The 62,765-nt window shown below is 34.4% G+C and overlaps 1 protein-coding gene and 3 pseudogenes across 1 annotated transcript; all 4 read left to right on the plus strand.

Annotated features, from left to right (window-relative positions):
* Positions 1-6,008: 6,008 nt before the first annotated feature.
* On the plus strand, positions 6,009-6,599 carry LOC107025679 (defensin-like protein 19). The gene is made up of 2 exons (XM_015226443.2): positions 6,009-6,143; positions 6,244-6,599. The coding sequence occupies exons 1-2, from the start codon at positions 6,083-6,085 to the stop codon at positions 6,444-6,446; spliced, it is 264 nt and encodes an 87-aa protein (XP_015081929.1). The 5' UTR covers positions 6,009-6,082; the 3' UTR covers positions 6,447-6,599.
* Positions 6,600-20,866: 14,267 nt separating this feature from the next.
* On the plus strand, positions 20,867-21,437 carry LOC107025723 (annotated as a pseudogene).
* A 23,991-nt stretch (positions 21,438-45,428) lies between these two features.
* On the plus strand, positions 45,429-46,139 carry LOC114077962 (annotated as a pseudogene).
* A 186-nt stretch (positions 46,140-46,325) lies between these two features.
* Positions 46,326-46,990, plus strand: LOC107024869 (annotated as a pseudogene).
* The last annotated feature ends 15,775 nt before the right edge of the window (positions 46,991-62,765 follow it).

Genomic DNA, 62,765 nt, shown 5'->3' on the forward strand with positions numbered 1-62,765 from the left:
TTTTAACTTAAAAATTTGAGAGGCATTTTTTACATCAAAATATGTCTCCCTAATGGCTTCCCACACATCCTTAGCAGTGGGACAAAAGAGACGATATTTACCTATGACTGATTCCATGGATCTTATTAACCAAGAAATCATGAGTGAATTCTCTAATCTCCAATAGTTCATATTTGGATCTCAGATTCCTGGATTTTTGTCACTCCAGTCAAATGTCCTAGCTTTCCACGATCATCGGTTGTAAGCTTTTCTGATTGTGCCCATTCCATAAAATTCTTACCATTTAATTGATGAGAATTTAACTGGAAGGGCATGTGAAAAGCATTGCCTCCTTGTATCATCAGATTTTTGTAGGAGTTCCCAGATAAGAACTTTTGTCTTATGTTAATGTTCCAGAAAGATGCTCTCCATAAAATGTTGTTTTATCCATATGATATTATAAAAAAAAAGTCCCACTTTAATACCATGAAAGTTTAGATACTGCAAAAGTATATTTCTATTCAGAGTTTGTAAAGTATTTATAGGAGAACAAGTAAGATCAAATAAACTAATCAATCCCTAATTTTTGAGAGATCCTTGAATCAATATATTTCCTCTAAATTAATTTCCTAGAATACTATATTCTATCCATATGTAAATAATCAAATCTGCCAGCTTATTTATAGCAAATTACAATCAAATCTACCAGCTCATTGATGGACTAGATTATGACTAAATTTGTCAACTCATCCGTTTGTCTTTGTAAGGAATACAAGTTTATTATGAGTGAGAATCTTGCTACCCAATAAAACAATTTCATGTTGGACTTGGAGATTAAAAGGGATATGAGGAAGAAGATCATATATGACTGACAAAGGATTAAATGAGGTGGATTTACCTCTACTCTTTCACTGAAGATCGGTGAGAAGTTCATTGATATGGAGGATTAGAGTGGTAGCGGGTATGTCACCATGTGGAATAAAAACAACTAATTGCATTAGATAAGAAGCTACACAGGTGCAAAGGGTATCGAGAGGTAACTTTGATGGTCGTCAAGGAGACTAGTGGTAGAATGGTGAAGGCAAAGGAAAAGTGGAAGCAAATAAGTGGTATATATAAAGTTTGTTGAGTTTTGCGGATGAGGAAGCGAAGTGCACCCTTGAGGAAGTCTGTAATTCAATGAAGAAAAAAAGTTTTAAGTTTGAAGTTACGGAGGATATGACAACAATTTTTGAATGTCGAGCTACGGGACAAAAGTGGGGCTAGTGGCTCACAATATGAAGAGAGAAAGAACCACAACCTAGATCAAATGAAGTGAATCAAGGAAAATGAAAGATAGGTGTCGATGGAAGAGACTTACATTAAAAAGGTGACAATCATACTTTCACAAACATTTAACAAAGAAGAGGATAGAGACACTGTGTTGGTGATTTGGCGCAATCTGAAAGACATGGGGACTTTGGGTACTGTAGATGTTTCAGTAGTTTAAGAGGTCAAATGTGAAATTAGTGGGATTAACAAGGAAAGAATAACTGAACCCAGCGAGATTCAATTGGAATTGTCGAAGAACATAGACAAGAAATATATGAAGTGGTTAACTAGGTTGTTTAATGTTATTTTAAGATGAAAAAAATGTTTCATGAGTGGAGGAGTACAATTATTCCAATGTACAAGAACAAGGACGGCGGCATCTAAGACTGGTTACAATTACAGGGGTTTCAAATTATATTTCCATACTATGAGGATTTGGGATAGAGTGTTGGAGATGAGGGTGGGGATAGGATTATTCATTTTTTGAATCTTCGGATTGATGTCAAGACAATCAATTACTGAAGTCATCCATCTTGTTCAGCGACTGGTAGAGAAATATAGGAAAAAGAAGAGGGGCCTATATATGGTGTGCACTGACCTTGAAGAGGCCTATGACAAAGTCTAAAGGATATGCTCTAGAGGTGCTTGGAGGCTAAAGGTGTCGTGATGATTTATATTAGATCAATAAAATACATGTACAATGGAGTCAAGCTTGGGTTGGAATGGAGGGAGAAGACTCAAAGCACTTCCAGGTTGAGATGGGGTTGCACCAAGCATCAAATCTTAGACCTTTCATATTTTACTTGGTGATGGATAAGTTCATGAGACTTATATGCTCAAATTAAACCTCCCTAAGAAGTATAAGAGACCTTTGTATAATAAATAACCCAACTTGTAGGTTGGGGTTGATCCCACGAGGAATATGATTTAGACTTAAAGTTAGCTCACAATTATATTCGCTTAGCCAACTTATTTACGAGACAAGTAAAAGAGGGGGTTTTGTGTAACAAATAATTGATTGATTGTTAAGTAAAAAGTGAGCAAGATTCAAACTTTAGTGTTATCAATAAGAGAAAAATTAAGGTTTATGTGTTCCCCATAAGCTCGTAACACGGTAATCCTAATAATAGTAATTATTTTCTAGTATATCACTTGCAAAGTGGTAAGTTATGTATCCCTAAGTGCTTGGTCAGCGAAATAGAGAATTTCACCATGCACCTTGGTCCGACTACATGTGTATACTTTACTAATCCTTACCTTTACCTCAGATTAGACATCACATTATGTATGACTAATTTTTCATCCTTGCACCAATTGACATTAGACTATTAGATAGTATCACACTGAATGTCGATTGATAAATTTTTTTTATCAACTACCTCCTTGATTCAAGAAGTAGAAACAAGGCTAGTTGTTAACGTCGATCACCATTAAAAAGACTTCTAAACGGAAGAATTATCAATGCATGTATCACTACTAGTCAAGAATTACTTAATTATTATTCATACGTCGCTAATCGCTCATGGATCTCACAAACCTTGTTGTGGATTTAGTTACTCATGCTTGGAAGAACACAATTCATATATATAGAAGAAGAATTGATGAACTTACCATTAGAGTAGAAGAAATCCAAATCTCAACTTGAACTTCAAAGTTAAAATCTTCAAAACGAACTTGGAAAATCAAATTGCTAAAGTTGTGAAGTTTATTCCACCACAGAATATCAAAACAAGAAGTAAAAGAATAATGTCTAACCCACAAAAATGAGGTTTACATATCGTATTTATAGAAAAGCTTGTCCAAGAAAAAGGAAACGAAATAAGGAAATAAGATGTTGGATGTGAATTTGATCGACGAGACTGACCTACGGACCGTGGATCGACTTACGGTCCATAGGTCCCTTCCAGAGCTCAAGACTTTTTTTCTCAGAAGTCGGAACCTTCAACTGATAGAACCAAACGACGGACACGTGCAGTATGGACTGTAGGTTGACCTACATTACGTGGCTCCACATTTAGAACTTTTCCTCATGCACCAGAATTCAAAATCTCTTAATCAATCGACGGTTGTGTTGGATATCCCGCGAGTCAACCTACGGTCCTTAACTCTATTCCGTAGTTCTACACTTGGTCAGAGTTCCCTAAGTGTCATTCCACGCCAACGCATTGATGAAACATGACTGGACCTACGGTCCGTAGGTCACTTCTGTGGGTGGCACTTATGCATATTTTTCAGCTGTCTCTCCCTCGACTTCGTCCAAGCCTATTTCTTGCAAATACAACACAATAAACATTAATTTTCCAATACAAATGGTCCTTTCTAAGCATAACTCTTAAGTGAAATGTATTAAAAATACTGTAAACTCACGATGTATCAGTGGTCTATTAGATAGGAAGTTTCATGGTGTGTTTTATTTGTATATGTCATAGTAATAAATAGTGAGATGCATGGCAGAGTTAATTCTAGTTTGAGATTTGGAGAAACTCTAGAGTCCAAAAGGATTCAGTGTTGCACTGGAGGAAATAAATGTGAAAGTGAGGCTTGTCACATACATTATTCATGATAAAGAAAGTCTGAAGTATTTTTGTTCAGTAATACCAATATTGCATTGGAACACGATGGATGAAAATAAGGCATGCCACTGGAGTCTTGTGTGATAATAACATACCACCTTAATTTAAAGGTAAGTTCTCAATAGTGTTTGTTAAGTCGTCCTTGTTTTTTTGAGTGAACTCACATGTTTAAAAGGTGCATGTTGTAGATATGATTTTGCTGAGATATATATGTGTGGGTGTACTAGGAGTGACAAAATTAGAAATAAGGTTATCCGGGAGAATGTGGAAGTGGGATTTGTGGCGGAAAAGATAACACAAGTAAGACATAGATGGTTTGAGTTGTTGATCATGTGAGAGGAGGTGTGCAGAGAATGTGAAGAGCAGAGGTGCAGATGCTTTAGTGAGGAGGTGCAAGAGGCTGGTTGTATAGGGTAAGTGGAGGGGTAAAGGTAGTCTAAAAATTATTGGGAAGAGGTAATTGGATAAGACATGGACAAACTTCATATTGTTGAGGACATACCTCTAGATAGAAAGGAGTGGAGGTCATACATGCGAGGATTAAGGCTTGTTGCTAGTTGTCGTACATTTGTACTTCTTGATTTTGATGTCTATCTCCATATGTTTTTTTATTTTTTTCGATTACTACACTATTTTATTGTTGTTACTGCTTCTTTTGTTAAGTATACACTACTCTTTTTATTTAACAGTCATGCTTTCTTCATTGCTTTCTCCGTTATTTTTTTCCTTCTATATATTACTAGGTTTTGACACACTTGAGCCGAGAGTATATCTAGAACAACCTCTTTACCTCCATGGGGAAGTGGTACGGTCTACATACATTGTTCTCTTCCGAGACTCCACTTTGGGAACCTCTTGTGCTTCATGTGGGGACATTCTCTTTTGCTCCATGTTGCCAGTGGCGGATCCAGGATTTTCATTAAGGGGGTTCGAAAAAAAAGAGATGAGTGGTTTGAAGCCCTAAACAACAAAGTCGACCTCTAATCTTATATTCAGGATGTCCAAAATCAATATATAAACATAAAAATTCTTTTAAAATACCTTAAATATACAACATAATTTTTTGTCGAGGGGGTTTGGGTGAACCCCTCGGCATACTCTAGGTCCACCCCTGCATGTTGCCTCAATTTTTCTTCTCTTGGACCTGGACCAAGAAATAGTCCATCCTTCACCACAAATATCAATCTCATTTTTGGGTTCTACTTTCATGATAACATCTTATTGAATTTTCATTGAACAGATCAACTTTAATGGCGAAGTGTCATTGACGATGCTACTGCATCTAAAGAAAAATTTGTAAACAAAAATTTGAGACAATTCTAAAAATAGGATATATTTGATAATTTTGAAGAGGTGAAATTATCAACCTACAAAATATTTGTTGTGTGAATGAATGCTTCCTTCAAATTAGGATACTATACATATATCCTAATTATGTTAGTAGGCAGATATTACTGAGAAGGATTCTTAAATTGTATCTTACCAAAAGTAACTCACACGTAGGCAAATTTACATAATCGTTGACTATTCAATTATATTGAAATTAGTTTGGATTATTGACAAACATATATGGTTTGGTTATAGAATTGTTCAATGTCATCATAATCAAATTTTCTGAAACAATGGACGAAGTCCCTCATTTTTCCTAAAGGGCCAACCATTAATTTTTATATTGATTTTGAATAAAAATTGAGATTTATGTATTTCATATAACCGATGAACGTCCCTCGATTTTAATCGAGACAAACCTCAATTATTATTAATTGTGACACTATTCAACGTAATCAAGTCCATCAATTATTCTAGGATTTGTCCTATAAACAAGGATGCATGTTGATCTTGACTTGCTTTTAGTACATAGTACAAGTGCAAGTATCAACAGACTAACATGCATTAACACAAAGGGGTGGTGACCATATAAAAGGCATTGGTAGGGATATAGAATTGATCAATTAGTAGAAGACTTTATCACACTAATAGCTCTTTGATTAATTCAAATTCTTTACAAGTAAAGAAATGCTAATTGTGTTGGACTATTCTTTGTACTTGATGTGTAATAATTAAATTATCCATCTCTTATGACTAATCAATCAAACATCCATCGTAATCCTTGAACAAATCAAATGGAATTAAGTTGACAACTTGAGTTTCCAACACTATAAATACCACCATTTCAATTGTTTGTTTCTTCACCAACAAATCAACAGAAAATAAGAGATATGGCAAACTACACTACTTTTCTCGCCCTGCTCTTTTGCCTCTTCCTTGTTGCTGCAACTGGTGAGTCGTCATGATTCTGCACATCTATCAAATAAAATGATTTGTTTAAGGTTATGAATTTTCAAAAAAAAATTTAAAAGTATTTTTCTCATTTTTGCAGAAATACAAATGGCAGAAGGTAAATACTGTTGGAAAAAAAGTGACATGTGGAATGAACCTTGTCAATACTCTTACAAATGTAGTTATCATTGCAAGCATTACTATGGAGCTAAATATGGTATTTGTAAGAATTACAAACCATGGGGTCACAAATATTACTGGGCAAAATATGCATGCTACTGTTACTCACCTTGCCACTACTAAGAAACTTTGAGTGTCGCATGACTTGGCTTTGACAATGTAAACAAATAATTATGTGTGTAATCATTCTGGCCAAGATTTGCGTGATGTGCAATTGTACTGTATGCTTTTCTATGAGTATTAATTGATGTGAACTATGGTGTTTTTATATATGAATATTTATTGTGTGAAGTATCATGCAGGGTTAAGCTATAACAAATAATAACTACATGACTCAACATACATGCGACTCCCCAAGCCTAGATTTTATGCAAGATTGAAACCCAATGTTCATTGCTGGTCCGATCATACCCATAATATAGCATTAGAAAAGCCATATAGCCTAATATGAGCGAAAACATAGTCTAAAAGCATTCGAACGGAGGTCTTGTAAATGAAATACTTTTCATTAATATAAATCATAGTACTGAAATCATTGATAAAGGATACTGAGGTCAAACTGAAGCATAGCTAATTTGCTTACCTATCAAACCTCTAAATATAACTGAATGTTGACTTAATAACTATCATTGCCTCTTCATTGAACTCATCAACTTTAATGGAGGTATACCACCATGGATGCTTTGATTCCCCTCTCTTTGAAAATAATTTGTCAAAGGAATTGAATCTCACAAAATAAAAAGACATGCATTAATAAACAACATCCATTACTCAAAAACAACAATATCATGACCAAAACAACAATAAAAGAATCACTTAACTAATCTAAGTCATAGTACTCAAATCACTATGACTATTTTGTAGAACATAGATGTCGCTTTTAAGGTTTTAGAATTTGGGGTGCGTTTGGTATAAAGTAAAATGTTTTCCATGAAAATATTTCTTGGAAAATAAATTGGTTTCTAACTTTTTTTTCTGTTTATAGTGTTTAGCTGGTGAATAAGAAAATATTTTTCTTAAAAACATTTTTTATTTTAGCTATAGAGTCAAAAAAAATACTTTTTAGGAAAATAGTTTCTGACTAAGAACTCAACCTCGATATTCGATATGGAATTTAACCCCGATCTCGAGAACCGACCCAAGAAAACCCCTGTATGAGACTTGCCTCGATCTTGACTAGAAACCCGACTCCTATTCGGATTCGAGACCCGACCTTGAATCAACACCTCAACGCCGAGATCTTACCCCAACTAAAGATTTGACCCCAATGCTAACCCTTACCTAAGACTCGACCCTAACCCTGACCCAAGATCCAACTCAAACCCCAACTTAAGACCCGAGCCTAACTGTAATCGAAGAACTAACTTTGACTTCGACCACCACTCGATACCTTACCCAAACCCAACTCCTACGTAAACCCAAGACCCTGTCCCCAACCTGATACCTAATCCCAACCTTGACTCAAGACTTGACCCCCACCTGAGATTTGACGTAGATCAAAGACTTGAATCTTAGTCCACGATCTTAAGTTCGACGAAGTAGTCCATAACAATGAGCACAATTGTTAAAATAACATGTATTAACACAAAGGGGTGGTGATCTCATTAAAGGAATTCGTGGAGATATAGAATTGATCAATTAGTAGAAGCTTTTATCACTCAAATGTCTCTTTGATCAATTCAAGTTCTTTAAAACAAAAGAAATGGTAATTGTGTTGGACTATTTCGTTGTACTTGATGTGCCATAATTTAATTATCCATCTTATGACTAATGATCAAACATCAAACGTAATCCTTGGATAAATCAAATGGAATTAAGTTGAGAACTTGAGTTTCCAACACTATAAATACCATTATTTCAATGGTTTGTTTTGTCACCAAGAAAATCAACAGAAAATATAAGTTATGGCAAAGTACATTACTATTCTCGCCCTCCTCTTTTGCCTCTTCCGTGTTGCTACAATTGGTGAATCGTCATGATTCTATACCTATCAAATATAATGATTTGTTTAAGATTATGAATTTTCAAAATGATTTTTTAAATTAAATTTCAATTTTTCATTTTTGGAGAAATACAAATGGTAGAAGGCAAATACTGTTGGAAAAAAAATGACAAGTGGAATGGACCTTGTCAATACTCTTACAAATGTAGTTATCATTGCAAGCATTACTATGGAGCGAAATATGGTATTTTTAAGAAGTACAAACCATGGGGTCACAAATATTACTGGGCAAAATATGTTTGCTACTGCTACTCACCTTGCCACTACTAACAAACTTTCAGTGTCGCATGGCTTGGCTTTGACTATGTAAACAAATAATTAAGAAGGCACCTATTTTATGTGTAAAACAATGTAATAAGGCTGATTTATGTGTGTAAACCATTTAGGCCAAGATTTGCGTGATGAGCAATTGTATTGTGTGCATTTCTATATAAATATTTATATATTACGTTATGTACTATGCATGGCTAAGATAAAATTTATAATTTCTACATGACTCGACATACCCCTATGCGGGGTCGATACTCGGTGCCATTATTGGCCCTAGCATACTATCATTGCCTCTTCATTGAACTCAAAAACTTTAATAAAGGTATGCTACCGTAAATGTTATGATTTCTGTCTTCTTGAAAATAATTCATCCTCAAATTTCAGTCTCGCAAAATCAAGAAGACATGCATTAGGAAAAAACATACACTACTCAAAAACAACAATGATATGCTCAAAGCAACAATAAATGAAACACTTCTCATTAATGTAAGCCATACTACTGAAATCACTATGACTATTTATAAGAACATAGATGTAGCTGTTAAGGTTCTAGAATTTGATGTTGCAGTTGGATTTTCTATTTGGATAGTCTGATTCTACAACCTTTATTCGTACCTTACAGTCTGATTATTTTTGTTGTTTTATGGATTGATAGTAATGTTTAGATTAGGAATTCATACTCTTTAGTCTTTATTGCATTGTAATTTACTGTACATAAGTTCTTTTATTTATAGTATAGTTGCTCACTATCTTGTTCATCTGATCTAATATTTTAATGCATATTCTTTTATAGTTTACATATTTCTAGTGGCTTTTGTGAATGAAATGAACTAGAACAATGTCTTTGATCAAGGTTGAGGTTAGGGTAAGTAGTGTAAGTAGGTTATGATTCGCCTAAGCTGAGAGTAGGGTCTTGTAACATAAGATCGCTCACGGGGAAGTCCATAGAGAAAGTGAAGATTCTCATAAAATGGAAGAAAATTTAGCTTGTGTCCAGGAGACCAGATGGGTAGGTACCAAGGCACAAAATACGGATTAGTTTAAGTTGTGGTAGTCAGGAGGATCGAGAGATAGAAATGGAATAGGTATTTTTATAGAAGGGGATGTTAGCAAGAAAGTGGTGGAGATTAGGAGGATCAATAAAAGGATAATGATGAATAAGCTAGTCGTTGGAGGGATTACTTTGAACATCATTAGTGCTTATGCGCCTCAAGTAACCTTGGATGAGGAGAACAAAAAAATATTTTGGGAGTATTTTAATGAGGTGTACCAAACATTAAGAATATCTTCAGTGATGGATATTCTAATGTCCATATCAAGACAACATTTAGTGGTCTCGATGGTTTTAATAAGGTTTTGGTTTTGGGTAATGAATTGGAGGTGGAGCTTTGCTTTTGGATTTTGCTAAAGCTTTTGTGTTGGTGATTGCTTACTCTTGCTATCCAAAGAGGGAAAATTACTTTGTTACCTTTCCGAGCAAGATAGGTAAGATCTCATAAATATTACTTACTCCTTAGGAAAATGTGATAGACGTCTTTGTAAAGACTGCAGGGTTATTCTGCATGAGAATCTTGCTACCCAGCACAAGGTTTTGGTGATGGATTAGGAGATTAAGAGGGATATGAGACGAAGATCATATATGACTGACCCAGGATAAAATGAGGTGGATTTATGTAACACCCAAAAAAATCGAAGTTACGATTCGAATATTCCTATAATACCTCGTAATTCTACTCTTAAAATTTGAATCATTCCTACACCTTGTACTTCGAGAAAGGCTAAAGAGAGCTAACGGTCAACTCCACAAGCCTAAAACAGGCTAGTGACCCTTCACGATACCCTAAAGGGCGCATTTAGGGCACCACTAGAAGTTTAGGAATAATGGATGGTCGTTTAGGGACACCATAATTTGGACTCAGTTGTATGGATCACTAGATGGTCTGTTTACAAGTGTACGGGCCGAATAGGGGGCATTCCATCCCTCAAAGGCTGCCTGACTTGGGGTCCTCTGCCGGTTTCCTATATGTCCAATGAGGCCTTGTACAGACCGTTCATTCTTCCATATCGCTGACTCCTTCAGCTTCTAAGTTAAGTTCAGTTCCTAAAATGTGGGAATGATTTCGGATATGAATTAAGGTCCCTAGAATCCCCTAGAACAAAGTTGAGTTGAAAGCTTTCTCGCCGATTGAGTTTCAATATGAGATCTTACTTGGGTGAATTTCAAATGATCATATCTGTTAGAAAATAATGAATTAGGTGATCCATGACCTATCAAATTGCAGGTTTTTGAGTTCTCTTTCCAACACCACCAAGTTTGCCTCTGTTAAAGTCCGGAGTAAAAAGTTATGCATAATTTAGTAGGGCCTTATCAAACAAGTGAAGGTTCACATATGGCGATGCGTCCCATGAATTGTTTCACTGACAGTGGAGCCTTAAACGTACGGTGAAGCATTCCTTGAAGGGCACTCCGTTATTTTTTTAAGTTGGGGTTGTGTTTGTCTTTTCTCAATGTGTTTGGTACTTACCTACGTCGTTTTAACCCCTATTCTAAGCCTAAATCACGACGTTTTCACCTAGTTAAGAACTTAGAAAGTATTAAGCAATTCTTTTAAGTTCATTAACACTTCAAATCATTATATAAAGATTCCAAGAGATGAAAAGTTACAATTTCAAGCATCTTTCGAGCTTTGTCAATTTCTCTAAGAACTTTTTTCTTCTTGGAATGTAAGTCTATGAATAGTTTTGGAATAGTTCAATTCCTTAAATGTGGGAATGATTTTGGATATGCATTAAGGTCCCTAGAATCCCCTAGCACAAAGTTGAGTTGAAAGTTTTTTGGGTAAATTTTGAAATGATCATATCTCTAAAAAAATAAATTAGGTGATCCATGAGCTATGATATTTAAGGTCTTTGATTCCTATTTCCGACACCACCTAGTTTGCCTCATTTGAAGTCCGGAATAAAAAGTTATGCCCGTTTACTAAGGCCCTGTCAGTCAGACAGGTGAAGGTTCACGAACAACTATATCCATGAATTGTTCACGGACCGTGGAGAATTACACAGTCCATGAAGCCTTCCTTAAGGAAACTTGGTCAGTTTTTAAGCTAAGGTTGTTTTGGTCTTTCTCCTTTGCATTTAGTACTTAAACTATGTCATTTTAAGGCCTATTTTAAGAATAAACCACGACGTTTTCACCTAGTTAAGGACTTAGAAAGTGTTACTCGATACTTTTACATTCATTAACACTTCAAGTCTATTAGAAAAAGATTCCAAGAGGAGAAAAGCTATAATTTCAAGCATCTTTATGAGCTTCATCAATTTCGCCGAGTACTTTGCTTCAGGGTTATTAAGAATAATCAAAGTGTTGGACTAGTTCAATTACTTAAATGCAAGAATGACTTCGGATATGAATTAAGGTCCCTAAAATCACCTAGCACATTGTTTGAGTAGAAATTTTTCTTACCGATTGAGTTTCCATATGATATTTTACTTAGGTCAATTTTAAATGATCATATCCTAAGAAAATAATGGAATAGGTGGTCCATGACCTATCAAATTAAAGGACTTTGAGTCCTCTTTTCCAAAGCCACCAAGTTTGCCTCATTTAAAGTTCAGAGTAAAAAGTTATGCATGTTTTAGTAAGGCCTTTATCAGACAGGTGAAGATTCACGGACAGTTACACTGCCCGTTAAGTGTTTCACGGACCATGGACCCTTAAAAGGTCCGTGAAGCCTTCCTTGAAGGGCAGTCCATCATTTTTTTATGTTGGGGTTGTCTTGGTCTTTTACCTATGTTTTTGGTACATAAACTACGTCATTTTAACGCCTATTCTAAGAATAAACCACGACATTTTCACCTAGTTAAGGACTTAGAACACATTAATCAGTTTTTTTATATTCAGTAACACTTCAAGTCATTAGATAAAGGTTCCAAGATGAGAAAAGCTATGATTTCGAGAATCTTTGAGCTTCGTCAATTTCACAAAGAACTTTGTTTTTCGTAGTGTTGGACTAGTTCCTCATCACGCCCTACATTTTAATTGAGTCAGTAACATGTTGAATCTAGGGTTCTACACTCACTTTTATAAGGTTCCTATATTATGAAATTGTGGTACTTTAAGTATTGAAATGCTCGAATCATTTTTCATGCTTGTAGTTCCACATGCAACCTATATATTGACTTTTTCTAAAAGTATTTTGAGCCAGTAATTTTTCTTACATAATTCTGGAAACTAAAGTGAGTTTTATTGAAAATCTTAAAAGCATTATTTTTAAAAGGAGTTTAAGGGAACTTAAAGGGTTCTGAATGTATCAATCTTTACATTGAGAAAGAGAATATTATCATCAAAAAAGTATAAATAGTTTTAAAGTTTTTATATATCGATCTTGGACTTGAAAGATAAGTTCATAAGTATACGTTTTAAATACAAGTTTTGAACTAAATTCTTTAAATGAAGAATCAAATTATTTCATATGTACTATTTGATATTGAGAAAAAGAAATAGCATGATTGATGTTTTTTAAAAGTACTCAAGTAAAATAATAATCCATTTCTTTGTAAAGGGATATTGAGCGAAGTGAAAAGTAAAGTAAAGTAATAGTCCCATTCTTTGTAAATGGTGATTTAGCATAAAGGATATTGAATATTTTGGGAATAATATCGAGCATAGAATTGGGTAAGAGTTTATTTTAAATTCAATTCCCATAAAACTATGTAGCTACTATAGGATAAGACCACACCAATCTATTGTGTGACTCATCAGTGCCTTTGAGAAGGCCTATTAGATGGACTCATAGTTACAATAACATTCTATACCCCGTCACAGTATATGATGACCCTTACAGCGTGGGTAAAATGTTGTATTATTTCTAGGCTCATAGTATTGGTTGTCGGTTAAAGAAACTCTCCACAAAGAAAAGTATATCATTTTCATATTGCTTTAGAATATATGTTATTGTAAAGCTTAAATGATTTTCACTTCATATTCATGTATTTATTCTCGTTACTCTCTCTTTTAGTCCTTCAGTTAATTTATTTATTTAATCAGCCATATTTTATACTCGTACTTTCAATGTATTTACTGTCATCCGACTTGCATGTTTTCTTATGATACAAATATAGGTATTTCGAATCCCCAACAGATGCTTCGATGAGATCACTTCACACTTCTTAATACCTTTTGTTGATACCTCCTTTTTTTTTTGGAGGACTCCACTTTTTATATATTGTTTACTATTATTAAGGTGTTGTAGGTCTTTTCCCAACAAATATAGGTGTTTGGAATCATAAACAGGTACTTTAATAAGATCACTTCACACTTCTTAATACCTTCTGTTGAGACCTCCTTTTTTTAGAGGACTCCACATTTATATTTTGTTTAGTATTATTAAGGTGTCGTGGGTCTTGTCCCAACACCTATCGTGAGGCTTCATAGATCGACAGAGCTAGATGTGTTTTCCCATGTTTTTCTCCCGATGATTTTATTGGAACTTATTCATGTTAAGTATTTCAAAACATTATTTCAAAGATTTAATTTAAATGATTTAAATGGCCATCTGTTTAAAGATTTTGAATATCATTTTGATTCTTATGCCTGTAGTTAGCTAGGCCAAGGGTTCGCTTGGGGACCAAATGGTTCTTGACTGTCGGTCATGTGAAGGTGTAGGCTCCGAGCGTGATAAAATTGGTGTTATAGCACATATTTCTAGTGTCATAGGGTGTCTATGATTCCATGTCAGTAGGATCCCCATTTCTATAAACAAGGGACTACAGACATTTAACAAAAGTTTCCCTTCTCTCTTACTCTAGATCGTGCAATAGAATTGTGCCATAAGGAACTTCTTCAGACTCGTGCTTTTCTCAAATCCATTCGGCTTCTCATCATACTCAAGGTAGTTGAAATAGCATATCCAAAATCATTATCGATGATTTACTCTCAGGTAAAGTCTTCAAAAGTAAAGAGATTGCATCGGGCTTGAGAGAAGCCCATTACTGTGCATTTAGTGCATTGATTCGAAAAATGCACCTTATTCACCTGAATAGTGAATTCGAACTAAAATCAAGATATTCTCTCATATTATCTCTTCCAAACCTTGTTTCAGGTAGTACCTTTTAAAATGGAACTGTGCTCTAGAATGCTTGAGTAATATTTTCACCCCAAAGATAGTATGAGTTGTAATGCTATGATCTAGTAGTAGTAGAACTGCCTACAAGTTAGAAGTATGCATTTAGAAGTGTAATAGCCTTTAAAATTGGGATAGTTATTTTGGAGAAGATGTAAGTTGTAGTTGTGTACCTAGTAAGTCATTAACAAGGAGTTTTTCTTTATGTGTGGGCTCATGAATAATAATCTTGTATGAATTTCATGATAGAGGTAGATGAATAGTTACTAGTTAGGATGAATTTGAGTATACTTTAATAAGAAGGAAAATGGAAATTTATAAATCGATGGTGGGGATGAAACCATTTTTACGCCTAACTTTCGTCTGGTTATTATGTCGATGTAATTTTGTGTTTGTGAAGACCAAGTATAGGTCTCGAATAAAATAACACAATATTCATGAGGTGATAGACCTAAGATAGGCTTATGATTTTTGAAGGGAGATCCCTATGGTATTCAGATGGTTTTAGAACTAATTAGGCAACGATGAATAGTAAATGGTAAATAGTACTTAAGTTGTGAAAGGTAAAGGGAATGTAATCATAGGTAGACTAGGAGACAAGGATTGGCTATTTGTCATGAGATCTTAGTGGGATATTATATTGGTAGTCGTAAGTGGAATACGATGTGAGCAATTATATATATATCCATATTTAGTAGTAGACACTAACATTGAATTTGATATGAGTGTCGTTGTAATGATGCTAGTTTTGATATTTGTCTGATAGGTTTGACATAAGAAGGTGAAGAATTAAGGAGTTACTTTGCAATAAATGTGAGTGGTAAAAGTGTGATATTATGATCCTTAGATGAGATCAATGAAATGTGGCTAAGTCATTAGATTAACAAAGGATTAGGAGGTGTACCTGAAATTGTATGTAGTCAGACGAAATCCCAATTACGTTTATGATTTTCTATGTGTGCCTAGATAGTATATTTGAGTTGTCAATGTGGAGTAGGCTGATGTTAGTATTTTATATGGCCAAGACAATGATGAACCTCTTTAATATAGATCAAATTTCCTCCGGTTAGGTAGATATGAACTTAGAGGTACGATATTAGTAGGCTAAGAAGGAGAAGTAAGACTATTTAGAATTATAAGTTACTTTATAAGACAATGCGGGCAAAGATTATAGAAAGACCTCTATATATGCAGAAAGAAGTTAAGTGAAACATATTAGAAAGAGCCCTTAGAAGGAATCGTAGTACCTGCGTATGGAGAGTTCAATGGCCAAGAGATTAGCCTTTCATGAGTATTAGAGTAAATTGAGTATAGACTAGTGTAAAGATGAATGGATAGATCCATATATGTGAGGGGAAGATGATGAGACGAGAAACCAAGTCAAGTGATAAAATTCGATAGAGGTGTTTTTAAAGAGTGATAGTGTTATATCAATCCATTCATACTCTAGAGTATTTCTCAAAGTTTGGTTGTTACAACATCATGTTGATGCTTCTAGTATCAGAATTATGTCCTTGACCTATGCTTATACACTTTAGATAGATTCACATCTATGCTCATTTTCTGGAATGAGGGGCAAACATTTTAGCTCATTGATCTCAAGCATAGCAAGAAAAAAATATATGAATATCAGCTTCATGATTTGAACCTATTAGATAAGTACTCGCGTCTCATAGTATAATCAGTATCACAAATTAATGATTTGATCCCAATTAAAAAAGCTCTTTCAGTGATCCTTTTTAGTTACAGAGTGATGTTCATGATAGTAGTTGAGTGATGATAGAAGGAAAAGGTTGATGTTTCTTATGTTGGTAGCAGTACTGTGCTTATTCCATCTAAGGTTATAAAAGTGGATGAAGGATGAATGAAGTTCTACTATGAGTAATAGTTAGGTGAGAGTAGTTCGTTAGTTCTGGATAGTAATGCATGAAATTTCAATTGATAGAGATGACGAGAGGAGGAGGAATTGTTAGAAGGATTGGTTAGTAGGAGTCGATGGATTGGCTATAGTACTAGGCTTGAACGTGGTGGTGTTACATGTGGATAAATACATGATGCATTATATATTTCTTGACTAGGACTCAAAGTCATGTTGAATGTAGTGGTATGAATCAGTCTTCATGGGATGAGATTCCTCTCGAGGCACAAAGCCCGAATCTTGTGATTTAGATTAGTATAAACATATCAGATTTAAAATCTTGTGATTTTGATATTAGGCTTGAACACACTAAGAGCAGACAATTTAACTTAGATCTTGGTAACGGTAGTCATAAACCATTGTAGGAATTATGAGTTGCAGCTAATGAAGTGCCGTATTCATAAAAGAGAGCATGGTTAAGAGGTTTTGTTAGGCTTGAAAGATAGTAGTTGTATTGCTTAAGGGATAGTGGTCCTATTCTTAATTCACTCCCAGATACCTTTGTTTCATGTAAGGTTACCTCATATAGAGTGTGACTATTTTCAAAACAATATCGTTTTTGACTTACGTGCTAGACACTTCCAAACTCTTAGTATGAATTGGTGTCGCCTTTCAGAAATCAAAAAGATAGTAAGAGTAGTTCCTTTTTTTTCCATGCTCAGTCTAGCCATCATTTGAGAACGAATAATCCCTAGAGATAGATATTGTAACACCCTCAAAATTTCTAAGCTATGATCTGAATCATTCTATTCTTAAAACTCTGATCTTAAAAATTAAATCATTTGTGTAACACATCAGACTTTTATAAATGCTAAGTAGGGAACCTTCAGGAGACCCTAAAGAGTCTGTTTTGGGTACCAATGGTCGCTTAGGGGCAATGGCTGGCTGATTAAGGCCACCTGAATTCGGCCTCACTTGAACGATCCCTAGATGGTCCGTTTACAAGTGTACGAACCATATAGGGAGAGCAGTCTAACCATGAAAGTCTGCCATACTTGGGGTCCTCTAGACGGTTCCCTATACATCTAGTGAGGCCTTGTACGGACCGTCCAACCTTCCACATAGGTGACTTTGTCAGCTCTTCAATTAAGGTTAATTTTTTAAATGTGTAAATGATTTTGGATATGAATTAAGGTCCCTAGAATCTCCTAGCACAAAGTTGAGTTAAAAGTTTTCTTACTGTTTGAGTTTCAATATGACCTTAGTTTGGTAAACTTAAATGATCATATCTCTAAGAAAATAAAGAATTATATGGTCTATGACCTATCACATCAAAGGTCTTTGAGACATCTTTCCAATGCCACCAAGTTTTCCTCATTTAGAGTTTGGATTTGAATGTTATTGCTATTTTAGTAAGGCCCTATTAGATAGGTGAAGGTTCATGGACGTCTATTCGTCCCATGAAGTATTTCTGGTCTTTGGATCCTTAAACGGTCTGTGAAGCCTTCCCTGAAGGGCACTCCGTTAATTTTTTAAGCTCGAGATGCTTTGGTCTTTCCCTTAAGCATTTGGTATTTAAACTACGTTATTTTAACACCTATTATAAGTAAACATGATGTTTTCACCTAGTTAAGTCTTAGAAAGTGTTAATCAGTTATTTTACGTTCATTAACATTTCAAGTCACTATATAAAGGTTCCAAGAGGAGAAAAGCTAGGGTTTCAAGCACTCTTCAAGCATCATCGATTTTTTTTAAGAACTTCGTTCTTCCATGTATGTAAGGTTATTCATAGTGTAGGATTAGTTCCTCCTCATGCCCTGTATCTCAATTCAGTTTGTAGCATGTTGAACTAGAACCCTCACTATTATGAAGTTCCTATATGATGATATTGTTATACTTAACGTCTTGAAATTTTTGTATTGTTGTTCATACTTGTAGTTCGACATGAGCCCTATATATATTTAGTTTTTCTGAAAGTATTTTGAGCCAGTCATTTTCCTTATACTGATTTGGGAAAGCGAATTTAAGAAAATTTTAAAAGCATTCTTTTCAAAAAGAGTTTAAGGGAACTTAAAGGGTTCCGAATGTATTATTCTTTACATTGAGAAAAAGAGCATTAGTATCAACAAAAGTATAATGAGTTTTCAGTTTTTATATATCGATCTTGAACTTGTAACATAAGTCGATAAGTATATGTTTTAAAAGCAAGTTTTGAACAAAATCTTTTAAGGAAGAATCATATAATTTCATATATACTATTTGACAGTCGAGAAAAAGAAAGAGTATGGTTGATGTTCTTCAAAAATAAAGTAATAGTCTATTTCTTTAATAAAGGGTGATTGAGCAAAATGAAAAGTAAAGAAAAGTAATATTCCCTTTATTTGTAACAGGTGATTGAGCATAAAGGATATTTAATATTTTGAGAGTAGTATCGAGCATCTGCCCCCATAAAATTATGTAGACATATTAGAATAGGATCACACCAATTTATCGCGTGACTCTTCACTACCTTAGAGAATGCCTATTAGAGGGATTCATAGTTACAGTAGTTTCCTATACCCTGCCAAGGTATCGGATTGTCGTTGTAATGTAACGTGAGTAAAAAGTTGTATCATTTATACTCTCATAGTAATGGTTGTTTGTTAGGCAAACTCTCCCACAAAGTAAAGTATATTATTTTCATATTGCTTTTATTGCATATCTTATTGTGAAGATTAAATGATTTTCACTTCATATTCAAATATTGATTTAGTTGACTTGCTTTCAGTCCTTCAGTTCAGTTATTTGTTTATTCAGTCATATTACATACTTGTACATTCAATTTATTGATGTCATTCGAATTGCGTCTTTTCTTATGAGGCGGAAACATATGTTAGGGATCATCAACTGGTGCTCCATTGAGATCATTTCACATTTCTTGATAGTTTTTTGTGCAACCTCCTTGCTTCTAGAGGACTCAACTTTTATATTTCGTTTACTGTTGTTGAGGTGTCGTTGGTCTTGTCCTGACACTTATCTTGAACAATATAGATAAGAAGAGTTAGATGTTTTTCTTCCGATGATTTTATAGGAACTTATTCATGTTAAGTATTTCAAAATAGTGTTTCAAATCTTCAATTTAAATGATTTAAATTCTCATGTATTTAAATCTTCTATATATCATATTGAGTCTCTTTTTATAGTTAGCCAGACAAAGGGTTCACTTGGGGACAAAAAATGGTTCTCGAGTATCAGTCACATCCAGGGTGTAGGCTCGGGGCGTGACAATTTACCCCTACTCTTTCTTGGGATATCGGTGAGAAATTGATTCGTATGGCGTCTTGGAGTTGTAGTGGGGATGTAAAAACCATGTGGGTTAAAACAACTAATGCATTAGGGAAGCAGCTACAAAGGTGCAAGGGATATTGAGTGGTAATGTTGGTGTTCGTCAAGGAGATTGTTGGTAGAATGGAGAAGTCCAAGTAAAAGTGGAAGCAAATGAGGTTGCAAATACAAAGTTGATTGAGAGCATTGACGAGGAAGAGAAGTGGACTCTTTAGGAAGTCTATTAGTCAATGAAACAAGACATTAAGTTTGAAATTACAGAGGATATGACTGCAATTTTCAAACGCTTATATGCCAAACCAGGGGATAAAAGTTGGGATAATGGCTGAAAAAAGCAAGCAAGAAAGAACCATGACATGGATCAAGTAACACTATTTTATATATTTAATATAATAGATGAACGTCCCTCAATTATATATATATATATATACATATTTAAAGAAAGAAACAACAAAAATTGAGATTTACATATTTAATATAATCGACGAACTCCCTCAATTGTTTTATATAATATTGTGAAACTATTTTTTAACGTAATCAAGTCCATCACTGATTCTAGGCTATGTCCTATAAACAACGAATGCATGTTGATTTTGACTTCTTTTTAGAACATAGTACACGTGCAAGTATCAACAAAATAAGATATATTAAGACAAAGGGATGGTGACCGCATAAAAGGAATTTGTACAGATATAGAATTGATCAATTAGAATAAGACTTTATCACTCAAATGGCTCTTTGATTAATTCAAATTCTTTACAAGTAAAGAAATGCTATTTGTATTGAACTATTTCTTTGTACTTGATGTGTCAAAATTTAATTATCCATCTCTTATGACTAATTAGTCAAACATCCAACGTAATCCTTGAATAAATCAAATGGAATTATGTTGACAACTTGAATTTCCAACACTATAATTACCACCATTTCAATTGTTTGTTTCTTCACCAAGAAATAAACAAAAAATAAGAGCTATGGCAAAGTACACTACTTTTCTCGCCCTCTTCATTTGCCTCTTCCTTGTTGCTGCAACTGGTGAGTCGTCATGATTCTATACCTATCAAATAAAATGATATGTTTAAGATTATGAATTTTGAAAGTACTTTTTTTTTAACTAATTTTAAATTTTCTCATTTTTGCAGAAATACAAATGGCAGAAGGTAAATACTGTTGGAAAAATGTGACAAGTGGAATGGACCTTGTCAATACTCTTACAAATGTAGTTATCATTGCAAGCATTACTATGGAGCTAAATATTGTATTTGTAAGAAGTACAAACCATGGGGTAACAAATATTATTGGGCAAAATATGTTTGCTACTGTTACTCACCTTACCACTATTAAGAAACTTTGGGTGTCACATGACTTGGCTTTGACTATGTAAACAAATAATTAAAAAGCTACCTATTTATGTGTGTAACAATGTACTAAGGGTGATTTATGTGTGTAAATCATTCTTGCCAAGATTTGCGCAATGAGAAATTGTATTTTATACTTTTTTATGAGTATTTATTGATATGAACTATGGTATTTTTCTATATGAATACGTATTGTGTAAAATATTATGCAAGGCTAAGCTAAAATGAATAAGAACTACATGACTTCAAATACATGCGTATTTATCACGCCCAAGCTTATAATTTATGCAAGATCAAAACCAATGTTGTTGTTGGTCCGATCATACAATAATATAGCAATAGACATGTCATATATCTAGACATAAGTGAAAACGTAGTCTAAAAACATTCGACCTGATACCTCCCAAGGAAAATCTCTAATTTGGATCCCAAATTGACGGGTTAGTGTGAGCTTATTCATGCGGCTATGCACTCTTTGAATAGGAATCCGTTTTCTGAAAGATCCTGGCTTTCGTACTTTGGTGGGTCTCCGAGATCCTTTCGATGACCTATGTTGAAGGGATATCTATCTAATTCGATTGATTGCGTAAAACCCGTGGTAGCAACAGAACTAGGAAAAGTATGCGAAAAAAGACAGTTCTTTTCTATTATATTAGTATTTTTTATGAGGGTGGTCTTGTAAATGAAACACTTTTCATTAATTTAAATCATAATACTGAAATCACTGACAAATGACACGGAGGTAAAACTGAAGCATATCTAATTGTCTACCTATTAATCATTTGAATATAAATGAATATTGACTTAATGTCTATCATTGCCTCTTCATTGAATTCATCAACTTTAATGGAGGTATGCCACCATGGATGCTTTGATTTCCCTCTCTTTGAAAATAATTTCTCCTCGAATTTAAATCTCGCAAAATAAAAAAGGCATGCATTAATGAACATCTATTACTCAAAAACAACAATATTATGACCAAAAAAACAATAAAAGAATCACTTTTAATTAATCTATGTCATAGTACTCAAATCTCTATGACTATTTTGTAGAACATAGATGTCACTTTATGGTTTTAGAATTTGGGATATGGTTGGTATAATGTAAAATGTTTTCAATTCTTGAAAAATAAATTGGTTTCTAACTTATTTTCTTGTTTTTTTCTAGTGTATAATTGGTGAATTAGAAAATATCTTTTATTTTTAGCCATAGAATTGAAAAAGACTTTTTAGGAAAATAGTTTCTAACTGAGAAATCAACCTCGATAATCGATATGACATTTAACCCTGATCTCGAGAACCGATCCAAGAAAAAACCCCGCCCTGACACTTGACCTCGATCTTGTCTCGAAACCCAACTCCTACTCCGACCTGAGACCCAACCTTTACTCAAGACCTCAATGTCGGGACATAACCCCAACTCAAGATTTGATCACGATGTTAACCCTTACCTATGACTGGACCCTAACCCTGGCCTAAGATCCGACTTAAACCCTAACCTAAGACCCAATCCTAACCTTGATCGAAGACTTAACTCTCACTTCGACCCCCACCCGAGACCTCACCCAAACCTAAACAAAGATCCAATCCCAACTCCAACCTTAACTCGAGACCCCGACCCAGGACCTAAACCCGACTTTGATTCAAGACCTGACCCCCACCGAAGATTTGACGTAGATCAAAGACCTCAATCTCAATCCACGACCCGAGACATTAAGCCCAACCATTCCTCATTCCGACCTGAGGCCCAACCTCAACCTCAGACTTGACCTCGACCTCGACCTGAAACCTTGATCCTAAAGGGACAACCATTGTTTTTTATATCAATTTTTAAATAAAAGTTGAGATTTACATCTGTTATATAATCAATGAACGTCCCTCAATTTTAATCGAGACATTCTCTCAATTATTTTTAAGGTGGAATGGTCTGGTAGACCCTTATACTTGTATCAGTTTGTATTGTGGACTCGTGTACTTAACATTTTGTCAACTGAACCCTTATACTCAACATAACACAACATATTAAACCCCTCTGACCATTGACCATCCTTATGTGGCATTAATATAGATGAGTTGGCAAGAGAATGTAGTCATACGCCAGTAAAGGCAAGTGAACATGATATTTAAAATTTTAACTTTTACTTTTAAATTATTAAAATTATTTTAAAAAAAAAGAAAATAATAAATGTAAAAAGGAAAAAAAACTCATCTTCTTCCCCACACTACTATTCTTTCATCCACCCCAACCCCAATTCCACTTTTCTTTCTTATCCACACCCTATATTATTTATCTTCTTTTTTCTTTCTTCTTTTCCCCACTATTTTTTCCTCTTCAATCATCACTTCCCTGTTCTTCCCCCACCCATCCCTATTTTTTCCTCTTCAATCATCACTTCCCTGTTCTTCCCCCACCCATCCCTATTTTTTCTGCCTTTCTTGCTCCTTTCCAACTTCTTTCTTATTTTTATTTTTGTTTTTTGTTTTTTGTTACCCTAAATAAAAATGAAATTGAGAATTTTTCTTTTGAACGTAATAAGCAAAGGAAAAATCAGAATGAGTAACTTGACCTCTTTTATTATCAAAATTATTCATGTATTTGTAAGCAATTTGGGGTGTGAAATAGTAGTTGGCATTGGATTACGAAAGGTTTGGTCAGATCTGGTTGTTAGGTTGCTTAAGTTGTTGTAGGTGGCTTAGATTGTTGTTACTTTGATTTCGCCGGCGAAAATGGCGATGACGCCGACAAAAATGGAGACAACGCCGGCAAAAATGGAGACAACGCGATGGCTCATCGACAATATCCTCACCTTCTCCGACCAGTTTGTATTGCTATCCATGCCGGAAAATCGAAAATGCTATGTTGGATTTTGATGGATTTTACGACGCCGGCGATGACTTCCGTTTGGTGGTGGTCAAACAGGGAGGATGAGAGATGCCAATAATAAATTAAAATGTCATTATTTTAAATTTTATTAAATAATTTTGGTTAATAATTTTCAGAAATAGTTATGAAATAATTATGATGTGGCATTAATATATCTTACGTGGATATGACATGTCAATTAAATAAAAGAGAGTGAGCTACACACATGGTTGGAGGGGCTTAAAAATATCATATTGGTGGAGTTTAAGGGTTCGGTTGACAAAATGTTAAGTAGAAGAGTCCACAGTACAAACTGATACAAGTATAAGGGTCCACTAGACCATTCCGCTTATTTTAATTGTGACACTAGTTTTCAACGTAATCAAGTCAATCAGTTATTCTCGGTTTTTTCCTATAAACGACAGACGCTTGTTGATTTTGACTTGTTTTTAGTACATACTACAAGTGCAAATATCAACAAAATAACATGTTTTAAGACAAAGGGGTGGTGACCTCATAAAAGGAATTTGTAAATATATAGAATTGATCAATTAGTAGAAGACTTTATCACTCAAATGGCTCTTTGATTAATTCAAATTCTTTACAAGTAAAGAAATGCTAATTGTGTAGGACTATTTCTTTGTACTTGATGTTTCAAAATTTAATTGTCCATCTCGTATGACTAATTAATCAAACATCCAACGTAATCTTTGAATAAATCAAATGGAATTAAGTTGACAATATGAGATTCCAACACTAAAAATACCATCATTTTAATTGTTTGTTTCTTCACCAAGAAATCAACAGATAATAAAAGCTATGGCAAAGTACACTACTTTTCTCGTCCTTCTCTTTTGCCTCTTCCTTATTGCTGCAACTGGTGAGTCGTCATGATTCTATACCTATCAAATAAAATGATTTTTTATGGTTATGAATTTTCAAAATAGTTTTTTAACTAATTTTCAATTTTCTCATTTTTGCAGATATACAAATGGCAGAAGGTAAATACTGTTGGAAAAAAGTGACAAGTGGAATGGACCTTGTCAGTACTCTTACAGATGTAGTTATCATTGCAAGCATTACTATGGAGCTAAATATGGTATATGTAAGAAGTACAAACCATGCGGTCACAAATATTACGGGACAAAATATATTTGCTACTGCTTCTCACCTTGCCACTATTAAGAATCTTTATGTGTCTCATGGCTTGGCTTTGACTATGTAAACAAATAATTAAGAAGCTACCTACATAGTCATAATGTAATAAGGCTGATTTTTGTGTTCAACCATTTTGGCCAAGCTTTTTTTTTTTTTTTTTTGTATTAATTGATGTAGTAGCTCAATTTTTGTCTAATTAGATACAACCTTAACATCAACACTCAGACTTTCAATTTCCAAACCCTGATTCCGCCTTTGACACCCCAATCTAGACCCAACATCTAAATCAAGACTCGATTTAAAATTGGGACCTGACTCCAACCCGAGATCCAACCTTCGGAACAAGCAAAGATTCATATTTGACGTTGTATCCTGGCATTCAACCCCAACAATTGATTTGGGACGCAAACTTGACACAATAAAATTTAAAGAGTATTTTCAAAACTAGAAACTTAAAACCAGTCAAGAAAACAAAATTAGAATCACATTGGAAATAAGATCATTTATATTTTATAAGAAATAAGTCAAGAAAAACAGAAATAGAATCACATTAGAAATAATATATAAAATAAGATCATTTAAATTTTATGAGAAATCAATTGATTTGGCTGTTATATACATTATATCTTTTCACTTAATACTATGCAAGTTAGTTACATCTATTATATACATTAATATTCTTTTATGCGGATATACTTTTCATATGATACGGGGATAATGCACAAGTACCCCTCAACCTATGCTTGAAATCTCAGAGATACACTTATACTATACTAAGGTCCTATTACGCCCTGAACTTATTTTATTAATAATTTTCTATCCCTTTTCGGCCTACGTGACACTATATTGTGGGCCCAACGCTGGTTGACTTTTTCTTTCAAGCTAATGCCACGTAGGCCGAAAAGGGGTAGAAAATTACTTATAAAATAAGTTCTGGGATATACTAGGACCTTAGTATAGTATAAGTGTATCTCTGGAATTTCGAGCATAGGTTGAGGGGATACTTGTGCATTTTTCCTATAATATAATTAAATTATGGGATAATGCCCAAGTACCCCCTCAACCTATGCCCGAAATCTCAGAGACACACTTATACTATACTAAGGTCCTATTACCCCCCTGAACTTATTTTATTAATAACTTTTTACCCCTTTTTAGCCTACGTGGCACTATCTTGTGGGCCCAATGATGGTTGACTTTTTTTTCAAACTAGTGCCACGTAAGCTAAAAAGGGGTAGAAAATTACTTGTAAAATAAGTTCAGGGGGGTAATAGGACCTTAGTATAGTATAAGTGTGTCTCTGGGATTTCGGGCATAGGTTGAGGGGGTTCTTGTGCATTTTCCCTTAAATTGTTACTTTTCATCCTTTAAAGATAAGTAGCCATGAAGGAGAAGATAACTAAATTAAGAGGCTTCCTTTATTGAGACATTAGGCTCATTATTTGGATGGAAAATTTAAAGTCAAATTGTTTGTTGTCCACACTAGTAGGGAAAAAACAATCTAAATTGTAATATTAATCATCAGTTAAATAAACTTGTGGTAGTAGCATTTATTGTGCCATCTTTTTGTTTGCTACTTTGGCGGAGCAGTGTACATGTTTGTTGTTGTTTTTGGCCGCTAGGTTGAAGTAAGGATATGTTAGTTATGATCTTGGTTTTATCATAAGACTATCCTAAACTTCTCAAATTGGTAAAATAGATGATATGTAGAGTTCAGAGTGCTTAAAAGATTCATTTTTAGGAAGATGTGTCCTAAAAGGAACTTCAGAGTGTTAATTTGGAAGTTGTCATGTTAGTATTTTTCTCCTTCTTACTCAGAAGTTTGGAGTTTGAATTGTGGGGATTGAGTCAACTAATTATCCCCCAAGGTAGGATAAATCCGCTTTATTAGACCACTCTGAAGAAATAAATATATCTCATTACATGGGAATAACAAATAAATTGAAGTTTTGACTATAATGATAAAAACAAAAACAACCAAAAATTGAAGAAACCTTGAATAAAAGAAGAACTCATAACTCTCAGAATGGATGAATAAATGAATAAACTTATTGAAGGAGTTCACCACCACGCGAAGTGCACATAATTATATAGTTTACAAGTAATTCAACTTAGACTTTTAGTTTTATTTTTGATAACAATAATTTTATTATTTCATAAACATCATAACTATCAAAATTATTCGATTTCTTTCTTTAAAAAAAACAAAAGTAAATCTAATAGTATTATTTAGATTTTAAAATATATTTAAATTGAAACGAAAAAAAATTGTCATATAAATATCATAACATATTTAAAATTATAAATTTGAAAGTCTTGATAATTGAATAACCGGTATAACAAATTTAGAATTACAAATTTTAAAAGTACTTATTCCTTCAAAACACTATCTACATTGTATAAGAAAAAAATAAAATAGAACTTATATATTTACTTGAGGAGAACAAGTCTATTAATTTAATCTGATTGTATATCGTATTTCTATTTTAAGATCGTTCAAAATTGTATCAATTTTTTAAGAACATTTAAATTTTAATTTTCTGCATGTTTTGTAGGGTTGTTTAATTTTCTACATGATTTCGGGGGTCCAGCTATTGTCAACAATTGCTTCATGTACATGACAAAGGTTGACAAATTTGTAGTTGACATCAAATGTTGAGAAACAAAACAATTGAAAATTTTTGGTGGCACAACTTTGACTTGTGAATGATCTTGAAATTTACAGTTGTAAATTTCTTCTATAAAAGAAGTTTATTAGCTTATCTGTAGAACACACTAATATAGATCAAAGAAAATCGTTTAGAGAGTAAAGTGAGTAGGGATGATAATGGAGCGGTGCACTCCATTATAGGTGGGGTGCAGTAGTGTAGCCACAACCATCTTAAGATATCCTTTGTCGAAAAATTATATTGCATATATATGTGAAATTTTATATTTAAAGGATAGATATTTAAAGTTGGACACTCTTGATATAAGCTATACCTTTGACATAGTAGTAATGGTTGTTGATTTGCATGAAGGGGTTTTGGGTTCAAACCCCGAACATTTTATTTTTGAAAAATATACACCATTATTTTTGGACACCCTAAATATAATTTTAGCTCCGCCACTGGGAGGGTGGGAGCGGCGCAAGTAGAGCTTAACCCGTTAAATTTCTAATCCGCCTCACATAACAATTTTTTTCATTTTAAACCGCCCCGCATAGACACGCCCCACAATTATTTTTAAATATTTTCTTTTTCTAGTTAAGTTTGATACTAAAAATATAATTCTAAAATTTAAATTCATTTTTCTTTAAATTTTATCAATTTAATAGGATACTGACTTAAAATTTTATTTTTTAGAGGTCAATTGGAAAATATGTAACAAATTGTATTATTTGTTATTGAACCATTTCATTTACTATTTGGTATATTGTAGTAGATTTAAAAAAATTATCTTAAAAATAATGTTATATCACTCTTATAGCATTTAAAAAGTTAAAGATAAGTTTGAACCCATATAAAATCACATATACCAGCATTCAGCTCTGCTCCACATTAATTTTTAAAAAACCTCACATCCACCCACCCAACATCCCACCTGCCCCGCACAACCTTAAACCTACCCCACTCTATACAACTTTAAGTCCACCCACCCCGCATTCGTCGTGCCCCATTGTCATCCCTAAAATGAGATATTTCATAGACTATACATAAAAATTTTAATTTCTTAATTCAAATCATTTTTTCAACATTTTTACCCAAAACATCTATTTTAATCGCATAAAAATCTCATTGAAACATTATGGGGCAACTATCAAAATCTCAAGGCAAACGGGCGAGAAAATAATCAGATCAATGATTCGTCAAAGTCATCCGGTGAAGTACAAGTAGCTCGCCGAAATTGAATAAGGCAAATGTCCATTTTCAGCACACTAAAGTGAAGTGGGTCAACCGGTTATGTCAACTGATATTTATTCTAGTAAACTTTTAATTCACTTATACATGTGATTCTATAATCATGCCTATACATATTTGAAGATACCTCCTTACGGTGAATGAGATTGGAGGGAGAGATTTGTGGGGTCCAGCCCCATTGTTGATTTTAAACAATTGCTCTATGCAAATGTCAAAGGTAGGCAAGGTTGACGAATTTGCAGTTGACAGCAAATTTTGAGAGACACAATAATTGAAAACTTTCATTGGAACAACTTTAACATATTGAGAATAGTATTGAAATTTGCAGCTCCAAGTTTCTTATATAAAAGGAGCTCATTAAGTAGCTCGTTTGTACACTCCAAGATAGAGAGAAACATTCATTTAGAGAGCAAAGTGAGATATTCTATAGAATATACAAGAAAAATAGAGCGTGAGTGACATTTTAGTAAGGTGTTAAATCAAAAGAGTGTTATTCCTTTTGAGTAGTCATTTTGAGTATTATATTTGTTACTACACAATGTAAAATTTCTTACTATAGTGATATCAGTTGGTTCTCTTGTCCCCGCGGTTTTTCTCTTGTTTAGAAGACTTTCTACGTAAAATTCTTGGTGTCATTATTTTTCCATTTTATTTTCATTATTTTGACCATATATATTTTTGTGTAAGTCCGTATTTTTTTCAACAAACTGGCATCGGAGCATAAGTTCGCAATAGCTATAATTTTTTGGATAAGCAATGGAAGACAAAACAAGTAGAACAACTACTTTGAATGGTGTTAATTTAATTTTTTTTAATTTTTAATAAAGGTGACTTCATGAGGTCATTATTATATTATTTATTTTTAGTTTATATTTAAAAAAAGAGACCTCGTGAAGTCTCTTTACTGCAAAATTAAAATGCTGAATAGAGACCTCATGAGGTCTCTTTCATGATGCAAAAAGAGACTGCACGAGGTCTCTTTACTATATTGGTAAAAAATAAAATGCTGAATAGAGACCTCATTCATGAAAAATTTGACTTCATCAGGTCTCTTTACTGCATTTGTAAAATACAAAATGTTGAATAGAAACCTCATGAGCTCTCTTTTATGAAATTTTTGAAAATAAAATGCAGAAAAGAGACCTCATGAAGTGTATGCAACACCCTGTAGCAAAAATAGAGCAAATAAGTTTTTTTTTTCAGAAAAAATCTGCAGGTGCAACCAACGGTGGCATAGATGGTTCGTCCTGCACAACCGTCGATGGCATCAGAAACTCCCAAAAACTCAGCCGGGAAAAATGGCTAAGTCTTGATCGATGGACGGACCGACGGTTTGTAGGTCAGCAGACGGTCTGTAGTCCGTGACTGTCGATCCAGACCCCCATTAACCCACTCTCTGACAAGAGCTACGGATGACCAGTACGGTCATAACTCTTAGCACAAAATGAATTAGGTATCCCATGACCTACCCACAGATAAATAATTGAATTATATTTCCATAGCCACCGACCTTGGTAAAATTAGACCTCTGAGTAAAACGTTATGCCCATTTTAGTAAAGGCCTGTTGAACAGGACCTGACGACGGACCCAACGACGAGGCGTCGGGCAGACGACGGACCATCAATCCTGGCCGTCGTTTGGCCTGACAGCAACTTTCCATGGGGTCTTTTTGACCTTTCTCACTCCGCTTAAACCCTAAAGTTACGTCATTTTTTACCTAAATCATCATATTTTAGTCAGTTTTAAGCCTAGAAACATAACTAAAACATATCTAAGTCAAATCATTAAATCAAAACTTAGAAAACTAGAAGCAAGAAAGGAGAAAAAGATCATGAACCCTAGTTCAAGAACAAAGCAAGTTTCCAGCAGTTCCAGCCCAGAAATATAAGTGTTTCTCCGTGAATTTCATCATCAGGCATGTGGGATTTCACTAGCGTGTTCCTTTCACCCATTGTGTCCCAAGTTTTCAGTCAGATTCTTGATTCTCTTATCATGATTAAACCTAGGGTTTCTAGAACTTTGATAGAACTTCATCATTTAGTTAAATATAAGTTCCAAATTAGATTATCATGTTATTACTCAGATTATCGCATTAATTTCAGAACCCTAGCTTTGTATTTTCTTTAGTTCTTGATTACACATGCTAGGTCAGATATATCAGTTACTTCAGATATACATGCCTCAATTATAAATGCATAGTTACCAGATTAATTGTTGCATAATCAGTTTGCATGTTCAGTTTTGAGCTATCCAATTTTTACAGAATCTCAGACATAATCAGTAAATTTACAGAATTCATGGGAGTAGCATAATAGCGAGTTGGACTAGGGTTCAGCGTACCCAAATAGTCCCAGAACTACTAGCCAAGTAGGTTGTAAGTCCTCTCTATGGGCAATCAGTTTAGTGATCACGCCAGCATGTCTTTATACCTTTGGCAGGGAATATTGGGTCCTCTCGATGGGGCGTATACATTGGACTTCACATTTAGCTCATGTGGTTTTATTATCGGTTATTAGTAGATTCCATAGATCAGTCAGACTCTCTGTATTGACCATTTATCAGTATATTAAGTATTCAGTTTTAGCATGTTATAAATTGGTCATTGCATCCAGTTAGCTCAGAATTCAGTTTATCATGTCAGATTATTATACTTGCTATTTGCTTGTTCAGTTATGTTTTATTTCAGCATTACTCTATCATACATGCTCAGTACCTTTCAGAACTGACACATACGTGCGCTATATCTTCTCGTGATGTAGGTTCAGGTTCTCACCATCCAGATCACGTATAGATCAATTTCCTGATCTCCAGTTCAGCAGATTCAATGGTGAGTCCTCGTTCTCCGAGGACAATAGTCATGAGTGTCATTTCAGTCTTTAGTCATTTAGTTTCAGTTTTTGCTAGATTTAGCTGGAGGTTTGTCCCAGTATTTCTAATCCAGTTTAGAGGCTTATTGCAGACGTAGTTAGTTTCAGCTTAATAGTGAGTTAATATTTCTTTGTATTAAACTCATCGATTTTTCATATATCTCAATTTTAGCATATAGGTATTCCCTATCTTTTCGTTATAATTTTTTATTTAGATTCCGAAACAATTTATATTCTTTAGTATGCTCATGATCATGCCAGCATGGTTAGATTGTGATCACTTCTGGTTCTAGGGTCAGTGTCCACTTCTTGGGGGTAGATCAGGGCGTGACAAAACTTGGTATCAGAGCACTAGGTTCAAGAGTCCTAGGATGTCTGAAAAAGCCGCACTAAGTAGAGTAATTTTTATGGGTGTGAAGTGCACCACATCTAATGAGAGGGAGGCTATGAAGTGTTTTAGGAAAACTTCACTTTCTTAATATTCTTATCGTGTGTTGGTATGATCTTCTTTCTAATCCAGCATTATGCGCTTAAGATCATGCCTTCTCGTAGAGCTTATGCGTGGAATGCTAATGCACGAAATGCTAATGCAGTTCCTCTAGTACCAGATAGGAAAGTTCAAATGCACAGTTTCAGAACGACAATTTATCTTTTGGCTCAAAGTATGAGAACATGGAACAATCAGAAGATTTTAGTTCCTACTAATATAAATGACTGATTAGTGGCAGCCAGAGTTTATGATTTTGTTAGGATAAATCCGCCTAATTTTTTAGGGTCGCAAGTTGGTAAGAACCCACAGAAGTTCATTGATGAGGTCAAATATGTATTTGGTGTGATGTCAGTAACAGGTAGTGATAGGTGAGATTGGCATCCTACCAACTCAAGGATGTGACTCACATATGGTTCACTCAGTGGAAACTCTCTCAGAACCTTTCTCAGTCTTTACTCCAGTCGGTGACCGAGTAATAGTTAGACGGGTATACAGAAATTACCATGTCACAGTATCTCAGGAAGTCACCTCAGCAGATCTAGTAGAGTTAGAAATGGTAGACTTTGATATCATTCTAGGCATGGATTGGTCACATTGTATCTAGCAAAGGGATCCCAGTGGATTCGTAGAAAATAGAAGTAGCAAAACAATGGCCCAGACCTACCTCTACTACAAATATCAGAAGTTTCTTAGGTCTAGAGGGTTATTACAGATGGTTCGTGGAAGGATTTTCATCCATAGCCTCATAATTAACTAGGTTGACTCAGAAGATGTTCAAGTTTCAATAGTCAGATGATTCTGAGAAAAGCGTTGCAGAATTGAAAACACGATTGACTACAGCTCCTGTCTTGACTCTACCAGAGGGTTCAGATGGTTATGTGATCTATTGTGATGTATCTAAAGTTGACCTAGGTTGTGTGTTGATGCAGCGAGGTAATGTGATAGCTTATTCCTCTAGACAACTTAAGGTTCATGAGAAGAATTATCCTACTCATGAACTCGAGCTTGCAGCAGTGGTGTTTGCACTCAAGATCTGGAGACACTACTTGTATGGTGTTCACGTAGATGTGTTCACTGACCATAAGAGCCTTCAGTATGTGTTCACCCAGAAGGAGTTGAATCTTCACCAGAAGAGATGGCTTGAGTTCCTTAAGGATTATGATATGAGTGTGTATTACCATCCTGGTAAGGCGAATGTAGTCGCAGATGCTCTTAGTAGATTATCTATGGGTAGTGTTGCCCATGTTGAGGAAGAAAGGAAAGAGCTAGTGAAGCATATTTATAGGCTTGATCGCTTTGGAGTTCGCCTTATGAGCATATCAGACAGCGGTGTAACAATTCAGAATGGGGCAGAATTGTCTTTGGCAGTGGAGGTTAAGGAAAATCAAGACAGTGACCCAATCTTGCTTGAACTAAAGGGTGTAGTCCATCATCAGAGAGTGGAGGTTTTCTCCCAAGGGGGAGATGGTGTACTTCGCTACCAGGGTAGATTGTGTGTTCCTGAAGTGGGCGAGTTGAGACAGCATATTCTTACAGAAGCTTTAGGTATTCAATTCATCCAGGTACCACTAAGATGTATCGCAATCTGCGGGAAGTCCATTGGTGGAATGGCATGAAGAGGGATAGCAGATTTTGTCAGTAAGTACCCCAATTGCCAGCAAGTCAAGGTAGAACATCAGAAACCAGGAGGTATGACTCAAGAGATCGATATTCCTACTTGGAACTGGGATGTGATCAATATGGATTTCATCGTAGGGTTACCTCGTATTCACAGACAGCATGACTCCATTCGGGTAATAGTTGACAGGATGACTGAGTTTTCTCGCTTCTTAGCGGTCAAGACTACAAATTCGACAGAAAACTATGCCAAGCTTTACATCAATGAAATTGTGAGGTTGCATGGGGTTCCTCTGTCTATCATCTCAGATCGAGGTCCTCATTTTACCTCTCATTTATGTAAGTCATTTCAGAAATGTCTTGGTACTCAAGTTAACCTTAGTAGAGCATTTCATCCACAGCCGGATGGGCAGGCAGAGCGTACCATTCAGACCTTAGAGGATATGTTGAGAGCTTGTGTGATCGATTTCAAAGGTAGTTGGGATGATCACCTTCCTCTTATTGAGTTTGCCTACAATAAAAACTACCATTCCAGCATTCAGATGGTCCCATATGAGGCTTTATGTGAGAGTAGATGTAGATCTCATGTTGGTCGGTTTGAAGTACGTGAAGCAGTTTTGATAGGGCCAGATTCAGTCCTTTATGCTATGGAGAAAGTGTAACTCATTAGAGATAGACTTAAGACGGCCCAAAGTCATCAGAAATCTTATGTAGATGTAAGGAGAAGGGAACTAGAGTTCCAAGTTGATGATTGGGTTTTTCTGAAAGTCTCACCTATAAAAGGGGTGATGAGATTTGGAAAGAAAGGGAACCTCAGTCCTAGATATGTAGGCCCTTACAAGATAATGAAAAGGGTTGGCAAGGTGGCATATGAGTTAGAGTTGCCAGCAAAATTAGCAGCAGTGCATCCGGTCTTCCACATCTCACTCTTGAAGAAGTGTGTGGGTGATCCAGCCTCTATAGTGTCATTGGAGAGTGTGGCAGTGAAAGATAGTCCTTCTTATGAGGATGTACCAGTTGATATTCTTGAGCGTCAGGTCCGAAGGTTGAGAAACAAAGTAGTCGCTTTTGTCAAGGTTTTGTGGAGGAGTCAGTCTGTAGAGGGAGCTACTTGGGAAGTAGAAGCAGCCATGAAAGCCAAGTATCCTCACCTATTTCCTTCCATTCAACTCCAGCTTTAGGTAATAGTTCCTCTTCAGTTTTCCAGTCATTCATGCATAAATTCAGTCTTAGAATCATGTTCCCTCAGTTTGTACTTGCATTTTCAGCGTATTTCCATGTACTCGGAACTCAATTTAGTCAGAAGCTCAGTTCTCAGTGTTTAGTAGTGGGGTTTGCGCTCTCTCCCTTTATTTCAGCTAGTTTAGTCTTCATTCGAGGACGAATGTTCCCAAGGGGGAGATAATGTAACACCCCGTAGCCAAAATAGACCAAAAATCTTTTTTTTTTCAGAAAAATCTGCAGGTGCAACCAACAGTGGCATCGACGGTCCGTAGGGCAGACGACGGTTCGTCCTGAGCAACCGTCAATGGGATCAGAAACTCCCAGAAACTCAACTGGGAAAAATTGGCTAAGTCTTGATCGACAGACACACCGACAGTCCGTAGGTCAGATGACGGTCCGAAGTCCGTGACCGGTGATCGAGACCCCCATTCACCCACTCTCTCACAAGAGCTACGGATGACCAACACGGTCCGTAGGTGGACCTATGGTCCGTAGGTTGAAAATTCGTAGACTGTTAAGGGGAAATGCAATTGGGTCAACTTCAAATGGTCATAACTCTTAGCACAAAATAAATTAGGTGTCCCATGACCTACCCACAGATAAATAATTGAATTATCTTTTCATAGCCACCAACCTTGCTAAAATCAGATCTCCGAGTAAAACGTTATTCCCATTTTAGTAAAGGACTGTCGAACAGGCCCTGACGACGGACCCAATGACGAGGCCTCGGGCAGATGACAAACCGTCAGTCCTGGCCGTCATTTGGCCCGACAACAACTTTTCCAGGGGTGTCTTTGACCTTTCCCACTCTGTTTAAACCCTTAGTTACGTCATTTTGGCCATAAATCACCATATTTTAGTCAGTTTAAGCCTAGAAACATAACTAAAACTTATCTAAGTCAAATCATTAAGTCAAAACTTAGAAAACTAGAAGCAAGAAAGGAGAAAAAGCTCAAGAAACCTAGTTCAAGAAGAAAGCAAGTGTCCAGCAGTTCCAGCCCAGAAATCTAAGTGTTTCTCCGTGAATTTCATCACCAGGTATGTGGGATTTCACTAGTGGGTTCCTTTCTCCCATTGGGTCTCTAATTTTCAGTCAGATTCTTGATTCCCATATCATGCTTAGACGTAGGGTTTCTAGAACTTTGATAGAACTTCATGATTTTATTAAATATATATTCCAAATCAGATTATCATGTTATTACTCAGATTATCGCATGAATTTCCGAACCCTAATTTTGTATTTTTTTAGTTCTTGAATTACACATGCTAGGTGAAATATTTCCGACACTTCAGATATACATGCCTCAATTATAAATGCAGAATTACCAGATTAATTGTTGCATTCTCAGTTTGCATGTTCAGTTTTGAGCTATCCATTAATTACAGAAACTTAGACATAATCAGTTCATTTACAGAATTCATTATGCGTAGCATAATACCGAGTTGGATTAGGGTTCAGCGTACCCAATTAGTCCCAGAACTACTAGACAAGTAGGTTGTAAGTCCTCTTTGTGGGCAATCAGCTTAGTGATCATGCCAGCATGCCTTTAAACCTTTGGCAGGGTATATTGGGTCCTCTCGATGGGGCGTATACATCAGACTCTACATTTAGCTCATGTGGTTTTATTATCGATTATTAGTAGCTCTCACAATTCAGTCACACTCTCTGCATCGACCATTAATCAGTATATTCAGTATTCAGTTTCAGCATGTTATAAACTGGTCATTGCATCCAGTAAGCTCAGAATTCAGTTTATCATGTCAGATTATTATACTTGCTATTTTGCTTGTTCAGTTATGTTTTATTTCAGATTTACTCTATCCTACATGCTCAGTACCTTTCAAGTATTGACGCATATGTGCGCTACATCTTCTCGTGATGTAGGTTCAGATTCTCAGCATCCAGATCACGTATAGATCAATTTCCCGATCTCCAGTTTAGCAGATTAATGGTGAGTCCTCAATCTCCGAGGACAACAGTCATGAGTGTCATTTTAGTCTTTAGTCATTTAGTTTCAGTTTTTTCTAGATTTAGCTGGGCCTTGTCCAAGTATTTCTAGTCGAGTTTAGAGGCTTATTTCAGACATAGTCAGTTTCAGCTTAGTAGTGAGTTAATTTTTCTTTGTATTAAACTCATCGATTTTTCATATATCACAGTTTTGGCATATAGGTATTCCCTATCTTTTCATTATAATTTATGATTTAGCTTCCGCAATAGTTTATATTCTTTAGGATGCTCATGATCATGCTAGCAGGGTTAGCTTGGGATCACTTGTGGTCCTAGGTTCCGTGTCCGTGTCTCGGGGGTAGCTCGGGGCGTGATAGTGTCTTTCATGAAATTTCTGGAAAATAAGATGCTAGAAAGAGACCTCATGAGGTCTCTTTACCTGGAAAAAACTGGCAGCTAATTGTTATTTCTGAAGCTTTTATCACCTGTCATATTGATTTAGTACCTCTCTAATTGGCTAAATCAAGCTCAAAGCTTCAAACAATCAACTGATGCAATACATTTACTAAATATTCTCTTATCAACTCAATTGCAACTCACCTTCAACGTAGTTCAAAATTAAACAAAAACCACAATATCCATAAGTTTAATATAATATATTTCAATGTTATCTTGAATTCACAAAATAGATAACTCCCATAGCAAAATTATAAAGTAAAGAACTCAGATTATCTATCACCACTCTAAACTTCACTAATGTGGTAGTGTGTCTGCCACATCATCATCTTCTTCTTCATCACTACTAGTAGAATCTGTCATATTTCTTTGTTGACCATACACTGTATATCAAGTAGGTTGAGATTGATGGGGTCGAGGAGGAAAAGTGGCATCACTAGAACAAGGGGGAGTCCCTCCTGAAGCAATTAATGCATCGAATTGAGCGTCCCTTCACCTTTCCCTAGCCCTCGAGTCTTCGACATGGCTATATAGCTCAGCAATCTTTTTCTCCATAGCCAAATTTTTCTTCATCGATTCATCATCATAGGATTAGGACTTCAAACTCAGAAAAAAATTCGCGAAAGGTTTGTTGCGGCATTCCATAGGCATACCCATATCTACTTAGTCCACCGGAAAACTCCATTTTCAAAACCTCTTTGAGTACCCCATAATAATCAACCATCTTGATTTCCATCATTACCTTTCACCCAAACTTCACTATTGTTAGTTTTTTTATATTTGGAGCATTCTTCAGTATTAAATTTAAAACCATTGACAAGAAACTTGTCCATTGAATAAATCTTGATGGGTCCCCAAGAAAGGTCCTTCAAAAATTGATCAACTTGATCATTTTTTTGTCATAAATCTATAAATATTTGAAAAGTAGAAAATTAGCATCAATTAAATATAACTTATTTAATAATGATAGTATTATGAAAATTTAATAAGGATTACGGAATCTTGAAATCACTTCGAAAAATGCTTAAACATTTTTTCATTGTCATATAAATGCACAAAGTAGTTGTCAAAGTAGATGGATATTGAGTTAGTTTATTGCAAAAATAACAATTTACTCAAGAAATGGTTTAACTTGTGGGCAATTCAATAAGACATGTGTCGATGCAAACTTAAACTCTATGTCATTAAGATTCCTCCTTCTACATTTTTTTGAACCTTTGCCTGGTTGATTGAAGATTGATAGTGGCTTCCCAGTCTCACCACCATCTTCATAGTGATTGGGTCTATTTTGCAAGCATGACACACTACTTTTGAAGTAATAAGAACCCAAATTAGTTATCTCCCTAGCGAGATGGAATTCAACCATTGATCCTTCAAGTCTATGTTTTTGCTTCATGCCCGTTTAGACTTGCCAATAGTCCTACATTATATTATATTATCATTGATTTTAACAAAATATTAAAAGTAAGAATATTAAGAGTTGAACACTTACCTCTCAAATGAATATCCGAGACGTGCTTCATGCACCAAATGTACAGGAAGATGCTCCATCGCATCGAAAAATCCATGTGGAAGAATCTTCTCCAACTTATTTGTAATTATAGGAATATTCTGATCCATCTGAACTAGGTTTTCTTCCCTTAACGTATTAAAACACAAGTCCTTGAAGAACAAATTAATTTCAGTTAGTGGTTTTCAAATTCTATCGGGCAAGCCACTAAATGCAATGGGGAGCAATGTTTCAATGAAGACATGACAATCATGACTTTTCATACCATGTAATTTTACATGCTCCATATCGATACATTTTCCCAAATTTGAAGCATGTCCATCAGGCATCTTAAGTTTCTCGACCAAGTCACATATTTTACGCTTTTGATCCAGTGTAAACAAATAACTAGCCTTAGGCTTGAAGAACTTGTTGTTCTGTTTCTCTTGCAACCACAACTCTTTCGCCTACAGTATTCTGGTAAGTCCATTCTAGCTTTAATATTATCTTTTGTCTTTCCATTGACATCCATTAATGTGTTGGATAAATTATCAAAGTATTTTTTTCCGATATGCATGACATCAAGATTATGTCGAAGAAGATTATCCTTCCAATATGGTAGCTCCCAAAATATGCTTTGTTTTGTCCAATTATGTGCAACACCATACCCATCAAATTTGTATGGTTGTTCTTCTGTAACCTTTTGAAAGTGTTGAACCCTCTCTCAAACTTGTTCTCCATTCAAGATTGGAGGTGGACAACTTTGTTCAACAGTATTCTTTCTGAATGCATTTTTCATACTCCTAAAGTCATGATCCATTGGCAAGAACTGTCGATGACAATCAAACCAACAATTTTTACGACCATGTTTCAAAGTGAATGATTTAGTATTTTTCATACAGTAAGGATAAGCCAACTTTCCCGCTGTCATCCACCCTGACAATATTCCATACACAGGAAAATCATTAATAGTCCACATTATGGCAGCCCGCAATTTGAAATTTCGCTTAAGAGACACATCAAATGTTTCAACCCCATGAATCCACAACTGTTTCAACTCATCAATCAAAGGTTGAAGGTATACATCAATCAAAACTTTTGGATTTCGTTGGCCAGCAATGACACAATTGAGAAATATATATGGACTGGTCATACACATCTCAGGTTGAAGATTATATGGTGTTACAAATACTGGCCAACAAGAATATGGTGCAGCAGAAACAAAATGTGGCGTGAATCCATATGAACATAAACTCAATCTAATGTTCCTTGGTTCGGCCACAAACTGTGGATATGTTCTATCAAAATGCTTCCAAGACTCTTCATCAGAAGGATGACACATAACACCAGGTGGTATTCTATTTTCATGATGTCATCTCATGTGAGGAGCAGAGCTATTAGATGCATACAACCTCTTTAACCTTGGTATAAGAGGTAAGTAATGCATCGCCTTAATAGGAACTTTCTTCCCGCTAGGAGTCCTCTTATAACGAGATTTTCCACAAAACTTACACGATTCTAGATCAATATCATCCTTATAGTATAACATGCAACCATTTTCACAACAATGAATTCTCATCGATGGCATTCCTAACTTTGATATCTACCTCTTTGCCTTGCAGAAATTATCAGGTATCTCTAGATTTGGGTCAACTAAATCATGCATAAGCACAATAATAGAGTCCATTGCCCCTTGAGGAACATTCCAATCTGATTTTATACTTAATAATCTACAGCAATAGACAATTGTGAGTGTGGACACCCCTCATATAAAGGCCGACTAGCAGCTTCCAATTGTTCAAAGAAAATTTTACATTCAGCATTAGGAGCTTCTTCACCTTGATTACCAGATTCAAAATTAGAATGCACCCCAAACGCATCCTGAACCATGTCATGCATTCTATAATTTTCACTACTACTTTCACCAGGAACATAATGTTGAAATACATCAAAACTATTATCAATTTCTCCATGAGTAGTCCACACTGTGGTATTCTTTTTTAAACCCATTTCGATGGAGATGAAGCTCAACAATATCTGGTTTTTCATAACTCAAACATTTACATTTATTACACGGACACTTAATCACACCATTATGTTGAAAAGGTTCTAGTGTCTTTGCATACTCAATAAAACTAGTGACACCTTCTAAAAATTCAGGTCTTAGACCCATTCGACCAGAATTGGTCATATTATACATCCAACTACGATCCATCTACACAAAGATTAAAAAAAAAACAAAAATTATAAATACTAAAATAAGTAGTAATTCACAATCTTAAAGAATAGTTCACTCAACCTTACAGTGAATCTGGGTTAGTTGTAGTTGCACCAGTTAAGGAGCAAAATTCTAATGCTTAGGCTTTTCTCAGTCCATTTACTCCTAGGATGTGGTGTATCACTAGTGTGTTTTATTTTAATTTTGGAACACAGATTGAATGATGATTTCAGCAGACCTCTGAGTAAACAGATTGTCACTTTTAATGGTGCGTTGGCAAGTATTTATGATAAAAGGGCACACAACGTCTAATATGAACAAGTATAAGCGAACAAATATGTATTATCACAAAAGAGAAGCACCAAAGTTAATAGTACAGGTCACATTTGGTCTATAACAAAAACTTCATTCATCAATTGAATATACAAAAAATTTTCCCTATATTCATTAGTTGAATATCTAAAACTGATACTTGTATAATGTGTTACACTTTTCCTATTTCAAGGTAGTTGCGTAATCATAATTGTATTTTGTCTTTTTCTGTAGGAAAGCTTTGATCCTATTGTTTCCAATTTCGGACAAGATTTTACACGTGTTATGGTTTATGGGTGAGTGTTTCTTTACTTAAGCATTGTGTAGTTGCTTTATGTACTCCAAGTTGCATGCTGAGATCAAATTTATTAGTTTTATAATATATGCTTTAGCATAAGAAGAGTTTTATGCATAAATATTTAGTTTTATAGTATATGCTTTAGCATAAGAAGAGTTTAATGCATAAATATTAATAGTTGGCAGTATTGGTATGTAATTATTTTTTATATTCTCAACTCTAGCAAGATATTTTTTTTGTTGTCTATATATATGCTTTATCTCCCCTTCCCCTGTTTATTTTTCTGTTTGCTGAAGTACATCAGCAAATAGTTTCTAAAAGAAAATGTTATTTTACGGGATTAGCAACGTAAATGTATGACAATTTTCACACAAAACGTTCTTATTATTATTAATACCCTTCTTGTCTTGTTCACCCGCTCCATTCTCGTGACATTTTACATCTACCTTTACTGATAGATTTAGAAAGTTGACAATTATCTCCCCACAGAATCTTAAAGTTTAAACATACCGGAATTTATTATCAACAAATCATTTTTCTTTAAATTAATCTTTTTCCTTAATTTCATTATCGTTTCTCCTAAATTACAAGTAAGAAAATCAATTTACTCCATCTTTCTTTAGCGTAGGTTTACTAATTAGCTCTCAAAATCAACAGAATCAATTTACGCCTAATTGATTTTCTTTACTTAGACAGCTCTCAAACTCGCCCAAATCAGCTCTCATAATCGCCAAAATCACTTCCACCTCCATCACGGAAGTAGGTGTACACGTGACCACCTCCTCCATGACATAATTACGTGTACATGTCACCACCTTCTTCATCATCTAAATACGTCCACAAGTCCCTATCACCTCCATAAGTAAAGTACATATACAAGTCACCACCTCCTCCATCACCTAAATACGTGTACAAGTCTCCACCACCTCCCTCACATAAGTACCTTTACAAGTCCCAGGGACCACCAAATACATTACACATTTAACATAACTAATTCCATTATTAGTAATATATCATATCTAATACTATTCTTGTACATTCTACCAAATTATTTCAAAAATTAAACTTATTATGGCATTCTCACAAAGCTTGGTCAATGGTACAACTAACTTCACAGAGGGCAAGGCTGCTCTCCTAGAATTTTATCCTAGAAGCTTGCTCCACTTTTGATGTTGTCTATCACTAATGTTGGTGTGAAAAAGCTCTTGTATAAATACTTATGTTCCCTCTTCTTTCATTCCATAACACTTTAAGCTCTTGTATAAGGCAACAACACAGTGGCTTAAGAGTACTATAACAGAATGTTATTTTGAGAATTCTGATCATTATGATCTATACATGATAAGCAATGTATAAAGCTCTTGTATAAGTACATTCTGCCTTATATATGATTAGCAACGTAAATATATGGCAGTTCTCATACAAAACATTCTGATTATTATTATTAATCCTCAACAAAGAAACATGAATAACTCTAAGTTCTACAACGTTAGCAATGACAATTTGAGTCTCTTGTCTACTAATTCACTTTAGCCAAATGTACAATTTGAAGATTCTATATTCATATATTCCCAAGGTCTTGACTTTAAATTTAGAATATTTTAACTCCATCTCTTAAGTTGAAGAAATACTTGTTTTGACAAGTTGGAGCCAGATAATAATTTTCTAAGAACATTTTCCATATAATCATTTGAGTGGAAGAAACCTCAATCTTTTGTTGAGTAAAATTATAGTCTATTTCTAAACAACTCGTTCTCTAATGAAACACAAAAATTTGAAGCAATGTGCAATGCAACTCAGATCAATTTCGTTGGTTCATCTTCTCTGTTACTCAACTCTTAGAGAAGTTGCTTTGTACAGAAGCTCACATTCAGCCAGCCATTAAAAGAATGAAAAGAATACAGGGCAACTATATCTATACACCACTAAACACAAAGGAGATTCCACTACATGCCAACTATTTTCTACCAATGGAGGAATGAGTGTGCAGAAAATTGTGAAAAACTTACCTTGCAGGTTGGAGGAGTTTCGTCGAGAGCTTTGATTAGCGGCAAAGGGAAGGTTTTGAGAGGACGAAAAAGGAACAAGGCTTATTTTATGATAAAGTGGAGAAAATTAAGCCAACGGTGTCAAATAAGTCTCGTTTTTGTTTTTGGTGACAGATTGACCAAGAGCCGGTCAAATCTTCTTTAAAACGTAATTAACTAATTATGGGACCAATTAACATTTTCAAAACTTTCTAAGTTTTTATAAAATATAAAAACACACTTTTATAATTAAAACCAAATCATTTAAAAAGAAAAATCTTTTCATCTTCCATCCTCTCTTCTCTCTCTTCTTTTCTTCATCTTCTTCCGTAGAAATTTGGAAATGCGTCGTTACTCTTCCTATCCAGTCCTCCATTACTCTCTCATCTTTCTGATCTGTAATCGTGTTCGACTAGAAATGGGTAAGTTATTTTTTGAAATACTTTACAATTTTCGAAGTTTTTTTCTTGGATTAATGAAAAATAAAATGTTCTGTAGGTGTAAAAATTGAATAATCGACTTAATGGTGTGTATTATTTATCATATTTGAAAGAAAATCAGCCAACTCAAAAAATTCTTATTCTGAGGAAATGTATCTGTAATGTTATTATTCAGTGAAAAGTCATTTTTTTGTTGTTCTTTTTTTTAGCCATTTTGTTGATATGATTTTAGCGTATGTTGCTACATTTTAGTGATATGTTGGTCATCTGTTGCCACATATGATTCAAATATTGCAATAATCTGTACAGATTTGTCAACATATGATTCATCTGTCGCTACATAAGATGTATATGTTGCGCAACAGCAGGTACATATGTGACAGCATAATGTTAATTTATCGCAACAGATTATCCATCAGTTGCAACATACTACTAATATTATTTTATAATGAATTGTAAAATTGATATGTTGGTCATCTGCTGGCACATAAGATTCAAATGTTGCAATAATCTGTATAGATGGATCAACATATGATGCATCTGTTGCTACATAAGATGGATATGTTGCGCAATAGCAGGTACATATGTGGCAACATAATGTTAATTTATCGCAACAGACTATCCATCGGTTGCAACATACTGCTATAATTATTTTATAATGAATTGTAAAATCTTCTAACATGAAATGCTCTTTTTTTTCTATGCGAAGAATGTGAGCAGCAACATGATTATTTTATTAGTAGTGTTAAAAAACCCACTGATTTTTAAGGAAATGTCACATAATATTGATGTGCAAAGATCCAAGAAGACTTCACAGCCTTTGAAATGTAGGAGGTTGAAAAATTCTATTTCTCAAACACTTTCTATGATTATTGAGAAGAAAGAAAAAGAGAAGAAGGCAAAGGAGGAGAAGGAGAAGAATGAGAATGAGGAGAAGGAGAAGAAGGCAAAGGAGGAGAAGGAGAGGGAAAAGAAGGAAAATGAAGAGAAGGAGAAGGAGAAGAAGGCAAAACATGAGAAGGAGAAGAAGGCAAAACAGGAGAAGGAGAAGGAGAAGAAGAAGAAGGCAAAGGAGATGGAGATGGAGAAGCAGAAGGAGAAGGGGAAGGAGAAAGAGAAGGAGAAGCAGAAAGAAAAAGCGAAAGAGAAAAAGAAAGGGAAGAAAGTCGAAGTTGTCAGTTGTGATGTGAAGCGATAATATCTATTTGAAGGTTTTAACATTGACGGCGAGGGTCCAACTGAACTAATGTCATCCATCTCTCAATGGATAAAAGAGGGTCTTTACAAGCATCATGCAAAAAAGTAAGTAAAATAAAACAAGTAAAGTTGTTCAACTATTATTAGAATTTCTTCTTGTTGTCCAATATGTAATGATTTATAATGATTACACAATTGCAGAGGAAACAAGAAGGATCACTACTTAGCCAATTGTTCAAATCTTGAACTCGACGAACTTGATTTTGTAGTTGCATTTCCAATGAATAAGGACTGGTTCTACGTAATGTCTCAACCCAATAGGTGCTGGAATGATGAGGTAAATCCATGCTCACTTTTATGTGTACTGTTTAGTACATGAATATATACAATTACATTGATACACTTGTTTGATGCATGTGTGCAGTATGTGGATGTCATATTTTACTATTTCCGTAAGAAGTCGAAGCAAAAGATTCATTCTGAATATCAATATACCACCACTAGTTGTTTTTTGAAAACATACATTTACAATTCTAATGAATATGAGGATAAAATCATTGACATAATGAAAGGGTATGCTATACCTTCTGGAATGCCTTGGCACTTGACGGATGATGTTTGTCCCTGTAAATAGTGATGGGGAATTCCATTGGGTCTTGGCAGTCGTTGCATTGAAGGAACGGTGCATAAAAATGTATGATTCCATGTCCTCAAATAGGTCTAATAGAAAACTATCCTCCGAGATTCAAAAGTTGGCTACAATGTTGCCAATGTACCTTGAGTTGAGTGGATTTTTTGAGCAAAATGAGCGAACCAACTGGTCAGTTCTTAAATGTTACCAAGGAAAGAACAAATCTCACCCATTTGAAGTCAGTCATGTTACTGGTATTGCCCAACAAGAAAGCAGTAGTATGTAAGTATCACAATATTATTTTGTCTTACGACTATCGAAATGTGATGTTATTATATTTTCTGATTGATGATATACCATGCAGAGATTGTGGAATTTTTGTTGCTGCATATGCTGAGTATTTGAGTGATGGATTACAAGTACCATCATGTGGAATTAATGACAACGCCCTTCGCTTGAGATATGATTCACTCCTATGGAATTATGGTATTGTAAAGGCTCGAAATGGTTACGTTAGTAATAATAAAGACCCAGAGATGCGTAGAACTAAAAAAAAATCTAAGATCGTTGAAAATATTGCGTTTACAACCATTGATTAGATAGGTGGTTATGTATATCAATCATATCATTGTGAATTACCTTTTTGTTGATAAGTTGTATAAAACAATTGGTGAAGTCTTAATTAAAATGTAATTTCTGTAGTAATAAACACGACAAAATTATATGTAGCAACAGTTCGTATATATGTAGAAACAGATAGTATATATATGTCACAGTTTGAATTGTTAAAATTAAAAAAAATAAACGACTTTATTTTCATTTTCCCTCTCTCCTCTCTCTTCTCTTCTATAAATGTCGTTTTGTATTCCACAAGATTGATTTATTTATACTAATTTATCTTCTATATATGTAATTTCTATTGTAATAAACACGATAAAATTATATGTTGCAACAGTTCGTATATATGTATCAACAAATAATATATATGTAGCAACATATGTCCACAGTTTGAATTGTCAAAGTTAAAAAAATGGCTTTATGTTCATTTTCCTTCTCTCCTCTCTCCTCTCTTCTATAAATGTCATTTCGTATTCCACAAGATTTAATTATTTATACTAATTTCTCTTCTATATATGTAATTTTTGTAGTAATAAATACAAAAAAATTATATGTTGCAACAGTTCGTATATATGTAGCAACAAATATTATATATGTAGCATCATATGTCACAGTTTGAATTGTCAAAATTAAAAAAAAATAAACGACTTTAATTTTCATTTTCCCTCTCTCCTCTCTCTTCTATAAATGTCGTTTCGTATTCCACAAAATTTATTTATTTCTTCTCTACTACCAACTACTACTCCTTCTTCTCTTTTTCTCTTAATCCTTCCTTCACAGATCATCTTCTACAGCAAGGCGGTGTTGTCCTCATAATTTCTACTTTATCGTTGATATATATCTTCTCAGGTAAGGTAATATTTAATTAGGGTTTGAAATGCATGTGTTTATCAGCTTATTGCCCTGTTTTAACTTGTGGTTGTAGCTCATGTGTGTGTGGCTTTCAAATATTTTATTTTTGTGGTTGTAGATACAAATATAATGGTTCCTGTAAAAAAAAAACTTGATATTGCTACATCTGACCAAACAAAGATCCAAAAGAAGGCTAGGTCTAAAATTCATAGGAAGAGGAACGAAAATACTACACCTTTAGGAAAACTTGCAACTGAAGCAGTTTCTTCTTCTCAAGTAGAAGTAAAATTTTGTCAAAAAGAATATGAACAAAGAGAAGTAGTGGAGGAAGAAAATGGAAACAAGAAGTTAAGGAACAAGGGAAAATAAATGAAGTTCAGGAAGAAGAAGGGGAGAATACAGAAGTAGTAGTTGTGGCACAACAAGAAAACCTAAATGAAGTTCATGAAGAAGAACAAGAATTTCATGAAGAGTTCAATGCTAGTGGTGATGATGGGAATAAAATCATCAATGCAGACACTTTCCCTGTGCATCTGCAGCCTGATCCTAATGGTGACAGCATCATTAGGTCAGTCCTGGAAAGACCTTTCGTCTAATTCAAGGATATCCTCAAGAGAAATCAATTGGAAGATTTTCTCAGAAATAGCTGTTTGGTCATTTTCGTGATTTACCCATTGATCCACATTTTCAAATGACCACCGTGTATGAACTTTTGAAAAGAAAGTTCATTTTGAAAATCCCACTAAGAAGGATGAGATTCTAATTAATTACTGTGGCATGCTAGTTTTCTTTGGCATAAGAGAGTTTGCCATAGTTACAGGGCTAAAATGTCATCCTCCTGTTGAGCCCATCCCTGAATACATTGTTAAAATAGAACCACGACCAAAAAAATAGTTAAAGAAGTAGCAGAAGTAGGACAACAGTCACTGCAAAGTGTGGAACAGGACTTGATGTCCCTTGTTGGCAAAAGCTTCGAAAATTCTGACTTATTAAGTTTGTTGGAACGGGAGGATACAACAAGGAAGCACAAGGAATCATTGTGCTTACTTTGGTTTACACATAATATTCTTTTGCCGAAGGATCCGGGCAACAACATACTTCTAAAGTATGTCAATTTCTGTCAGGATATTGAAGCTTTCAAGAACTACCCGTGGGGTCATGAGAGCTTTCATATAACTGTCGACTACATGTTAAGGACTTAAGAAGAAAAGAACAGCAACTTGTTTGGTTTTCCATGGGCTTTCATGGTAAAGCTGAATGTTTTTAATCTTTTTATATTATAATAAGTAATAATTCAACATTTGATTATTGACAGGTTTTCCTTTTTTACAGGCCTGAGCATTTAAATTCATTCCTTATTTTACCCACCAAGTAATTGCAGGAGAAGAGAGATCATCCCCAAGGATGATGATATGGTTGATGGCAAGAACAAAAACTACCAAAGAAGAGAATATTCCAGATCTTTTGAACCCTCCTTTTGATGCAGTAAGTTACTATTAGTATATTACAGGCATATGTTGCTACATTTGTGTCACATGTTGCTACAGATGAATTGTCTGTCGCGACATGTGTCACAAATGTTGCTATAGATAAATCATCTGTAGGAACTTGTGTCACATGTTGCAACACATGACTCGTCTGTAGCAACATGTGACACAAATGTTGCTACAGACGAATCATGTGTTGCGACATGTGCCACAAATGTTGCTACAGATGAATTGTCTGTTGCGACATCTGTCACAAATTTTGTTACAGGTGATTCATCTGTAACAACATTTGTGACACATGTCGCAACAGACAATTCATCTGTAGCAACATTTGTAGCAAAATTTGTGACACATGTCACAACAGACAATTCATCTGTAGCAACATTTATGGCATATGTCGCAACACATGATTCGTCTGTAGCAACATTTGTGTCACATGTTGCTACAGACGAGTCATGTGTTGCAACATGTGACACATGTTACTACAGATGATTCATCTGTAGCAATATTTGTGACACATGTTGCGACAGACAATTCATTTGTAGCAATAGTCTTACTGATGACTCATTTTTACTATTTTAGGTTGTCCATCCATGGATTACCCCAACAGAAGAGGAATTGCAATGTCATATCTAATAACTCTAGGGTTGGTTGAAACCATTTTTGATCCTGTTGTGGATAGAGTTAAAATGGTGTTGGCTGGAGCAACAACCATCAAAAGAGAGAGAGTTCCTAATAAAGTCAGTAATGAATTTGTTGTTTTTGATGCTGATGATGGTGTTGATGTTGATGATACTGCTGGTGTTGGTGCTGCTGCTGCTTGTATTGGTGGTGCTGCTGGTGTTGGTGCAGGACAACACGAAGGGGCTACCTCTTGTAGACGATGTTGTGGCTTTCTCTGTGAGAAGTGTAAGAAACATGATGAAGATTCTGTCATGTATCTACAAAAATTGAGTGAAGTTGTCAATGAATTAAAAAACAAGAGGGGTGTGAAGGGCATTGTATCAAAGAATGTGCGGCATTCATGTACTCCAAAGGCCAAGCGGAGAAAAGAATCATTTGCCAAGGCAATGAAAAATTTGAAGAGGAAGATGTTTGGAGAAATTCCAAGGGGCTTAATGGAGGAAGGGGTGACGGAGTATAAAAAGTTGAATATTTATAGGCGTCCCTATGTAGCTGAAAAAGAAGCAGTAATTAAGGTGACCGGTCCAAAAGATATTCGAATGGAATACAACATGCATGTTTTTACCGGTCAAGATTTCAGGAACATGACAAGCCTAACAGTTTGGTGGGAAGACTAGGTAATCCTACTTTTTGTATTATTAACTATTTCTTATGTCTATTCAGTGACTACTCTTCCTAACTATTTAATATTATTTTTTATTTCAGTATATTGACGAAATCCTTAACCTCATGCATCAGAGGCATTGGAAATACCCGGACTACTATGATCCCAGAGATAGAATCCTCGATCTTAATTTCTGTATGAACTTCCTACATAGATATAATCAAATCAGCGATGAGGCAACAATATCAGGTGGTAAAAGCATAAGTCAGTTACTAGATAACTTTGTGTGGGATGATGATATGATTGACTATGTCAGGGGTATTAGGCCAACTCCTGGAGGCATGGATTGGATTGATGCAAAAAGGATTTTGACAGTCATGAACATTTCGGGAAACCATCTCGTGACTATCGAGATTCTCTTGCACGAGGGATTGATCAATGTTTATGACTGCAACCTGGTGGTTATGGAACATGACAAGTTTTTCACACTCATACAACCTGTCTTCGAGTTGCTGCCCAAATTGCTGAAGCAGGGTGGAATAATGAATCATTTTCCAAAAAAGTTGCTCACTCAACCATGGGAATTTAACGGTCGAATAGAACCTATGGTACAAAATGCAAGTGGATCGGCGTGCGGGTCATATTCCATTCCATTCATTGAGCACTTTATTAGTCGGATAGAATTGCATCCACCCAGTTCACTGTTATGTGACAATCTAATTGAACGGATGCAATATATTTGGGCTAATGGGATAATATCTCAGTTCTTAAAGCCTTGACATTATGCTTGTAATTAAAGACAATATTTAATTTATTAAATATGTTAGTTTATTTTATCTTAAAGACAACGTAATTAAAGAAAATGTTTATTTTATCAATTTGTCTATCACAACATTTGGCATATGTCGCTACAGATGATTCACCTATAGAAACCTTTGAGTCAGATGTTGCTACAGATGATTATATGTAGCAACATTTGTTGCATATGTTTCTACAGATGATTATATGTTGCAACATTTGAGTCATATGTTTCTACAAATGATTATATGTAGCAACATTTGAGTCAGATGTTTCTACAGCTGATGCGTATATCGCAACATTCGTCCGTCACAACATGTGGCATATGTTGCTACGGACGAATCAGCTGTAGCAACATTTGAGTCATATGTTTGTATAGGTGATTATATGTAGCAACATTTGAGTCATATGTTGCTAAAGATGATTATATGTAGCAACATTTGAGTCATATATTTCTATAGATGATTATATGTAGCAACATTTGAGTCACATGTTGCTACACTGATGCCGTATATCACAATATTTTTCCATCACGACATGTGGCATATGTTGCTACAGATGATTCACCTGTAGCAACATTTGTTGCATATGTCGCCAATGATGATTATATGTAGCAAGATGTGAATCATATGTTGCTAAGAATGAATATATGTAGCAACATTTGAGTCATATGTTGCTACAGCTTAAGCGTATATCGCAACATTCATCCGTCACAACTACATAATAATTTGTTGTTTGATCAGGAGTACAAAACTACGTCTATTTAATTCCACAACTATGATAATTGTATTTGTTGTACACAACTACATAATAATTTTGTATCCTCTAAAAAATTCTTTTTGGTAATGCTTAAAAATACAAGAAAAAAAACAAAGAAAACCAACATTAGCTTCCAAATGCTACAACAATTGGTCTTTTTCTTCTCCTTCATCCCCCATTTGGTACTTCTTTTGATATGACTTTCATCAACAGTGTCTAACTCCTTAATTTTTTTTTGCCAATCGGAGAATAACGAACTTGGATCGTATATCAACATCTTCACGATCCCTACATCTAAAGAAGTTGCATGAATTCTCATAAAATACCACAAAGAAATAAATTTTAATCAAAAAAATAAAGAGATCTGAAATCTCCAAAATTTTTAGAAATAAACAAACATACACGATATCGTGGACAAGACCAAACTCTGCGACCTGGATTGTCTTTTGACCATGAAGTTTGCATTAAAAGTAGAACTTCATGTTTACAATACATTTTAACATTCCACATAATATCATTTTCATCATCATAAATTCGACTTAGTATAGCATTTGACATCATACCATTGGAGTACCGAAATTTGATTTAACCAAAGGCGAATCAAATATAGAACAGTGTGTCTGACACAAAATCAAATTAGATTTGAAAAAAGGTGCCAAAACTGAAGCGACAAAGATGAAAAATTTGAAAACTCTATTCTTGAAATGAAAAATGAAAACGTATTCTAGAATTGGTTGGGCCTATTTTACTTCTTGTTAAACAGAATGGACTTTGCCTATCATTGGACCACTTTTAGAAAATAGTCATTTGTTATAATTATATGTTGCAACATTTTCATTATATGTTGCGAATTTAACAACAGAAACTACATATGTTGCTACAGATGAAAAATCAAGAATACACTAATAAACGATTTGATCGATTTAGAAAAGGAAAACTGGAAATTTCAACGAAATTTTAGTGATTTAGAACATAAATAATCAATAATAATAAGGTATAACATTTGAAACAACGATTTAGAAGGGTGTTATCTAACTATCATATGGATTTACTAGGACAATGTAAGATGAACTAGTGAGATAATTGTCTTTATAAATTTAATTTCTATAATCCAATGGAGAGTATTGTTAACGACCATAATTTGTTACTTAGACATGTTGTAGGACTATATATTGGTGTTAAATATCGAATTACGTGACAATTTAATTGAATTAAGCTCCAAAAAAGTCATTTGTTATAATTATATGTTGCAACAATTTTGTTATATGTTGCGTATTTAACAACAGAAACTGCATATGTTGCTACAGATGAAAAATCAAGGAGACACTAACAGAAGATTCGATTGATTAAGGAAAGGAAAATGGAAATTTGAACCAAATTTTAGTGATTTAGAACATAAGTAATCAATAATAATAAGGTATAACATATGGAACAACGATTTAGAAGGGTGTTGTATAACTATCATATGGATTTACTAGGACAATGTATGATGAACTAGTGAGATGATTGCCTTTATAAATAATTGCTATATCCAATTAAGAGTGTTGTTAACAACCATAATTTGTTACTTAGACATGTTGCAGGTCTATATATTGGTTTTACATATCGAATTACGTGATATTTGATTGAATTAAGCCCCAAAAGAATCATTTGTTATAATTACATGTTGCAACAGTTTTGTTATATGTTGCGAATTTAACAATAGAAACTGCATATGTTGCTACAGATGAAAAATCAAGGAGACACTAATAGACGATACCATCAATTTAGGAAAGGAAAAATGAAAATTTGAACCAAATTTTAGTGATTTAGAAAATAAATAATCAATAATAATAAGGTATAACATTTGGAACAAAAATTTAGAAGGGTGCTATATAACTATCATATGGATTTACTAAGACAATGTATGATGAACTAGTGAGATAATTGTCTTTTTAAATATAATTGCTATAATCCAATGAAGAGTGTTGTTAACGACCATAATTTGTTACTTAGACATGTTGTAGGACTATATATTGGTGTTACATATCGAATTACGTGACAATTTAATTGAATTAAGTCCCAAAAGAACTGCATATGTTGCTACAGATTAAAAATTAAGGAGACACTAGTAGACGATTCAATCCATTTAGGAAAGGAAAAATAAAAATTTGAACCAAATTTTAGTGATTTAGAACATAAATTATCAATAATAATATGGTATAACATTTGGAACAACGATTTAGAAGGGTGTTGGATAACTATCATATGGATTTACTAGGACAATGTGTGATGAACTAGTGAGATGATTGCCTTTATAAATATAATTGGTATAATCCAATGGAGAGTGTTGTTAAAGACCATAATTTGTTACTTAGACATGTTGTAGGACTATATATTGGTGTTACATATCGAATTACGTGACAATTTAATTGAATTAAGCCCCAAAAGAGTCATTTGTTATAATTACATGTCGCAACATTTTCGTTATATGTTGCGAATTTAACAACAGAAACTGCATATGTTGTTATAGATGAAAAATCAAGGAGACACTAATAGACGATTCGAAAAATTTAGGAAAGGAAAAATGGAAATTTGAACAAAAATTTAGTGATTTAGAACATAAATAATCAATAATAATAAGGTATAACAATGCAGAGTGTTGTGTACGACCATAATTTGTTATATCATAATTCAAAAATAAGTACAAAACAAGTGAAGGCAACAGTTTAACCATATATAATATAATATGTTGTCACATATATAATTTTAAAATAAATACAAAAAACAATACAATTAACATCGTCTTCAACACAGATTAAATTAAATTATTCCCACACAGTAGTATGCAGAAGAAATTTAACTAGATAATCTAGTTCTAAATCACAAATACACAATTCGCAACGAATATCGTCTTCATCGTCACTTCCTCTGGGCCAGCCTATCCTGCGGGCATTTTGTTGGGGTTGATGCACAGTGCAGGAAATGGGTCTTACACCCAAAATATTAGGTTCTTGCACCCACATTCGATTTAAAATGCACTGCAAATGGGGTCGACATCTTCTCACTATTAGTGGCATATTTTTTTTCATGTTGGCAATGTACATCAAGCCTTCTCTCATGGAAATACCGCCTTCAAATTTTGAAATTACGACAAGCACATACTCTGCACCACGGTGGCCACCTTCTGCTGTTCTTTTAACCATTCTCAGTGCAGTTGGATTATTACGATTGAAAAAATCAAACTATAAAAGAAACAACACATTAAGATTACAAAATAAATTAATGCAGGGTGAAAAAGAACTAAAAACAGTAAAATTACCACGCCTTTTCTGTATAAGGCTTCTAAGTTCTCTGATGCTATGCAAATATTAATGAAAGACACGACATGGTGATTTGTCATCCATGTAGGTTCAGTGGGAAAGCTGGCCAATGTAACCTTCTGATATACAGAACGTTCATTATCAACTTCATTGAGGAACCTATAACATAATTTAACACTATCTTCTAGAGAGTAGGAAGCAACCCTTTCAACGATAAGAATTATTGGTTCAATCGGGAGGGATTCGAAGAGTTTTAAACTAGTTGAAGTCATTTTTAAGAATCAAGAAGAAGAGAACAAGATAAGACAACTTTTGACTTATCTCTCCCTTCTTGTGTTCTTATAAAGGCCAACAATTTTAAAATGTTACAAGACATGACGTTTCAACAGAGTGAACTGAAGAGTCGTAATAATCAAACAAAAGGTATTATCTAATAACACTTGTTGCATATGTTGCCACATCTAATATATCTAAAAGCACTCTCCCACGTAATCACTATTTAAAAGTATATGTTGTTACAAATGATTATATGTAGCAACATTTGAGTCATATGTTGCTGCAGATGATTATATGTAGCAACATTCGTCCGTCACAACATGTGGCATATGTTGCTACAGCTGATTCGTCTGTAACAACATTTATTACATATGTTGCCACATCTAATATATCTAAAAGCACAGTACCACATAATCATTATTTAAAAGTATATGTTGCTAGAGATGATTATATGTAGCAATATTTGAGTCAAATATTGCTACAGCTGATGCGTATATCGCAACATTCGTCCGTCACAACATTTGAGTCATACGTTGCTACAAATGATTATATGTAGCAAAATTCGTCCATCACAACATGTGGCATATGTTGCTACAACTGATTCGTCTGTAGCAACATTTATTGCATATGTTGCCTCATCTAATATATCTAAAAGTGCAGTCCCACATAATCATTATTTAAAAGTAGATGATTATATGTAGCAATATTTGAGTCAAATGTTGCTACACCTGATGCCTATATCGCAACATTTGTCCGTCATAATATTTGAGTCATATGTTGCTACAGATGATTATATGTAGGAACATTTGAGTCACATGTTGCTACATGTAATGATCTATGGCAACATATACTTTTAAATAATGATTATGTTGGAGTGTGCTTTTAGATATATTATATGGGGCATATGCAACAAATGTTACTACAGTCGAATCACAACATGTGGCATATGTTGCTACAGATGATTCGTCTGTAGAAACATTTGTTGCATATGTTGCCACATCTAGTATATCCTGTAGCAACATCTGACATATGTTGACATAGAAACAAATAAGAGCAACAAATCACGCATTGGAGCATTTATAAATAACATTATATAATAGATATCATCTTCAAATAAGAAAAAACATTCATTAAAATTCAACAACACAATGCTTAACACTTCTTATGAGGTATTTCGATTTGGGCATGTAGTTTTTTTGTGGCCAAAGTCCCAACATACTTAACACTTATTTTTTCTTGTTGGAAATGATTCACCAACTCCATGTCGTCTCTTATATGTCCTTCTTCCGGGTTTACTTGGATCAACATATGGAGGAGGTATTTCTCTCTGTATGATATCCAAAGGGACAATCTAAGCATCTTCAGTTGGCACCGGGTGAATTTCCTGACAATATGCCATTATGTATTTTTCCACTGAATAATATCGGGAGGAGTACAAGTAAATCTGATTTCCAAAATCATCACCATGTTGGGATCTAATCGCTGCCATGGCATGTGGACAAGGTATTTTGTCCAAATCAAAAATTCTACAAGTACAAGTTCTTCTTTGTAGATCCACAGTAGGAACATCTCCATGACCAGTGACACTGAACTTGTAGTTAGCGATTTGATGGGCCAACAACTTGTTGCCCGCGTTGACATACTCTGATATATCTTTTTCAATTGAAGGAACAAATCTATTGTGGAGTGCACCAGTTCCATACGCCTCTGGTGAAATAAAAATGCAAATCTACTGTTTATTTCATCAAATAGAGCGACAATGGGAAATTCTCTTTCAACATCAAACATAGCATTAACCAATTCTGTGATGTTTGACGTCATAATGTTATATCTACACAACAACAGATAAAAATCAAACAAAACACATAAAGTAAAAATAAACTCAATTGAGATGGTACCTATTTCCCGTGCAAAATACCCTACTCCATGTGTGAAATCCAACACGTTCAAGAGCTTCAGCGACCTTTGGTACCAAATCTCTTATTTGATTGAAATGATCATTGAACTCACACATATCGTACGCCTTTGATGCTTTATAAAAATGGGACACTACCTTTGAATTGTGAAAGTTATTTCGAATATTTTCCCCAAGGTGTCTCATGCAACAACCATAATGAGATGCAGGGTAGATTCTCGGAACCATCTTTCGAATACTTGAATGACTATCAAAGATAATGCACAAATCATCAGTATCATCTACAAAGCTTCTCATATTTTGAAAAAATATTCATATGAGGCATCACATTCCTTGTCCACGACACAGAAAGCCACTGGAAATATATGATTCTCGGCATCTTGTGCCACCGCCGATAGCATAACTCCTCCATACTTGCTCCTTAGAAATGTACCATCAACGGCTATTACTTTTCTCATTTCTTGAAAACCAATTACCCAAGCAGCATATGATACAAAGAAGTACTGGAACCTCCCATTTTCATCGAGCGACAATGTCGTCTTGCTTCTTGGATTCACAACTTCAAGCATATACTGGTACGCATTAAGCACCGCGTACCCGTGCTCATGTGTTCCCTTAAAACTAGACTTAGCATGCTCCATGCCCTTATAAATCTTCCAATAGCTTACCTTACAACCCAATTCTATGCGGAGTTGATTTGAGATGTTCTTGTGGATGGGCCTTTACCATTGGGAAACCTATTTTCAAAGTACTTACCTATGACTTTTGCCGAAGCGTGGGGATTATGACTTGTAAGATGCTCTGAACCACACGTATGGTACTTTTCATAGATTCTAATGGAAAACCTGTCACTACTTGTAAATTACACAGCCCTCAGCCACCAATTGCAATCCGGATATGAACATTTAAAGGAAAACACATTACGAGAATTGATCACCTTTTTCAGTCTAAATTTTTTTTTCAAGCAAGCAATTTTCAATGAATTTGCCAGTTCTTGCTTGTTCTTGAATGTCATTCCCTTATAAAATCATGTTTTATCATCTCTAACATTATTCACATGTGAAGTTTCAGAAGCACATGGATTGTTGCTGCCAACTGTAGGTGTGGGAGGAAACTTTCTCTCAAGGTCCGACCCTTCAGCTTGAGCTTCACCTTCACCTTCACCTTCACCTATTCCATTTTCATCATCAGAATTATTCATGTCCGAAGGATGAAATTCATCATCAAACATATCTTGTTGGCCTTGGTCTCATTATGATCCTCCTCGATAGGAGTTTCTTCCAAGTAGACTTTTAATATTGGCGGTTTCTCTGTTCCTCCCAAATAAACACTCAAACTAGATTGATCAATTATTCTAAAAGGTAAAACCTTCTCATTATGAAAAAAATGGGGAATGTAACTCATGAAAAGATCTTGCGGTTTACAATTGTATCCAGAATTTTGCACAACTGAATTAAAGAACTCATCACACAAAATGTTTCTTTCGACATACATCCCTACTGAACCGGCTTCTCGTCCTTTTACTATCCTCCCAACACCATATGAATCGATTTTTCTTCTCGACCCATTCACCACGACAATCATTCCCTACAAATAATGACATTGTACCTGAGGAAAATAATTAAAAAAATAATTACAAATTATGAAGAATAGGCATATGTAGCAACATACGACTATTCTGTGGCAATATTCGAGTCATATATTGCTACATATGACTGTTTTGTTGTGAAAAATAAATCACATGTTGCTACATTTCTTAGTTATATCATATGTAGCAACATATGACTATTCTGTTACGAGATGTAAGTCATATGTTGCTACATATTACTGTTCTGTTGTGAAAAATAAATCAACATGTTGATACATTTTTTAGTTATATCATATGTTGCAACATATGACTATTCTGTTGTGAGATGTAAGTCATATGTTGCTACAGATGACTGTTCTGTTGTGAAAAATAAATCACATGCTGCTATATTTTTTAGTTATATCATATGTAGCAACTTATGACTATTCTGTTGCGAGATGTAAGTCATAGGTTGCTATATATGACTATTCGGTTGTGAAAAATAAATCACATGTTGCTACATTTTTTAGTTATATCATATGTAGCAACATATGACTATTCTGTTGTGAGATGTAAGTCATATGTTGCTACATATGAGTGTTCTGTTGTGAAAAATAAATCAACATGTTGAAACTTTTTTTAGTTATATCATATGTAGCAACATATGACTATTCTGTTGCGAGATTAAGTCATATGTTGCTATAGATGACTGTTTTATTGTGATAAATAAATCACATGCTGCTACATTTTTTAGTTATATCATATGTAGCAACATATGACTATTCTGTTGCGAGATTAAGTCATATGTTGCTACATATGACTATTCTGTTGTGAAAACAAATCACATGTTGCTACACATGACTATTCTGTTGCAAGATGTAAGTCACATGTTGCTACATATGACTGTTCTGTTGTGAAAATAAATCGCATGTTGCTACATATGACTATAATATGTTATAATAGTCAACTTTTTCAACATATAAAACAATATGTTGGAAATGCGAATGCAAATTATTGAAAAAATGTAGGTACCCAGATCATATGATAAGGAATTGATTTTAAATAACTATTAATTGTACTTACCAGAAACAATGGTGTATAACTCTTATGAAGTAATTCCAATTGAACAAAACGAAATTTGGTCCACCAGTTACAGATTAGGTAGAAAACTGATTCAAGAAGAAGAAAGCACAAGCACTACCAGTGAAGACCCGTAATGTACAAAATAAGAAGAAGAAGAAGAGGAAGATAAAGAGAGCAAGAAGAAAGGAAAGCAATCAAGCAAAGATGAGAGTAGAAGAAGAAGAGGAGGTCGAATACGACAGTTGGAGGCGCGGGAAAAAACTTTTATTTCCTCTTTTGGCTCGATATTTTCCCACCAAAATTGGTTAAATTAGGTTTGGTATAGTAAATTTACCATTTTACCACTCATTTAACCCCCACCAAAAGTTGGTTAAATTAGGTATTGTGAAATTACCCTTTTACCCTTCATTTAATTCACTAGACCAAACTGTCAACTTATAAACTTGAGGGCAACTCCACAATCCTTAATCATTAATCACATAATTGTCACCTATACCCGATACTTAAGACATATGTCACCACCCATTTATTTTGAAACCTTAATGTCACTTTTTTTTAAAATCCCGAGAAAGTGCTCCATAAAGTTATTCTACAATTTGAATTAATTATATTTTTTTAGTTAAAAAGAGAGACCTGGTGAGGTTCTTTTTTATATATATAAATTATTCTATGGCCATTTTGACTAAAATAAGAGACTTGCCGTCTAAAGTATTTTAATTAAAAAGAGATACCTGGTGAGGTTGCTAATATTAAATATTATATTTTATTCAATAACCTCTCATAAAGTATTTTTTATGGTCAAAAAATGTAAAAAATAATTTGCAGTAGCGACCTCATGAGGTGGCTTGTTGAACTTAATTTTTAATTTTTAAATTTTTTTAGAGACCTTATGAGATCACCATAATTAGTAGAAATTTCACGAGGACACATTATTATTTGATAGACTTTTTTTTTGATTTTACCGATCTCGTGAGGTTTCTTTTATTAAAAATGAATTTTAAAAAAATATTGAGGAGAATAGAAAACCTTGTGAGGTCTCTTTTTAGTGACCTATTTTTGAGGTCTCTTTTTTTAAGTCTCTTTTTACAGTCTTTTTAGCAGTGAAGATGAACGTGGAAACTAAAGATTTTATGGCAAAAAGGAGAGAAAATAATCAGATCAGTGAGTCACCTAAGTCATTTTGTGAACTACAAGTAGCTCCCCAAAATTGACTGAGGAAACTGCCAATTTTCAACACACAAAAATGAAGTGTGTCAATCGGTTATGTCAGCTGATATTTATTTTAGTAAACTTATAGTTTACTTTTGCATCTGATTCTATCGTCATGCCTATATTTTGAGGGAGAGATTTGTGGGGTTCATCTACATTGTTGATTTTAAAGGTTGGAAAGCTAAGGTTGACTAACTTGCAGTTGATAAGAACTGTTGAGAAGCACAACAATTGAAAGCTTTCAGTGGAACACACCAAGATAGAGAGAAACATTCATTTAGAGAGTAAAGTGAGGTATTCTATAGACTATACAAGAAAAATAAAGTTTGAGTGACATTTTAGTAAGGTGGTAAATCAAAAGATTGTTATTCCTTTTGAGTGTGTAGTAGTCATTTGAGTATTATATTCGTGATAATACAATGTAAAATTCCTTATATAGTGCTATCAGTTGTTTCTCTTGGCCCACAGTTTTTCTCTTGTTTAGAAGTTTTTCACGTAAAATTTGATGTCATTAATTTTCCATTTTATTTTTATTACATTGACCGTATATATTTTTGTGTTGGTTCGTATTTTTTCCCAAAAAACTTGCATCAGAGCATAGGTTCACAATAGCTATATTTTTGGGGGATAAGCAATGGAAGACAAAACAAAAAGTAGAACAACTACTTTGAATGGTGTTAATTATGTCATTCAAAAAGATGAAATGGATGATCTACTTTATGAAAAGAATTTTTATCAACCAGTCTATATTTCCTTAATTTAGACTAATATTTTTTATCCTAAAAATCTATTCATAATCATATAAAAATCACAAAAAAGGATTAATGCGGAAACTAATGATTTCAAGGAAAAAGGGAGAGAAAATATCAGATCAGTGAGTCATTGAAGTCACATAAGAATCATTAAGAGTAATAATTAATCTTTTTATTAATGATGTGATAGCTTTTATGTCACGCCCCGAGCCTACACCTTGGACGTGATCGACACTCAAGAATCATTGTTGGTCCCGAAGCAAACCCTTGTCATGGCTGACTACTAAGCGGAAGACTAACTCAAACATACACAAGCATCAAAAGTGAAAATTGTTTTAAAACAGTTCATTGAATCTCAAAGTGCTGTGAAAAAATTGAGTATTAACCATAAGGTTAAAAATAAACATCTGAAACCGAATATTGCAAAACTGACCAATATTTATATATATATATATATATATATATATA

The sequence above is a fragment of the Solanum pennellii genome, chromosome 7 (genome assembly GCF_001406875.1).
Source record: "Solanum pennellii chromosome 7, SPENNV200".
NCBI lineage: Eukaryota > Viridiplantae > Streptophyta > Magnoliopsida > Solanales > Solanaceae > Solanum > Solanum pennellii.

Bases quoted from the DNA above. Each gene is read 5' to 3' on its own strand.
- LOC107025679 (XM_015226443.2), top strand. From the start codon at position 6,083: ATGGCAAACTACACTACTTTTCTCGCCCTGCTCTTTTGCCTCTTCCTT. The intron at 6,144-6,243 runs GTGAGTCGTCAT...TCATTTTTGCAG, and splicing joins CTTCCTTGTTGCTGCAACTG to AAATACAAATGGCAGAAGGT.